The sequence below is a fragment of the Coturnix japonica genome, chromosome 5, assembly GCF_054131305.1.
Source record: "Coturnix japonica strain WE chromosome 5, WE-NBRP24, whole genome shotgun sequence".
NCBI classification, from domain to species: Eukaryota; Metazoa; Chordata; class Aves; order Galliformes; family Phasianidae; genus Coturnix; species Coturnix japonica.
Window position 1 is genome coordinate 29,962,463 of NC_140667.1, and position 72,089 is coordinate 30,034,551.

Sequence of the window (72,089 nt, forward strand, 5' to 3'; positions counted from 1 at the left end):
ACAACAGTTTAAAAACAATATTACCAACTTCACTTGTATATCCTTACAACTTTCAGCTCTTTCCTGTTTAAAACTAGCAGGTATCAACAATTAGAGCAGAATTTTTCCAAGCCACTACTTGCTATCAGCTGGATATTTCTGTTTATATCAGCTAACTTAATGAAAACATTCCTGGTAGTAAAATTAAGAGAAAAAGCACTAAATTATTTTCTTACCTTCTCTAGATGGAAAAGATGAAACAATAGCATCAAACTCTGAACAGTACCAGTAGATAAATAAACCATCTTCCCTTGTTAAATTCACCAAGGGTGTGGATTTGCTTGCATTTGATAATTCCATAACAACTACAGCCTATTTACCAAATATCTATTCACAGTTGAACTCTTTTTGCTAAGCAACGTTCACAGATTCCACATCCCAAAGAAGTGTACCCACGAGTCTTTGTTTTGTGGCACAGCAGCCACTTTTCAGGTGCTTTTCAGGTTGTTTATTCCTGCACAGGTGGTAGGGCACATGCCTCTTCCAGGTGAAAGCCAAGCAATAGTTAGTGAGTCATTCTGTGAACTTGATGATTGAACTGACTTAAGTTAGAAAGAAAGAAAACATGCACAAATATATCAGATCTGTTGACTGACTTAGTGCACAGCGTGCCCCTCCCAACCAGCTGTAGAGGTACAGGGAAGGTGTGAGCTGCTGGAGTGGCCAAAGGCCAGGCAAAGACAAGAAAAAAATACCTTAGCTTGGTATTACCATTGAAATCCTGTGTGATGGAATTAGAGTCTGTGGGAGTTCTTCTCTAAACCCAGACTCAGGGGATAAGAATAGTGCCTGGCAGAACACCTGAAGTATTGTATTAATTCAACTGTGTTGTACAGTTATGTATTTTGTATAAGTTGCATGTCAGCATCATTTCGGTTTCTTTCAACATTTCAGCAGTCACCTTCAGCTGAAATACTGCTGGATAAGCACCTCTACCTGCCAGGAACGCCTCAGGTGAAAATAAACAGGGTCTAAGCTTAACTTAAAGATGGAGAACATAATGGAGAATGTTATTTTAGACTGCTTCTTCCATACAGTTCTTCAGTCTATCACTCAGGACACATACAAAAAGGCACCTGTGGCCTGAAATGCAGCAGAGCTGATTTTTCTCAGCTGAGTTTGTTGGCAAGTATTATTCAAATACAAATTTCTAAATACTGTGAAGAATAGTCTGTAGTTACCCCGCAGTACCTAATTTAACTGTTTGAGTCTTACTCTCAGTACTTTGATACTGCATATATACAACATACACAGTCTTTCATTCAATCTTTTCTAAAATGAATTAAATAACAGCAACAGAAGCTGTAAAAAGGAAGTAAAGTATTCTGTACTCAGTATAGACTGCAGTAGGCTGTATATAATGCAGAGAGCAACATGCTGTAGAAAACAGCTCACTGTTCATAGAGCCATATTATATTCATACTTAACTTATGTCATAAATCATTAAATCTATTTTTCTGCAATTGCAATCAACCACATCATCTTTTCTGCAAAAGCTCAAAGTTTGCTTTAAGCTCGTTAGGTTGCTTGCCCAGAACATGAGAAGTCATAACCCCACCATCTCTGGATTTCACTGACCACTTTGCCAGAAAACTTCTAGTGTTCAGCCTGAATTTACACAAGGATGGATGAAATCTGTTCTTGTGCTAATATTTTCAGATGGAAAGAACTATCATAGATGTGAAATCAAAAACTACAACTGATTTCCAGCACTATGGCAACCAATCTCATCTAGTACACCTGTCTCTTCTGGGGCAGTACCTGTAACTTACTGTGATCAATCACTCACTGCAGCTGTCCCCACTACAGCTGTTTGCAGTCAGTGTGCTAATGACAGAAACTCCCGGGACTAGTATTTGCACATCATACTATTCAGTTTTTTTCCCTTATATCCTTTATTATAGTCCTTACAGCCATACAGTTCTTCCTGAATTTTGCATTCTTCTTCTCTATTAATGACAAGTGCATGTTTTGCTATTGAGAAATTCAATTGTCATACATTTCTATCTCCAGATGAAGCTTTTTAGTGAAATTATTGAACAGAATTTAAAGACTTACCCCTGAAGAGTTCCACCAGACATTCTCTAGTAACAAAGCTCTTTCAGTGCTACTTGTAATCTTCCTCCCAGTTAACTTCCACACATTATAGTACTCTTCCTGATGAGTGAGTATTGATTACCATGTGCACTGAATGGTAGGGGTCTTGCAGAAATAACATGCTCTTATTTAGGTAAAGGCTGTCTAATACACATTTACCTAGTGACTGATGTGAGGACTTAAATAAATTCTTATAGAACTTAAATAAAGGGGTTATTTTGCCGTTCTCATCTTCCTTAAGCACATTTCTTTCAGGACACAAGATAAAATTAAACATCAGTGTAAAAAATACACCTTTGATCTCACTGCACCACTTGCTACTCTCTGAAAGAAAATAATGCAGAGAAAAACACTATGTGTCGTGCATAAAGAAGGCTGTAGTTCTAAGGTGAAGATACGAAGTATATATTAGCATCCATGTGGACATAAGGAGTATTGCTTTTGCACTGATCCTCAGAAAAAGCCAACAGAAGCTTGAAATAAAGATAAAAACCACTTATAGGCAGGGTTAAAAGCCTTGCTGAAGTCAAGGTAGCAAACATCCACTGCTGTACCCTCAGAGACCCAGCCAATTGTGACATCATAGAAGGTTACCAGACTGGTAAAGCACAATTTTTCCATGGTGAACCCACGTTCCCTGTTCCTGATAAACTTCTGCTCTACTTGCTTGAAGATGACATCCAGAATAAACTGCTCCATCATCTTCCAAGGGACAGAGGTGAGGCTGACTGGTCAGTAGCTTCCCAGTTTCTCCTTGCTCTTTCTGAAGACTGGACAGACACTGCCTTTCCTCCAATACTCAGGCATCTTGCCCATTCCCACAGCCTTTCCAAGATGATAGAGAACTGCTAGGTAATCATTTCTGTCAGCTACCTCAGCACTCATAGGTGCCTCCCAGTGAGGCCCATGGATTTATGTGCACTGAATTTGCCTAGATTATCTCTGATCAGATCCTCCTTGGCCAAGGGGAGGTATTACATTCCCAGGATCTGGGATTCTCAAGGAACAGTTTTAGTAATGAAGACTGAAGTGAAGAAGGCACGTAATGACTTTCCCTTCTCACAAGGACATCTAAAAGTATTGGAGGAAGAAGGTGGCTTTACCAGTAGAAATCTTGTTACTGATTAAATAATAACTGAGAATGGTAGACATATAGTGTGAACTAAGACCAGGTTTCACTGACTGTTTCTCAAAGTTCGCACAGGATTTGGGGTATCATTGCTGCATTAGTTCAGAGAATAATCTTCACAGACAAGGAAACTGTCTCAGTTACAGTTAAGGCAAGAATGTTTTAAAATCAATTTAAGAACCTTATTTTAGAGCTGCTAAACCCACAGCACAAACTCATTATTTTAGTTTGAACTAAAGGGAAAGTAAAGGTAAACAGCATCAGAGAGGCAGCGTGGATGAAAATGTGTCACACTGTCTCATGTAACCGAATCTAGGGTGTGGTGTAGGCTTACTTTCTTATCACAGAACCCATCCCTCAGGCTGTTTACAGTAAGGTGCAGAGCAAGCCAGGCATTTGTAACTCATTTTAGCTCACTTCAAAACCTCTACTACAGTTATCAGCACTTGTATCATCACTAACGTCAAAGCCAGAATTTCTTGATGTAGCATTGATTCTCAGTTCAGAACCGGGAGAAATAATAAGCAGGACCATTAGTAACTCATATGATTCCTGTGCTTTTCTAAGAAGCCAAGGAAATGTCTGCTTAAGAATCCTATCCTATTCTACCCAACTCTATTTTCAGGGTAGAAGAAACTATTAATTGGATTCATTCTCCATAATGATTTATTTTTTTACTTCCTATAGCTTAATTATTTATTTATCTGATTTTAAATGATCCAGGGAAAAAAAAAAAAAAACCCACATCAAGAACCGTCAACAAAATCCATAATAAATTTCCTTTAATCTGTAGGCTGATTTCAAAAAGTCAGCTACGTACACCTCTCTTTTTTGATGTCCTGGTTACTAAAAACCTCAGATATTGTTTCTGTTCTGGTTATTTGTATGATTATTACTAAGAAAAAATAAAGCCCATGTGTTACTATTCATCTCCAGATTCTTTCGTGGGCAGCAGCATGCTAAGCTCTCCAAAGACAAGAAGAAAGCACTTGCTCCTGCCTGACCAAACTTTGTCTAGGCAGGCAAAAGGGGAAATGGGAAAGAATTTAACCATAATTACACAACTGATGGCAAACAATGGAATCCACATTAACTGCATTTAAATCCATACTGCTTTTTGTCTGTAGAACTTAATGGAAAATGAGGAACTCAATCTATTCACTTACTAGAATGTATGTAGTATATTGTACTGGAAGACAATTTTGAGTTCCCTATTTTTTTTTTCTGTTTTCAGTCTGGTTTCCTAAGGAAATGAAACTTGTGCAATCACAGTGGTTGTGTATGGGTGCTATGGGCGTTTGGGTCTAAGTAGCATTTGAACCTGTTGGCAAATTGTAACAAGGTTTGACACAAAGTAGAAGTCTCAAAGATCATGTAATTCCTACAGACCCTGTGCAAATACTGGAACAATTATGCATGCCAGACTGTAGCCAGTTCACAAAAATCATCAGATTCTTGATTTTTTTTTATTTTATTTTTTTTCTTTGTGTGGTAGAAATCATGCTATTTTAGTTTTGATGTTAACAGAACAACATAGATCCCTTCAATTAGGTTTTCTCATTTTCCTCTGTGTTCAGAAATATGTTAATTAAAAAGACAAACAAGCACTACCTGTCATTTCCAGATGTTATATTTAAAGAAAGGAAGAAAAAAGGGAGATTAAATGTGGGGTGAAGCATTGTTTGTGGCTCAGATTATTCATGTTAATGATGTCAATTGTTACACTTAGGCAAAGTTCGGGAGTTGTAATTACAAAAATATCAGTGCAAGGCCTCATTAAAGCTCAGGGAGGGCAAATAATCAGGTTCTAATGTTGGAATATACAGCTTGAGCATCTGTCTCATACTGGAACTTATCTTGCTGCCTACTTGCTTTGCTCCTCTTCCTAGCTGGTGAAGTGCTCTGCCAAGAATATGTGAAGGAAGCTGGAGAAATAGTACGCTTACTTAATCTGAGTCCTACTGAGCAGATCAGGTTTTCTTCCCTTTTCTTAACACAAGTACTTAAGTGAAATTTAACTTTCCACCCTCACTAACTTGAGCAGCCTTCAAAGCACACAATTTCCATTGTGTCATACACATTCACTCAGCATATGCATAAAATTAAAGGAGAGAAAGTGAAGAACTTTTTATATGGGAAGGGCTGAAGAATGTTTTTATTTCAGTTGCTATAGTAATGAATAGAGATAACGATGATTGCACAATCACTGCAATTATACATTTAAACAGGGTGGTACTTTCAAACAATAATAATACAACTGCAGTGCAAGAAAGTACTGTAATCAAGGAACAGTGGGAGCATGCTTATGACTTGTTTATTGGATTCTGATGAAATATGTGATAGAGGAAGGCTGATTTTTTTTTTTAATTTTTTTTTTTTTAACATTTAAATTCAGTATTTTGCTGAATTTCTTTTGTGACCTTGAGTGTCTCACAGATTACATCCACAAAAACATAGCATTAACTAGATGTAATAAGCAATAAATTGCAAGTTAAGGTGTTTGGCCATAGAACCAGAACCAAGAATTTTAAATCACGTGGACTTACAACAGGCTGCATTCTGACCTGGGGGCAGGTTACTGTAGATAAATAAATCCTAGTGAGAGATTCTGTCTTAAATTATAACACATGAAGTGCTTTGTTGAAAGAAAGTGGTTCTATTCCTTTAGGTTATGGCCAGGTTCTTGAGACTTAACTTTCAAAGGACAAGGAAGGCAATACCATTTGTAATGCATTCATAAGGTATTTAAATGCAGTGTCTTAGATGCTAGAGCACTCTCCTAGGATGCAAGATGCCTCAGTTCAATTCCTTCCACTGATTATGGAAATTCAAACCTTAACTCCTACATCTCAGTGGAAAAATGTCTTAAATGGCATGCTATAGGATATTTAAAAGGGAAGAGTGTGCGCTCTCTCCTTTTCAATAATTAAAGAACCACAGGGACTTCAAACATGAACATGGCCAACTATCAAAACACTTTCTTGTGAGAGGAAGAAACTGAGTTCCACTTCTGTTATGTTTAGTACTAAGTACTCCTTGTATCAAGATTTTCAGAAGCAAACCCAGAGAACCAAACAGCTGATAGATGTTGATGAGGCTGAGATGGAATAGCATTGCTGAGTACTTGCAAGCTTGTCAAGGAATAGAGATGCCACCACGGTGAGGAAGAAGCTATGTCAGGATATTAAGAATTTAAATTGAATCAAAAGAGTTTGGAATACAAAATACTCTGTGGACTGAGATGTCCATTAGTACAATTAACATTTAAACTTTGAGGAATTATCATCTCATTAAACAGGTGTGATAAAAACAGCTAATAATAATTTTGAAAAATTAAAAATATCACCTTACACAATATTTAAAGTATCAAAACATTGAATGGATTAGACTGAAGCATGCTATTTAATCAGTCAAAAGATAGCACAAGGGTTTTTTATTGTGTGAGATTTCATTGTTCTTCAAAACATAATCACATCAAAGTAATTGTCTTGCTAAACATTTCTTTTTGAATAATTGTCTTGCTAAATGTATATATACATGTATATATATATTTGTGAGAGCCAAAAATAAACATAAAATAAAAATAAATTTAGAAAAATGAAAAGAAATCAGAAAATAAATCTGTTTCAAAACTCATAAAACGTAATTAAAAACAAAATTAAAAACAAACAGAAACCACCATCTTGTAGTCTATACATAAATAGGAGGAAAATTGAAATATAGAAGCCATGTGACTGAGGTAAACTTGCTGGATAGATGGGTGACCTCCTGAATTGCCTCATATCCCCGATATTCTGAGAAACACTGAAATTGAATTGCAGGGAACAGGAGGACCAGGTAGGTGGTACAGGAAGTGTTGAGGGATACATGTATGCAGTGCTTGAAAATGTGGCTGTATGTTAACTTGAACTACATATATGTAAATTCAGGCACGCAAAAAGAAAAAGTGTCCTTCTCAGTTTTGTGCATTATACTTAAACATGTTCTGTGATTTACACAGCACCTGTGGAGCAACTTATTTAAGCATATTAAATATAATCAAATTGCATATGTTAATTTCAGCATCATCACCACAATGATTAGCATAGCACAGTTTAGAAAATCTGCATGAAAATGAAATGGCTTAGCACATCTACATGTGCTTGACTTTCAGTAGTCCTGACAATGCTAAGCCATATGAGTGCTTCTCAATGGTGGGTCAAAATAAATCCTCAGTAGAGTCTGAACTGTTTTTTTCATTGCCACAACAACAGACTGAGATAAAATATCTTGAAAGGTCTTCCTGTCTGTATACAATTAGTTTACACCTTGTAAAATCATGATTTGAGTATTGGTAGAAACTGATTTTCATTTATGCATATTTTTCTTTCATTATTGTCATTTCCCTCTACTGTGGAAACGACATTAAAATTTTGTCCATACTTTTAAGTAATATCCTGTAGCTGATGCAACTAGCACTGAGAACACTAATGTTTGGCATGCTCTGAAATGTGATGTAAAGCAATCTGCATTAGAATATGCTACTTCAGTTACTCTGGCTTATTAGTCATGCAATTTATTGACAATGTTTTTCCCACTTCCTCTTTGTTTTCTGACTTTTTAAAGAGTGATACTACTAAGTTTAAGCTCAAATCTTGAAACATGCCTGCATTTGACAAGGAAATAGCACAAATCCCTTTTTAAAACCTGTTAGTCATCCTGAACAAACATCGACAATCACCCCTTCAAAATTCCCAGGTAGATAAAATAGAACAGGTAGATAGGAAAACAGAACTCACACCCAAGTAACCATGTCCAGACAGTACCAGAATCTTTCACTAACAGGTTATTTCCAGGTTGTCATAAGACTTCATTGTTCAGATTCACACCTTAGGATTTTAGAAACACTCCAAAGTATTAAAGAAAGATAGCATTAATTTTTTATTTTTATTTTTTTTTTTTTACAAATCATTGAAACAAAACAAAAAGCTGTAAGCAAAGAATTTAAAAAACAAACACACAAATTCCATTTGGAGCTACTAGTTTTGGATGCTTTACCTGTCATTCTTGTAGCCTGACTGCCAGAAATCTTAGCACTGAAGGTGCTGAGGATATGTAGACAACTGTGCATTGTTTTCTAAGCTGAATGTTTACAAAGACACCTGTAATGAAAGTAGAATTTCCTTAACCTAAAAATGTACTTGATCTTTTTAAAATAATATCCAGCTTTCCATTAATTCTTGCATCAATAACAACAGATGACAGAAAGACCTCAGCGACCACTGGCATTGGTGTAGCCACTCTACCTTTGTTTACAACCCTGTTCTGTTGATCCCCCAGCACCAAGAGCTCCATGGTATGCTGGGGTGAGTTTGGGGGAAGATGCTTTTTCTCTCTTGCTTCCTTAGCTGACTCATACTAAGCATGCCAAGAGCAGTGGGAGGAGTAAGCAAAACCAGGTTGGAAGGGAAAAGAGCATTTCCCCTAAAGCAATACAAAAGGAAAGGTGGTCCCTTAGGAGAGAAGGAATCTGGAACTTATTGACACATTGCATTATATCCACCTACATTCAGCATTCAATTGGTGTTCAGTTCACATCAGCACTAGCTTGCACTTAAGGGTGAAATCCCTTTGGAAATGTTTTCTGCCCTGCTTACAAGATCAGAAAGGCAGCAAAGGGCAGAGAAACACCATTCCTAAAACACCCACATTCTGTGAAACCCCTGTGATTACTCCTTTCTCCTCATCTGTCACTCGTACTTCTTCATACAATCCCTACCACTTACATTTGTCAAGGCAAATAGAATGGGCAAAACCATTAATACTGGCCTTCAGCTCTGCAACAGTAAAATCAGATTTTGTGCATTCTGTTTGGAAGTTTCAGAGCAGCTCTATCTGTTGGAAATCATGTATCTACATTTCTTTCCAGTTAAGAGGATCACTGCAATTTTACTTGGTATTCAAAAAACAGAATTTTTAAGTATTACATTAAAGCACACACCCAAAACACCAAAAAAACCCACATTTCTCTGAGCCTGACTTTCATCCTGTCACTTTTGCAAAGGTACTGTCAGAGCCACAACAATTTATCTGTGAAAGTACTTTTAAAAGGTTAAAACAATTCACTTCTATATTTCTAATAAACAGTGTCCCCCCTCCTGGTGCTGACCAAGAGATATCCTGTAAAGGAAGTAGCTAATCACTGTCTCCTTGGAAAATGTTTACAAAGGGACATTGGGGATGATGTTATCTACATCCTGTTTAAGCAGCTGTTTTGTTCTTTTAAGCAGATGGTGAACAAAAAGAGGCATTCTTAGTAGTATTGTTACACTTTTCCTTTCTGAGCCTTGAGTCTCACGTTTCTGGACAGTGAGTGGTCTGTTCGAGAGTGTCAGATGTTTTAACCCCACCTGTCCATATTTCACACACATTTTAAGAAGAAAAAAAAAAGAAAGAAAGAAAGAAAAAGAAAAGAAGACACTGCAACATGATTGGGGTTTTGTGCGGAGTGTGTGGAAGGAGATTTGTTTCCATGCAATTCTTATCAAAATCAGCTCATAAATTTATGTACACCTAAGCATCCTAGTGACCTAAATCAAAACTAATAAAATACATCAATTCTGAAAGATCATAAAGGAGAACAATTTTGTTATGGACTTCTGTAAGGGAGTAGATGTTAGGATAAAATTGCTCCTGGACTCACAGTAAATGTGGGCTTTATATGACAGAGTTTAACATACTTTTTGTTTTAGCAGCACAGAACACAGATTTCAGTTAGTAACATCATTATATTTCACTGAGTGTTACTGTATCATAATATCTCAAAGATGTTGGCTACTTCTGAAATGGTTGGACATAGATGCAAGTTAGCTTAGTTGTTCTTGCAGGCAGATGATCAGTGCTTGCTGAATTTCAGCATTCTTTTAAGTAGGAAAATACATAAGTTAAAATATTTACCCAATAGAAAGGCCAAGATTTTACTTTCAGGACAAAGCCTCAAAGCCACACAAAACCAAGTGTGATCCAATTCAGAAGAATTCCACCAGCTAATAGCAATCTCTAGCGTACTAGAGATGACGTTTCTCTACATTATCAAGATGTACGTTCTTTGGTCTTACTGAAACAACTCATTTTACTCCACCCTTCATCTTCTAGATGAAAACCAGAAATACCTAACAGTTCCAACCCTTCAGTTATCTTTTAGTTACAGTTGAAAGTACAAGACTTGCCCATCAGTAGTTTGAAAATTATCTGCACAAACAAATAATGATAATTCAGACTTATCCACCAGACTAAATCTTCACTTCTACAGTCCACCTTACTTAATGATTACATGCCATCTAACTTCTGGAATCAAAGCTGTTATAAACATCTTTCTATGTGCCTCCTTATGAGCCCCTCCCTACTACATATACATCCATACTGTGATCTGAATGAAGCAGGGGTGCTTGTGAAGGGAATTGCATCTTGCTTTATATTTAGCAGCAGTATCAACATCCATACACACAGTGAGACAAATCAGTCTCCTAATTTTGGATTACACAGTTCTCCAAGGGACTTCAAGGCTTTTAAGAGTAACCTGGATAAAGCTCTGAGCAGCCAGATATGCTCCCACAGCTGGCCATGCTTTGAGCAGGAGGCTGGACTACATGCTACCCGAGGTCTCTTCCAAACCTATTCTTTTTTTTTGCGTCTCTGGTTCTCTGCAGAAACCCTCTTCAAGTCATGTATTTTTCTGACTACCAGCTGGTCTGCCAGAAGATATTGATTTTACCTACAAACTATGCCTTGTCTGTAATTTCCAAGACTCAAAACCACAGACGTTCCATCATGTGGCATGTTCACACCCACATGGATCATCAGTAGGACTGGAATCATTCAATCCATCCCACAGACCTTTAGCACTCAAACTGACGAAATGACTCACAGCACTGTAGTCATCAGCCTAATTGTTCACCGAAGGTGGTGGGGAATTCATGACTGGCAAATACCTGCAACAAAATAGACACCACTAAGCACAGGATGAGTGTATAGCACTGCTTTATATAAATTTGCACATTTTTTCACTGACATATCCCTCCCCACTTATTGTGCTTAAAGGCATACCAATAAATGAGAAACAGTTGTATTCTAGTTTGTCTTACATCCTCAGTTCTAAAAGTAAGATGACATATATATGTTCAAGGCAAAGAAGAGTCAGTTCATTTGTACTGACTTTCTGTGAGAGAAGTCCTCAATGGGCTCAGCTTTGACTACTGACCACTGAAGTGTTTAACAGAAGCAGACTTTACAGCAGATACATCAGTGTAGAGATAGATTGGATAGTTAGACCTATTATTTGCATAGCTACTAACTATGTAACTTGTTTAACATATAATGTATTCAAACCTGTGGTTCTAAACATAAGGAGGCAGCTGCTACTGGATGTCCTCTGTACCTTCTGTTCTAGCAGAAAAGCTGAAGTCTCACAGGCACCTCACTGACAACCCAAAGCACTCAAGAATAGGACAGCCTTTCTTAATCTGACTTAAAAATCAGTTCACACTCCTCTTAATGCACTCTCTGAATGCTACAGTTGTTTCAAGTCACATTCTACAGTCTAAAGATGAATTTTACTGCCACCTCCTTTTGTTTAAGAAGCTATAGCTATCTAGAGAGTTGTCCCAGAACATGCACTGAAGAAGGAAGATATTCCTATCATGACACAAGTGTAAATTCATGAATACTGACTCTGCTGTCAGTCATGTTTCTTTAGAAAGGAGGGCAACACTTCACCTCTGTCCCCTACGGTGAAGCTGCACGAGGAGAAAAACAGCAGAGGGAATTGCCATTGTCTGATAACCTCAGTGGGGTTATCAGACCAAAATCTTCACTAACACTGAAGCTTTCTAAGAATAGAAATCTATGATTAAGCTACTGAAAACAGTCCCGTTCTAGATAACCCTGGCAAAAATTATGACCAGGCCTGGAACAAGACACTAGAAGTGCTCTACTAGCTGCAACAGAGGTTGTTTCATGCTAAGAAAAAGCATTTTAACAGCTACAAACTTCAGCTATAATGGGGAAGGACACTGAAATGATGCTGTCAATGGGGATGCTATTTGTATAAGCTGATCACACACGATAGCCCATCTTTAGCATATCACCGCTTAATTATTATTTTTTCCAAACTGTTAGCAGCTCTAACTGAAGAGAACTTATTAAACCCAATTATTTTGATTACTACTTATTTGCACAATGTAAGTTGATCCAGCAGAGGCTTTTCGTATTTTCACTGTGCTGTCCTTCATTCCAGTTGTATTAGCAATCTTTTCTCCTTCTCAGGAGCTGCTTCCCACACTGGATTGTCTGACAGGCTTTCTTAACACGGTCTGCCGACCCCACCACTCTGCAGAGCCCTCTGTCACCACCAGAGAACTTCCTCACTCGTCATTCCAGCAGGACACTTGAGTGCCTTTGTAATTGGACTGAGATTTCACAGAGATATAAGTAAAACAGATTTAGGTGAAAGCTGCTGGAAGAATGCGTGCAGGACACCATAAGGTATATTTAAAGCAGTTGTCTACTTCAGCTCTGAGAAGGAAAAAATAAAAGGATTATCTTGCCCTTCAGTGGAGCAAGTCTGGTTTGGACACAGACCAGGTATGAATCTACTTCACAATAGGAGGACACGTCACCTGGAGAAAGTTACATTCATGGATCGACATACTGGGATGCTGTACAGGTACGTGAGTTGCAAACGTATTTTTTATGAGGCTGTATAAGACTTGCTTATGGATTAACTCCTGATCAAAAAGCTGGAGAGTACACTTTGCATCAAAGCCTCGTTTGTCTTTGAATGTACACATATGCATGAACTCAAGGGAACCACAATTAAAGAAAAGATAGCTGGGATATACTGTCTAAAGCAGAAGGTGGCAGGGATCTTGGCTTACCAACATAGATGCTGCAGAGAACATCGCAGATGACACGACTCGTGGCCTTGGATGTACATCACGTATTTGTATTTCATAAATCACAACGATCTTCAAGCTGGACATGAGCTCGATGCTTACTCAGAGGAATGTCACCCTATGAATCACAGGGTGATTTCCAGAGGCATGCCGGGTTTTCCTTCCACTTGCAGGTTTGTAGTCAGGTCTGCGCAGCTTTGGTACCACAGCAGGAGTAACCATGAACCTGAGGAAATGGCAGCAAACCGTGGCCTTGGTGAATCTGGTCATTTTGGACACCTGGAGAGAAGTGTGTCCTGGTTGCTGGCAGGGAATTACTCAGAATACCGAAATCTTACAAGTTAAAGAAGTAATTTATGAGAACCGCCCCTGTCTCAGCATGAGGTACAATGGCCTTTTGGTGCGCAAACAGAGCTCTCAGAACAACAAAGCCTGAGTGCCCTGTGACTTCCTGCTGCTCAGGTACCCATGTTTCTCACTACAACACCTTTCGGTCACACCCTAAGTTACTGAGTTTTACTTTCAGCTTTACTGTCGGGTCATTTCTTCTCTGAAATGACAATCGACGGCTGAAACTGGGCAGTTAAGGTGTGAGTGTTTATGAAATACAGCACTTAGTTAAACTAGAAGGACGGTGAGAGGTGGGAGCTGAGCCTTTCCCAGCCCTCCGCCGCCCCCCGCCCCGCCGGCCGCCGCCGAGCAGCCAATCAGCGAGCGCAGGAGCGGGACGCGTGCGGGTCCTCACCGCCCGCAGCGCGTCGGCGGCAGCGCCACGAGGGTGGGGAGCGGCGAGACACGCGTGACCTGCAGGTCCGGCCCCCGTGGGCCGCCCCGGGTGGGAGCCCGCGCCGCACGCGGTGCCACGGGCAGCGGAGCGTGTCGGGGTACCTGGTAAAGTCGACGGTTCGGAGAAAAGCACCGCGATAGCTCAGCACTTCCTCCTGCCGATAAGATCTCCGCCGCTCTTGGCACGGGCGGCGGCTGCTCCGCTCGAGCCGCTCTAAGGCTCCTCCTGAGGCGGGACGGGGGCGATGCGCGGGGCCGCCCCGCTGTCCCCACCGCCCCGCGCAGTCCGGCTCCTTGCGGCCGCGCGGAGCCGAAACCGGCGCCGGCATGGGAACCTTGGGCAAGAAGAGAGAAACTCAGTGAGTCGGCGGCGCGGGGGCCGAGGCGGCGAGAGGGGCGCGGGGCTCCGCGGGTCGGGAGAGACGGCGGAGCGGCCGGGAGGGACGGGGCTCCCCACCCGAGCGGGCGCGTGTGCGGAGAGCCGTCCGAAGGAGCGGCCGGAGCGGGCGGCTCAGCCGGAGAGGCGGCCCCGCTACCTGCGCGGCGTCGCCGACGGAAGAAGAGCCGCTTCTCGGTGTCAGCGCTGCGGGCGGCCCCGTCCCGGCTCCAGCGGCGTGCCGGGGTGTCCGGCGTGCTTTTCTAGTGCCTTCTCCGAGCTGAAAAGGCGCTGTGCGGGGATCCGCGCTAATTGACGTGCCATCGGTTTCGGATGTGTCACTCGCGGAGCGCTGCCAAGTCGGCCACGGTGTTATTGTTGTAAACTTATTGCTGGAGGATGTGGATGGTTCTCCTTTTGCGTGCTGCTCGGTATTGACACTGTTGTCAAGACCTAACTTATCTGCTGCTGTGACTCTGAGTGCACCCTGTGCCTAAGAGCCGCTGGAATAAAGTGAGGAGGGAGGGTTAATCTTGCAAAAAGACAACCCTGAAAGCTAAGCAGGCCTCGCTCTTTTTTTGTCAGAGAACAGGAAGTCAGATCGCACAGAGAGGGGGGAAATCTAGAGAAAAGGGGAAGGGAGAACATTCTTTGCATAGCCAGTGTTTAGATTCACTGTAGGAAAGTTAAGTGATGGCCACTGCCTCTGCAGTCAGGTCTGCGTTCTTCTGGCCATGAGGGGCATGAATGACCTCATCTGTAGTTTCATGGCTTTTCCAGTGTGGAAATGAGTCAGAAATTTTAAGCTAAGGCCTGAAACTCACTGAGATGAGGTAGGGTCTGATCTGTCTTTGTTAGGTTTCTTTATTTCTAAATTGAACCAGGAGCATGGGATATCCGCACCATCTCTGCCTGTCTGTCTTATGCACACTGGATACATTTCTGTGCCTTTTCTTCTTGAGGCTGTCTGTTTATTAATAAAGTTTTCAGTAGTGTTCTGTCTAAGGAAAGTTGTATGAAGGCTTAAGACAGCAACAGGAAGAAGCTGCAGTAACTTACTTAGGAACATGGAATATGGTGGTCTGCACACTGACTCTGAAATAAGCCCAAAGCTTTCACTGAAACAAGTGGCTGTTGCCATTTTGTGAATGGCATGGTCATGCTCTCAAGTCAAGATTTTGAATCAGTTCCTGTTATTTGCACACGAACATGTATCAGAATGCTGTACTACTTTAATATTTTGTACAGAATGATGAGCTTGCATGCAAACAATGAACACAATATTATCTGTAGATTACTGTGTAACAATGTTCCTGTTTTGTGGGTTATACATTGTAGTACTGGAAACATAACTGTCAGGCAAAGAAATAAGATTTGTGGCAATCTGACAGATCATTTAAGGAATCATAGAATCACAGTGTTGGAAAGGACCTACAAGATCATCTAGTCCTATTACCATACCTACAGAAAAACCACTAAACCATATCTCCTAGCTCACTATCCAGATGCCTCTTGAACACTGCCAAGGGATGGCGACTCTACCACCTCCCTGGGCAGCCATTCTAGTGCCTGACCACTCTCTGAGAGAATAAGTTCCTTCTTATGTCCAGTCTAAACCTCATCTGATACAACTTGTGGCCATTTCCTCGGGTCCTTTTTGTTGCCTGGGAGAAGAGGCCAAGCCCCTCTTCATCACAACCTCCCTTCAGGAAGTTGTAGAGTGCAGTGAGGTCTCCCCGGTTACAGAATGCTATAACTGTGCTCTACTGTCTATGTTTAGCAGGAAAAAGATGTCATTTACTGAGCAGACTCTTAGGTACACTTACCAAGTGGAAGGGTTGTGTCTTTCACCAGCCTATCTACCTAGAGTTCATTGCCCTTTAAATCTCTCCTTTTTCATGTCGTTTAAAATTTGTTACTCACCCTTGTACTTACTTCACTATTGTGCTTTCTTCTAGGCAACCTGCCCAAGGATGCAGCACTGCCCCTGAATCGTCACTTGAGCTGAAACAGATCAGTCATTGTCACAGCCATTCAAATCTTACCCAAGTCACTATGGTGCCTTTGGGGCACTTAGCCAAAGGGGCGACTTTGGAAGATCTTCTTGAAACCTGCATTCAGTCTTTTGGTGAGTATCTGGAGGTTTTTGGAATAGTGTGAATGTGTTTCTATAGCGGTTGCTTTTAGGCCATTTACCAGTGAATACACTGATATATTAATGAAGTAGAAAAGCTTAACTGAACATTATGTATTCTGTAAGCATTGGCATCTATTTTATGGGTTTATGAATATGTATATAATACGTGCTAATTAATGTTGGTATTTACCAAACCAATACTTGAAGGAACAGCAACAACAACAAAATAATAAGTTAATATTTCTAATGCTATAATATGCAATAAATCTCACATGTTTAATACAAAAATTTTGAAGTGAGCAGAGCTGGTTTTATAATGTAGGTGAAGTAATATTAGATTACTGCTTACATTATCAGTGTAGAAAATTTAAAGTTGCCTCTCCATAAAGAGAAAGAATCCAAATAAAAATTGCATCTGTATAATTTTTGAGCCTGTTAGTTATGTGTTTCTTTTTACCTCAAGGATTGTAGTACACGGACACTGATGATTATTGCCTAAGCCCTGTATTCTTAGTGTCCTTTTTATTTTTCTTTTTTTTAACTATTAAATGTGTTTGGTTTTTATATTATTAAAATATATTAGTACTGACGGTGCTCAAGAGGGTTCTGAATATTTTGCAGATAAGGTATTTGTTTGTAAGCCCTCTGTCTTTCAGTGTTTAGAAACAGCGCCTTTCTGAAAGTCTTACAAAGTTTTCTTGCAGAGCAGTCCTTAGGTACTCAACAAACTCAAAGGCCTACTCACCTCTAGAATAATTAATCTGTGCAGTTAAATAGTAACACTGGATGCTGATCAAGTGTTGCAACAAGTACTATACAAACAATTACTAATCTTTCACACCCATTGGAAATGCATTAATGTTAATATACTGTAAAGCTTTATATTCAGCGTGTGCAGAGAAATGCATGTTTGAGAGAAGTTAATAAAACATGCAATTATCATTTCTTTTTGACTCCTTTTCTCATTCAGTTCATTGTTGTGTAAAGAACATATCCACTGAATTTTTATAAAGCCCCAGTTCCTAAAAAAACGTTGGTTAATCTGTAAGTTTTGGTTTACTGGAAGTGAGACAAGGCATCTAAAGCACATGTAAGACTGTTGTACGGTTATAATATTGAGTAAGAAGTGTTACACCGGTGCTTATTCAATAACATAATTTTTCTTAACAAAAATAGGGGATACTAAAAGTATAAGTTCTTCAAGTCTCATGAAAGGTTGCATCAGGATGAATAGGCTGAATCCCAAAAGATATTTGCTAAAAACAAAGGCAATAGGAAAGCCAGAACATGAGGTAGAGCAAGAATTCATAAAAAGCAGTGTGATGAGATATTGAAGGCAGAAAACTTAAAAAGGAGCACAGGTCCTGAGTTTAGTCTAGAAGAATTGTAGAGGTTTGAAACAACTCTCAACAGTGTGAAGATGAAGAAAATGATTATATAGGGCAATTATTCTAAGTATTTTACACATCTTGAAAGATGACCTTTTCAACATTACAAGTGGCTAAAAGATACCGTTGCAGCTATGATCTAGATTGACAAGAAGAGCCACAGAGTTCAAATGAATGCATCATATTTGGTTGCCTTAGAAAGGAAAGGGAAACACTGCATATAAGTGGAGCCAACAGTAACATTTATAGATGAAAAAGTGGTTACACGGAAAGAAAGAGAAGTCGTAATAGGGAAGTGGCGTAAAAAGAAAAATCAAAGCAAGGGGAATGGATATAGAGGAAGAGCAGTGGGTAGCATAAGGTGATGGAAAAGACTAGAAAACATGTTGTTTAGAAGGTCTGGATTCACTGGAATATCTCCAGCAGAGAGATTGATTCTGAATAGAAAGTGAATTCAATATAGTGAATTGGTGACGAGTTGTCTGAACTTGTGACTTCAGGAAAACAAAGTGATATTAGATTTAGTATTATTATGCTATCTCCTTGTTTTGTCAACAGTGAAGCACTGCAAATTTACTTAAAACCACCTAATAAACAGTCCTAAGAGCACACTTGGCAGTACTAATTTATACAAACAGATGTGTTTTACTGGGAAAAAAAAAACCACCTGAAGGTCATGAACAAACTAAGAAATCACTAAAATGTCACAATTTCAATATCATGGAGGTATTTGTATCTTTAGCCTTCATGTGGAAAATGTTATGTATTTGCCTCATTTAAGTATTGCAAGCACACATGCTTCAGCACATCGAAGAGATATGCTATCCTAGAATTCAGGAACTTCAGTTGCTGCAAGGCAAGACAAGTATGCACAGCAGAAAAAAGAAATCACAAAACATCTTTTTAACTGTCTGTTACCATGCAGGGTCTCTGATTTCTTGATAGATGTGAGTAGAGAATTTTAGGAAAGCAATAGATTTATTTTTTTCCCCCCTGGAGTACATGTATATTTTATGTAGTATAATTCTAGGTGGAAACTCAGATATGAAAAGCTGCAGTAAAGTTAGTTTATACTGGATTCTTCAGTAGGAAAGAAGGTATATTAAAAAAAAAAAGGGGGTTTAAAACCACGGGAACTCTTTTTGAAATGCATTAAAATATTATCTTTATAGACTAATAACATTCTTAATAGAATTTATGTGAACTTAGTTCGATTTGTAGCCTCTAATGGTCATAATAAACTTCAGATTGTGATGTAAAATTTTCTGTAATGCCTGATCAGTGAGTGCTAAATCAACTTGTTGCTTCAGTGTGGGTTAAAGGGAGTGTTTGTAAACAAATCTTAGAAATTCAGTAAACCATTTCAGGACTAATCTGGATGAAAGATGACACATAGTTACTGCAACAGAACTGAGAAATCTGGCAGAGAAGCTGGTTGTACAAGCACTATTTGTTTATAGTTAATGTTTTGCAGAACACAGAAGTAACTGCATTAGTGGAATATTATAGTTCTGTGAACTTCTAGAATTTGCTCTACTCACTTTTGCATCAGTATCACATAAAAAAATTGTCTTCTTAGACTGCCTTCTAAGAAAAACCCACTTTACTCCCAACATAAGGTACATTCTTCCAGTCTAGATACAACATTAAGTAAACAATAAAACAATCATAGCTCAAGTACCGAAGTTGTCATTATGTTCAGAATTTACCAAATACCAAGCTGTAACAGAATTCTAATTAGAATGTAGTTACATCTTTTATGACATATGTCTTTTACGTCTCTTAATACATAATCACACACACAGAAGAGAGCTTTCAGTATTTATATTTTCCTGGTCAGTCATTTCTTTTTGTCTCATGCTCCACAAACTTGCAGGGGGCACAAACATGCCCCTGCAGCCTAGGTTGAATGTTGAAGTCCCTAGTTCCCCAAAGAGTCATTAAAATTTGTACAGTTTGTTATTCTGTATTAAAATGGCATTGATCACTGCATGCGATTTGATAAAATACAGTTAGGAAAATCTACTGTTGCTTAGCAATGGAAACTATGTTAATGAACAATTAATGACATTGTGGGAACAGAAGAGTAGCTGCTGTTCTGTAGAATGCTAAGTGCTATTTAGCTAACTGTTAAAGCTAATTGTGATTGTACTAAAATGAAAATTAGTTCCTTTTTTAACCTGATGCCTGCAGAATTTCTTTTTTCCACAAAGAAGTGAAACATTTTAGATTTCATTGCATATATTTTAAAGTTCTAATTAACTAGTTTGATTTTGGTCTTTTCAACATAGTTGTCCAAAGTCATGAAATAACAAAAGAAAATGCATAGAACTTAGACTACCTGCTTTATAAAGTCTCCCACTTACTAATACTTACTACAGGGGTATGACAGCAAATTATATATTCAAACCCTCTAATTCTAACCTCAGAAAAGCAATATAACTCCTGTTTATCCGTGCACAAAAGCATAGATACAATAAGAAAAGAATTCATTCTACTGAGAGTATTTATGAGTTTGTTTTCTTCTTGGTGTATGTATGAAACAGAAGCAAGCAATAGTTTCTTGTTCCTTAAGCTTCTCGGTGCATTTTACTTTGTGTTACTTAGTTTCACACTAAAGAATATACAAATCAAACCTGTCAGTATTTTGCTGCATTTTGTCAGGTACTTTCCTCGTATTGCATTTTTATAAGTCTGGGAAAGAAGGGGCTTCACTTGAAGTATTACACAGTACAATACATCTTTCTATTACATAGTATAGGCTTGAGAAGAAAAGCCAAGATAATTCTCCAAACACTTTTAAAACTCCCATTGCTAAGGTCAGAATATGGAAGTGCGAGAGCTGGGAAAAAGCAAAGATGGAAGAGCACCCATTAGAGCCACTCAGATTATACTTGCATTGGGACTGACTTTCAGGAATCCCTGAACTCTTCAACTTTCATGGTTGAATACATATTGAAACCATATGAAGAATTCAGTGCCCAGTGCCAGCCATATTGTGATCATTTAGTGGTATGCTATAATACCCTTTAAAATATGGAACTCCTCTGGCAGAAGCTGTAATGTGCAATGTCAAGAGCTTCTCTTCTAAGGTTCCGTTTGTACATACCTGAAAGTTATGCATGGTACTTTGGTACATTTAAGTTCATAGTGAAGCTGCATTGTCATTTTCTTTATTTGTTCTGTTTTGTTGGGTTTTTTTGCTTTTTGGTAAGCCTTGTATTTTTGGTCTATGGTCAACAAGGGCTTTTCCAGTCTCAAGACAGGACAAAGGCACATCTCCATCTACTGAGTTAGAAAATGCTTGTCACATAGTCTCTAAACACTAATGCCAGAAATATATCTAGAAGTTAAACCAGAGTCTGGGATGCTAACGTATGTAAGGAAGAGAAACATGAAACAGTATGTCTGGAATATCACAGCAGAATTTAGGGTAGAAGTATGAGTCAGCAATGAAAATTAAGGCCAGAAACTGGGGCCTAATCTATCTGTAACATCTTGAGGTCTCTGAGAGGAAAGATGCTTGGTGTCTGCTGGTTTGTTTTAGTTTGAACCTTTGGATGTGGCTGACTTTGTGCTTCCTCAGACCAGATGATTGGCTGCCCCAGGATTGATCATACAGAGTATCACTGTAAAAATGCTGCAGTTCTAGGATGAGTAAGAGCTGAGCACGTAGTTGAATTCAGTGGTTATCTAGCAATACTGGGCTCAGAATTTTCTGATCCCATTCTAGATGTCTTGTTTTATCCACCAGAGCTTACACACTGTTGTTGCCAGGCACTACACCTGGATTACTCAAGAGTTGCCTGTAGCTCAAGAACTACACATGGCTCCTCCAATATCATGATTAATAGCTTTGAAAAAACTTGAACACTCAAATTATGATTGGTAGGCTTTGTAGAAAAAGACCAATTAAAAAGATCTCGTTTGCCAGAAGTCAATACTTTAACTATACTATAGAACAATGAAAATTAGTGCACAGAGGGGGTGTTAACATTTTACTTTTTGTGCTTGATTTGAATTTCCAAGGCTAATGGAACACTTTCCACCCACATTTCATTTGGTTTCTCTTGAAGAACATTTTAATTTCTCAAAATCATCCCATTTCCCCTTGACAAGAACATTCATCCTCTTGTTTTCATTTCAAAGAATTACCCACCCAGAGCTTTCTGCAAGAGGTAGCTCTCCAAAAGCTGTTTCTGAGAGAGTAATGTCTTTCCCTTGAGATTTCTACTCCCTGGTGTTCCCTACTCTCACGTGGAGTAGTCTTGGACGCATATTAGATTTGCTTGTGCCTTGGTCATATCTGCATTGTTAATGAGTGATTGGAAGAACTTTTTTCCCTTCCTGTTCTGTAGACTTCTGTATTGAAGTGTGAAGTAGACTTAGAGAAACATCCAGTCTATGACTGATTTTTTTTTTTAATATGCTGTGTGTTGTGAACAACCATCATTTGTAGAATTAAGTTTAAATATGAGAGCCTTTTGCCTAATCTTTGTAAGGTCATTGTAATTAACTTATACTATTTCTGAAAGAAAGACATCAGGTAGACAAAAACTCCCAACATATTAACAAAGCAAAACAACAACAAAAAACTCCACTACCACTCTGCAGAATACTATATAGAATACTACTATAGAATACCATAATGCAACATCAGTAGAGCAACCAGTGACTTTCATCTTTGCTCTTAATAAAACTGCTTGGCAGTTGCCTGATGATTTGTCATTACATTGTTCTTTGTGCTAGGTTTGATAATGACTGGAAAGCTTCAGGTAGATTACAAGAAATTATTCATATTCTTAGTAGTTTAGTCACTGATCACGTAATATCAGTGTTCTATGATTCACATCTTATACATTTCAAATGGTGCACCAGATGATAGAGTTGAACCTGATGCTAAAGAAATGCTTATAAAATGAGTGCCTCTTAGACCTAGTAAAAAACATTTCTTTCTTGCAAAATGCAGCTCAATTAAGACCTTCCTGGCATTCTTCCTGTTGCCTAATGATTGCATTCATAGGTAGGAAGGTATCAGGACCATGGTACTGCCTATAGAACATTTTCTAGTGAATACATTTGTCATAAGCTTGGGATTGTAGTGAAAAATAGGTAGTTTGCTCTTACTGCCTTTCTTATTAGCCTTAGTACTTGGGTACTTCTAACTATTCTAGAAACACATGATATTTCAGTTATATCTAAATCACACATCGCGGGGAGCCACTAATTGGTTCATGCACAAGAATGACTGACAGGCCTAGCTTAGTCCTATATTTTTGTATTCTCATGCATGTAGTTAAAAGTATATTGAGTTCTTACTTCCTTTTTTGCTTCAGAGAACTTCTATAAAAATATCTTTAGTGCATTTACAAAAGAAAAAAAGAAATGTAACTTGCAGACAATTCTAAGGCTATGCAGTATTTTGCAGCACTCTGTTAAGGTAAATCGACTAACTGAAATACACTCATGCTACTTTCTTTAGTGTTCACTCTGGTTTTTGCTCAGCAGAGTATGTGGTTAGAAACAGATACACAAACGGAAATCAAAATGAGTCTCAGACTTTAAGAAAAAACAACAAACCTTGTGGTGGATCAAGAGAATGCTATAGAGGCATTCAGAGAGACTCTCCCAACTGAGTCAGTAAAACCCCCAAAAGCACCTTCCCTGTTTGCACAAAGATAGTTTACCATAACTTCTGTAACTTCCTTACACACAGTTATGTTTAGCAGGTTATGTCTCTGAAAAGAAGTTGCCTGCTGGTCAGTGACAGTTCTGAAACTGAGCTGGACTCTTTTCTTGCTGAAAGTCAATGTTTAGCTTTTTTTTTTTTTTTAATTAGTGATTTATGCAATACAAATAGAAGAATCAGACCTAATGTTTTTCTCTTTACTAACATCATTCATTAATGGGGTACTTCCTCCCCCCCCCCCCCCCCCCCAGAAAAAGAACCATCTCTTTTATAGATTTGGCAGGATATTTGATAATGATTGTATTTGTAAAATTATCTGCTCCTACAATCCCATACAGGTTTGCTGCTTTGTGCTAAGCTGTACTAGGAACTGATAAGACTTTTGTCTGCAGTGTGTATTTTGTTTTTTAGACCATCACAAGTACAAAGCTTTTCTTAGTGCAATCAAGCCTTTTAGTCACTGGCTAAGGGTAGGAATGAATAGCATAAAATTCAGTTCTGTTTCATTGTATGAAAGATAATTGCTCTATTGTAACAATATCCACCTCTGCTGTGAGGTAGTTGGATCTGGATGTTTTAAAGCATAAATTCACTTCTGTTAGGTGAGAAAATGATAAGCGTGTTGACCTAATCAGTAATATTAGGTAGAACATGTTGTTTTCCTCCATACCTTTACAGTGCAGAAAAAAATAAATAGTGAAAAGATCATTAAAAAGATCCAAATTCAATTGGAAGCATGATGCCACATAATACTTATGGTAGAAGCCTGGAATATGCACAGAAGAGAAACTGTTAAGATAGACAGATATTTACTGTCTCTGTCAGCTGGAGATACCCATATTGAACACATCTGAAAAGCAGGTGACTTAACAATAACTATACACTTATTAGTATACACACAAATAACCATTTTTTGCTTTCAAAAGAACTGCTTTTCTGGTTAAACAAAATCTGTGGATTAAAGGGCTCCATAAGAAGAGAGGTGACCAGCAGCGGCAGGGAGGTGACTGTCCCTCTCTACTCTGCCCTCATGAGGCCCTATCAGGACTACTGTATTCTGGTCTGGAGCCACCACTACAGGAAAGATGTGAAGCTGTTGGGTAGGGTTCAGTGAGGTGAGGGGCTGGCACAGGCTGCCCAAAGAAGCTGTGGATGCTGGAGATGTTCAAGATCAAGTTGGATGGAACCCTGAGCCTGTAGCAGGGTTAGGGGGGGAGGGTTTGCAACTTGATGATCCTTGGGGTTCCTTCCAACCCAAGCCATTCTATTCAGTAAAAATTGGTACGGACCTCTGTGCACTATTTTTAAAAGAATTTTAGTCTTAAAGACACTTGGAATGTTGGAATAAGTCAAATACTAAAGAATTTAATAAACATTGTGATTCCTGGTGTCCCAGTCTTTCTTTGCAAATTCCCCATTTCTCTGGCAAAACTTACACAGCAGCTGTTTTAATGCTTAAACTATTTACATTCCATTAAGAACAGAAAGATCTTATAAGTAATAAATGAAATTATGCAAGAACATGAGTAAGGTTTGTCTAAACTTTGGTTTCTGCTTTAAAACCAAGAACTTACAATTAAAATAAAAAAAGACAGCTGAAGAAATTCTGGATACCTGTTCACCAATGTAAATTTTTATTTCACATTGATCTATTACTTGAACTTCTGTATTACCAAATTAATTCTTTTTTTTCTTTTTTTTTTTCTTTTTTTTTTTTTTTTGAGATTGCTGGTCAGTATTCTTTTCTGGTCTGCCTTCATCTGATTGCATTTTCTTATGTCATTGCTCAAGAGCCCTGACCCAAGTGCTTTCCAGCATAAACATAGAAAACCCTGCTTTTCTCTTATCTCTACAAACAAAAGTGGATAGCTAATAGGGGATATATTAATTGTATTTAAAGCAAAGGACTAGTTCCTATCTGTGACTTTGTGAGAAACTGTATTTACACAGTTAAAAATAATTATTATGATTGCCAAGTATTTACATTTGCATGAAAGGAAAATAGTGTATACTGTAGCTCTTGCACGTTACTACCAGAAGGCCGCCCTGGCTTTTTAAGGGTGTGCCTGTGGTTGGTAACAGAATTTGTGTGCTTTCAGATCAGCTTAGTTGAACCATATGCTAAGCTGAGTGCCCTGTATTTCTTGAGTAGTGCATACACCATCATGACTATGAAAATCAGCTAAGAACACAGAATCTTACAAAGCAGATCTGGAAGGATTGCTAAGGAGCACACATCTCTAAAACTGTATGCAACAGCTGTTGGAGTAAAACCTGGCACACTATTGAAAGTGGAGAATAATATTAGAGAGATGATTCTCCTAGAATTTTACAATCTTTTTTCTTACTGCAAGTACAGGATGATTTGGCTGTCATATTTTGAAAGCTCAGCTTTGGAATCTCAGCTTTGAAATCTCCATTGACAGTAACTGTTCACAGGAAGTTTTCTGCTGGCTCCAAATCGGAGTCAAGCAGTGCAACTTACTGTCCTAACTCTCCACTGCTTTCTCTGTCAGTTTGTTAGACTGAGGCTATAAACAGAATTTCCTCTTATGATGTATGTGTAATTACAGAAAATACATTCAGAAAGAGGTCTCACGCATTCATTGTTGAAGGTGACCTGTTATATAAAGTTTCTGTTCTTGGCATAATAATGCTGAGTGGGTTGATGCCAGAATCTACTAATCAGGAATTTTCTGCTTGCCTTTCCTGAGGGCTTTTCTGTCCATCATTATTGATTTCCCTGTAAACTGAACATACGGTTTCCAAAATATCTACATCAGTGCATGATAGATACGCATCATGTCCTCTGCTTCTAAGGGTTCAAACTGAGTGCTTAAACAGTAACTTCACTTGTAAACTACAGGCTTAGATCATTCTGAATCACCTTCCTACAGAACTACAGATACTCCTCATGCAATAATTAGTCTGTTTGATGAAGGAAATATAGGGGTCTTTACAGGATTGATTATGTAGAAGGGAGACATCCAGATTGGTGCAGGAGCAGCTATGTGAACCCAGCAGTTGGTTGACAGATTTCACTCTCTGGCCAATCAGCCTGAATTCAGACACAGTATATGCTGTGTTACCCACTATAAGCATGAGTGTTGTGACGCTAATAAAGGGAAGATAAAGCTTTCAGGGGAGAATAAGAGGACTGTTGAAGTGTAAGTAGTAGGAAACAGATCAAGAAAAAGCTGGGCTTTATTAGTTCTACCACTGAGAAAGGGAAATTTTGTAAAACATTGATATATTTGTAGCTCTTGATGATCTTTTCCTAATATGGGAAAAAGCACCCAGAGAGCCCAGAAGTCTAGATATCTAGTCTAATACCTCCTTCATATAGTCTAAAACCTCCTTCAAGTGAAATCCTTGTAATGTGCAGTTAAAGGAAATGCATTAGGATGTTTAGGTCCACCTCTAAGAGCATGCATTGGTTAACCCCTGAAATTCTGCATACATTATACCCCAGTCCATGCATTTCTAGATGCATGTTTACTTTAGATTTATGTATGTCTGCTATACAAAAAACCTGCATAATCAATATCTCCATTCTGATGGGTCCAGTCATTCCACAGGCTGACATGGATCGTGGATTCTTCTGTAACTCAATTCATTAAGTTCTTACAAACATTATATTCATCTGATCATTATTTACAGCTATCTGAGTATTTTGATTGTTTTTGAGACAAAGCTATTTTTTGTTTGTTTTATCTCATCAGAAAAAAGACAAACCTACTAAGTTAGTTACTAACTATCATCTTTCAAATAGCATGCTACATTGGCCTGCTTAGAATTAGGATTCTGAAGAGCCCTCTTTGGTGTTTATGAAGTTACATGACAATTTGAATATGAGTACTCCTTTTCCCCTCCCAGATTTAGAAGGAAATTCTTATAAGAACAACCAGCTGCTAAAGATGATTCTGACCATGCATCAGTTTATCATCTCCTCTGCAGATATGCTCCAGAAACTCAGTGATCTATATCCTTTGCAAAATTCACCTGCTTATAAGGTAAAAAGTTAGATATGCTTGACAACTCTAAGAAAGGTAAGTAGAGGATATTTAATGAAGGGATGCATTAATTTTCTTCTAATGAAACGATAGACTTCATCTTTACAGGTGTTTTTGTCTGTACAGTGTGGCTTTTGTTTGTTTTAGGATGTGTTTTTTTTTTTTTCTTTTTTGCCTGGTTTACCTTATAATCCACATAGATGGAAAAGAAATTCCAGTTCAGATTTTAATTAGGATAAATCATCCTCTATTGGCTGCAAAGGGATTACCTAACAGGTGTTAGATTAGTATATGTACCTCCGTTAGATACTGCAGACCTGGGACTATTACAGGTTTCTGTTTTTCTACCCTCAGTACAAGTAGAAGAGCAAAGCACAAAAGCATAGTTTTACTAATATCCTAATGTTACCATCTGGAGATGACAATTTTCAACATTATTTCTCAGGCACTCACTCAAAATTATAGTGTATTTAAATTGTAAACATTGTATCCTGATTTGATGCTATTCTTAGATGACTGCCTGCACATGTGGTTTTCCTTAATGTTTTCTACCTATCTTAGTGCATTAGAGAAGAAATCATCTGTACTGTGTGTAAAGATCTGCTATTTTGTGAGGTAAGAATACTCTTGCTTGGTAGCCATTAGTCAACAGCTGTCCCTGTATCATACAAAAGGATGTTTTTAATATAATATATATTATTATATATATTATATATATATTATATATGTTAATATTAATAAATTATTAATAAATTTATTTATTATATATTTATATATAAATTTATTTATATATGAATAAATAAATTAATAAATAATATTATATGTGTTAATATAATATAACATCACATCAGAAAGAGAAAGGTGTATTCCTTCAGCTTTTCAAGATTCACTTTAGCAGCTTTACAAAAAGAGACTCACACAGATCCACTGAGGTCAGTGCATAAGTTATTGGGTTGCACTTTTAAACTGATTCTATATGAACCTCTTCCTTAAACAGCAGTAAAAATTGACAGAGCTCAGGAATCAAGAGCATTATATCTAATATGATATAGGTCTATTAAAAAATTAGAGTGGGATATTGCAGCTACTGTTACATAGAAAAACCAAACTATTTTAATCTGTAGGTAACTTTCCCTAGTAACTGTTCAGTCATTTGCAATGATCACAGATCATTTTCATTAATTACAATGAAGATTGAAATCAGTTTAAGGAAAACAAAAGCATAGAAACATGCTCAACAATAAAAATGTTAGCCATTCCAAAGTAGCTATAGCTTGAATTATGGGTGGGCTTTGGTCTGATTGCAGGAAAAAAACATGAGTGACTACCTTTATTTGGTGGTGGGGTTTTGTTTGTTTCTGGGTTTTGTTCTTTTCTCTCTTTCATTCAGTTATTATCTTGGCTCAAAAGTTGTTTGTTTGTTTTTTCCCCCCTCCCCAGTCCCTCTGCAGGGAGAAGGAGTGAGTGAGCAGCTGGGTCAGTATTTAGTATTTAGGCTAGGGCCAACCTATCACATTGGGTGACAAGTCACACATGGGAACTGAAATAAAATACATGACAAATAATTTGAATGCCTAACATAGAAAAGTATAGTCCTTAGAAAGTATTTGATATATATGAGAATGAACCACTAGTAAACAAATACATTTAAACTTATTTTTTTAAGTTAATAGTTAAAATTCTGACTAGGATAGTGCATTTCTTTTAAGCAGAATATTTTCAAGTTTTAAAGGAATATGTAAAATTGTCTACAACCCTGTGAAAAAAATAATCAGCATACATATTATCTAAATGTAACATGAATCTAGATATTTTAATATTGAATTTTATGCAACTACAGCTTAATTCTGTATAGAACTAATTTTTTTTTTTAATCCTGTAAACCCTAACAGTAGCATTTAAAAAGCAAGCATTATCTCCCAAAGTTGGTCAAAATTAAATAAAATCATGAACATGAGCAGTTATCTAGATTTCAGCCTTACTCAATGTAAAGCAAAATCAATATTTTTCCCCTCTTTATAATAGGTATTGGATTACAGAGTTCTGGGTTATGTTCAAAATGGACTCTAAGCTATCAACAGCCATGGAGGCATTTCAAGAACTGGTTAAAGCTAATGGTGAGGAATTACACTGCCGTCTAATCGACACAACTCAAATGTGAGTGTCAAAGTTTCAGTATAGTTGGGAATCAAAGTTTTGCTCTGAATTTTCTTTATCTGAATATAATGTCTCTCTAGTATAACAGGATAACGATCCCACAGTGGGTTAATATTAGTCTATTAAAAGTTCCATGTTATTAATTCTTGGTGAAGTGTTCATACATTATTATACATTGAGGAACAGAATGACTTTCAAGAATAGGCTAAGTTGAGCTGGACTGTTTTCTAGTCTTTGTGCTGATTTTCTGTGCTAGTTGAGTTTTATTATATCCAGGGAGCCTTACTGACTCAGCCAGTGAGAAAAGAGAACATTCTGATTGAATAATAGAGGAGGTAAAAGCATCTATGTGATATTTTAAGGACTATTAAAGGGAATCTTTTATGTTTAGTAGGCCAAAGTTAGAGAAAGCAGTTCTGAAAGTGCAGTATATGATCCTGTACTCCTTAGTAACATTGCTGTACTGTATTTAGATGCAATATAAATACTTAAAGCAAATAATGTTTTGTTACGTGGTCTGTAATTTGTGAAAGATGCTTGCTGTTTAAAAATCCGAATTCTAACTCTTTAATGAAAGAAAGCATGAAAATAATGCAAGTTATCATATAAGAAGTTTCATCTTCAGAGGGTAATTTAGGATAATTCTCTCTTAAAATTTCTCTAAAAGAAATTCCAGAGACTGGTCTAGAAAGCTGACACAGCGTGTAAAGGCTAACAACAGTAAGAAACGGAAAGTTTCACTGCTTTTTGATCACCTTGAGCCAGAAGAGCTGTCAGACCATCTTACCTATCTTGAATTTAAGTCCTTCAGAAGAATATCAGTAAGTATTTTATTTTAAATAGAGGCAGGAAGGAGATAGTAAAGATGGGAGAGTGGTATTAAGTTTAAGAGGTAAGTTTAACCCTGTGGTGCAAGCACTTTGACAAACTGACAAAATGATTGTGGTGGAGAGCTGACAAGATCAAGGTCAGCTACAGAACCAAATGGGAAAGCTTACCTGTGCATCAGTATAACTAAGTGAAGTAGGTAAAGCCTGTTTCTTTTGCCCTGAGGTTAAGTTGAATGAGCACAGCTCATCTTGTTTCTCTACAACTTAACTATCATTTGTACATAGGACACTGATGCATGCTCTGTTTTGAACATATTCCCTGGTCTGTTCTATACCCAAACCACCACATCCAACTATTACTGAGATAGTGGTAGTGCTGTGAGCTAAAATTTTAACAATTTCTTTGCTAACAATTAAATGCATGGACATATGTGTGCCTGTGTCTTTGTCCATACTCTGTTTTGCTAGACTGAAACTGGACAGGGATATTTATTCTGACTACCTTCCTTTTTACTACAGTCATTTCAGAGATGTTGTGAGTGTAGAACATCTACACAATAGATCGAAGGAAAGGGCCTCTGGGGAAGCAAAGTAAACTATTTGAACTTCTTCCAAATAATCAATTTCTAGTAGAAGTGGTTGTGTAATTGCATACTGAAACAACCAGGGTCCTTTGGCTCAAATCAGCAATCAGGCTCAAGTGGGATGAAGGAAGCCTGGAACGCTCCTAGAAAACCAACTTCCTGTGGCAGTAGGAAACAGTAGTGCAATACTCTCATGCAGCAGATAAGCACTTTTGTGCATAAACTGCTGCCTGTAGGTAGTACTAACATTCAAAGTTCATGCAACTCCTAGCACTTTCATAACTTTGCACAGACAATTACTAGATATGAGTTTGCTCAGCAATGAAAAAATCATTTTTGGAAGAAGAGCGACTGAGAACAAAATATAACCTAATCAAACTATAATTGTTCTGAAACTACTATGAGGTTAATAATTATGTAGTCAGATATTGAATAATTAATCATCATACAGTGCAGTTGCTTAAATTTCAACATCCAGCCAAATCTGGCTGTAGTTCAGAATTCAAACTATAACTGTATGTACTGTGAAATCTTAGAGACAGCTCTACTTATTTTCTTTCTGTTATGATTTGTTCCATTTCTAATTTAGTAAGAGGATTAATTCTGGTATCTGCTGTCACCTCTGCCTCTTTAAAGTGTTATTAGTACTTACTAAATGAGCAGATGAAAAAGCTAAAGCAGAGGGAGAACAAGCAAAAAACACATAAAATTTCTACCATTTATGATATTTTCTTAAGCCAAAGAAATATAACATGTATATTAAACATGTATCTACTGCAGCTATGAAAATTTTAGTTAAGATGTCAGTATTACTGTCCATAATAACAAGTGTGTACATAAGTCTCCCATCGTATTTTCTAATTAGTCAATTTCCTGTGTATTCTTGCTATTAATAAATCAAGGAATCAGACACTGCATCTATGAAAACAAATGTTTGCTTCTCTTTGATCTTAATGGGAAAAATGGCTTCAAAGAAAATATCAGTACTTTGTCACATACAGGGGTTCCCTAGACTATTTCAGGTCACTTTGGTTAAATAAGAAAATCTCACAATATACATGAAAAAAATAGAGACTCTGTAGTCCTTTTTGTTAACAAATCTAATCTCAGTTTTATGAAAATCTTATAGAACTTAATTTGATTAGAATAGTTTAAGGCAGAAGTGTTATATTTCCAATGTATGTTCCTATAACTTAAACTATCACTGAATTACCAGATTAAACTGAATTTTAAGCATAATTTTCCTCACAGAGAACCAGATTCAGTGAATCTGTGGAGCCAGTAATGCTGGGAGAAGTCGAAGGCTTGTGAGATATGCATGATGCAACAATGTGATATAAATGATGAAGATTATTTTAATTCCATTGCTATGAGCTTTACTGCTTTGAAAAGAACAACGGAGAGGGTTCAAACTTATGAACGCTTAAGGTTCACTGATTTTCTTGTTCTTCACTGTTTATTTGTATTATTATTGTAGAATTTTTTTATTTTTATTTATTTATTTTTGAGTTCTCAGATTATCAGAGCTACATTGTGAATAGCTGTGTGAAAGAGAATCCAACAATGGAAAGATCAATTGCTCTTTGCAATGGTATCTCTCAGTGGGTGCAGCTAATGGTCCTCAGTAGACCAACACCACAGCTTCGAGCTGAAGTATTTATCAAGTTCATTCATGTTGCACAGGTCAGTTAAGTTTTGATACATGATACTTCCACTTCCTCTGAAACAGTCTTAGTTTTTCCACCCCCACCATCAACTGAGAAAGTAGTTGGCAGTAATCTCATATTTCATACATATAGGAAGCATATTTGGGCAGTGCTGTGGTCTTACACCAGGTATTCATACATTACACCCTAAGAAGAGGCAGCAGCAGACATAGTTGCCTTAAACCAGTTTCAGAGCTCCCAAGAAAATTAGCAGTCAGTCTACTAATAAGGAAGGAATCACTTACCTCCTTCCAGCATCAGGGCCCACTGGAAACTCCCAAGGAAAACAGTCCCATAGTAGAGATGTGTCCTTTGTGGCTGCCAGCCCTTAAATGAGGTTTGAAACCCATGGTCCACCCCTTTTGTTTGCATAAGTAAATTGCTTGCAGCTGTGCTCCCAGGGCTGGCCACACCCTTTCTCCAGGTGCTCAATTACTGGTTCAGTCTGTGACCAGACAGTTCCCACACACACAGTATCTTCAGCGTCTCTATGGCTTTCTCCTATTCATTCTGAAGAAAACATTTTCAATGACAAATGAGATTTATACATATTTTTAAATCAGCTTGTGAAATGTCAATCTGAAAATACCTGTCATTCCAATGTATGAACTGCTGTGATGACTTTGACCATAAGTAGAATTGCTTTTCCTTATGCTTCATGTGATAGAAGCAAAGCTATTGTTCTACTGATGTTTTTTGCATACTAATCCATCTGCGACCATAAGTGATAGATTGCACAGTGTTATTGCAGACTGTGGGAAGAGGGAGAAATACTGAGGAGTCCTTTGAAGATTTGCTTTATATGCAGAATTATTATCATCTAATAACAGTAGAACAGGTAAAAATCACACTCATCAAAATCATAATTTCAGTACCAAAGTGAATGAAGTCAAATGGTACAAAACTTCTAAGACTTTGTTCCTCAGTAACAGAGGAAATGCAGAATTTGGATGTACATATGGAACAACTTAAAGCTTTAAATAATAAATACTGCTTGTTTGTATATCAACACAGAAGCTTCACCAGTTGCAGAATTTCAACACGTTAATGGCAGTGATAGGAGGTCTCTGTCACAGTTCCATTTCCAGACTCAAGGAAACGAGCTCATGTGTTCCTCATGATGTAATTAAGGTTGGTATTGTAACTTTTAAAAATCATTTAAACTTTTCTTTGCTCACTTCACACAAAAATAAGCAAGCTTACTTTGTTAGACATGACAGATAGAGCAGAGGGGGGAAAAAAAAGGAAGAGTTTCCCCACTCCTGATTTTTTTGTCACTTCAAATTTACAAACATTACTCCTACACACTGTAAGAATTCTGGCTATATTTTAATGGCACAGTGTAGGGTTTCTCTGCCAGGACTTTCAGGTGGCAATTCCAACTGGTGACTTGGAAGCCAGAGAATTACATTGCATATTTTAAGGTGAAGATGCTTGCTTCTGGGAAGGCCAGAGACATGAAATCTGCAGACACATCTTGATTTGAGAGGGTTGTATTTTTTTTCCATCGACTAAATAGAGAATATAGCAAGACTGGCATTATAGACAGATAACATAGATTAGAAAGAGTTTTGATGGTTTTTATTTTATTTTTGACTATTTTCTTTTTTTTTTTTTTTTTTAGGTGTTTAATGAAATGACAGAACTGCTTTCATCTTATAGAAACTATGACTGTTATCGACGTGCTTATAATGAGTGCACTAACTTTAAGATCCCAATCCTTGGGGTCCACTTGAAAGACTTGATATCACTTCATGAAGCCATGCCAGATTACTTAGAGGACAAAAAAATTAACATATGCAAACTGTACTCTCTCTATAATCACATAAATGAGCTTATACAACTCCAGGAAATGCCACTTCCCCTGGAGGCTAACATGGACCTTGTTCATTTGCTTACGGTAAGTCTATTGGAAGAGAGAAATACTTCAGTTTTAAAAATGATTTTCAATTACCTCAAACTGAACTAAGTAGAGAATTATATTAGGTTAGCAATGCTGATTTGCCAAGTAGCAAGGGTAGAAATACCACATGGGCAGCATGCTTCCAATTATTTCTATAAAAGAAAACATTTATTTCTGTCCCACAACAGTAGCATACATTCTCTCTGTACTAAATATAAATATAAATATAAATATATACGTCTGTCTTTTATCCTCATCATGCACTTCTTGATTCAGCCTGGTTTAGTGACATGTTTCCTGAGAATTAAAGTTGATGTTGAATGTCTTTGGACTGGTGCTTACATGGTGTGAAAGATTATCTATACATCGTGGCAGTAACTGCATGCTGATAGTTATGCCTACAGTCACTTGCAGTGTTAATGTTACAGATTTCCAGTCAATGACAGCAAAAGACTGGAACTTAGAAATGCATCCATTCCAAATCATGGTCAACACTTGTGCAGATTATTATTTATTTTTTCCATAGGTGCAAACATTAAACACCAATCTATCAAAAAATACAAATGCATGTCAGGAACAAGTAAATCAAGTAGTAGTAACTGGTCTGGGATTAAGCTAATGTTCTGTTTATTTTCAGCTGTCCCTTGATTTGTACTACACAGAAGATGAAATTTATGAGCTTTCATATGCACGAGAGCCAAGAAGTCACCGAGCCGCTGTAAGGACATTTCCAGATTCTTAACAAAATATCTTTATGAATAATGCAATTTTTATCTCTTGTATTCATTTTATTTTATTTTGAGCAAAACTGAAAATGGAGCAAAATGCAGTAAAATCCATTAAAGCATAGTTTGGCTGATGATAAAGCATAACGGAGGGTCTATGTGAGACTTGCTGCCATATCTGGTTTCCTAACAGAAACACAAATGCTACTGCTTGTACAGAGACATCAGGCTCCATCTTGACAACTGATACTGGTTCTTTTAAGTTAAGATCTCTTGTGCGATTCGAATGATCAAACACGTAAGTTTTATCCTGCAGTTTTTGTTCCTGTTTTGGAAAAGATTGTGAGTTTATGGTTTAGTGAATTGTGACAGTTAAAGAAAAGACAGCTCAGGGAAGTGCTTTGTCTGAACTATGACAAAATTATCAAAAATATGATTATGTGTCAGTCATGCCATTTCTGCAGTCCTGTATTTCATAGTCCATTGTCAGAATTGAAAGAAGTATAATATCAAAAATATTTTAGTGTGGTACTAATAAAGTCCCATTCAATTTATTGTAGCCTTTGACACCTTCCAGACCACCAGTAGTTGCAGACTGGGCCTCAGGAGTAGCCCCAAAACCTGATCCAAAAACAGTCAGCAAACATGTTCAGAGGATGGTGGATGTAAGTATGGTCAGACAATTTACCTTATATCTCAGTTGTAGTCTTAACTGCCAAGTTTTACTGGTGGACTCTGGAAGCAGACCTCTCAACAGCTTTGTTAGAGCAGCCATTGCTTTTATACTCATTTGGGTCATCAGTTTTATTCATCATTGATTTCAAAACAGAAAAATGGAGAGAGGTAAAGATTTTCTTCATATTGCTGCATCATCTTTTTCTTCTAAAGGCTTATAATATTGCTTGTTATCCCTTGATAAGTGCATACTGTTTTGGGGCATATTCCTAAATTTGTCCTATATATAGTTCTTGCTGCAGTCAGTAATGTCATTCCCAAGTTGAAATAAATCTTCATATAACTGATTCTCACATAACATTAACCTGATCAAGTAAGCCAGGCAGCTGCAATGGTTTGTATAGAGATCATCACTGAAAGCATTAGCACAAGTTGTATATGTAGACCTTAGTAACGATCTTAAAGAGAAACTATGGGGTCTGCTCTGAAAGTAATGCCTGCTATTTTATGTTGGTCCATGACATCAGAGGTGAATGCTGGTTGAGCCAGTAGAGGCTGAACATTCCAATTCCAACATTCCATTCCATTTTGTTGCCAAGTGACAGACGGCAGAGGAGGGGGTGTCTCAGAAAATGGCATTTGACATGGAAGTGCATATGGAGCAGTGGTGTATCCCTGATTTCCCCCATGCAGAAGAATTGGCACACACGGACATTCATTGATGCTTGCTGAATGTTTATGCAGACTAAACAGGGAATGTGAGCACAGTGAGGTGGTGGGTGGAGTGTGTCAGCAGTGGCAATGTCATAGCAGCTGAGAAACAGTGGGTCGGCTCTGCTGGTGCAGATTTTTATGAGCATGGCATGCAGGCTCCCTTTCCCAGCTGGTGAAAATGCATAGCTAATGGTGGCAACCAGGTTAGAAATAGTGTTTTGTAGCTGAGAACTTGTTCTTTCAAATAGTGTTATTGTGCTCTTTCTGTCTGCAGTTGTTTCCATGGAAATACATAGAGGCATTACTTTTGGAACAAACTGTGTAAGAGGCAGTCTTGTGTAGTGAACCATTCAGTTATGTCTGTATTGACCTATCTGCATTTTCCTAAAAATCAAGAAGTCATAAGGCCTCTTTAGACTCGAGCAAAAAAAAAAAAAACCCTGAAAAATTAAGAAAAAAAAAAAAAAAAAAAGCAGCTATTTAATAGATATTGAGGGAAAGTGGGAAAGAGTCCTCTAAATATTGCTGACAGTTTCTGAAGTGGCAATATAATAGCTTCTATCCTCATTATAAACTATTCTGTTATTATCTTATACAGTCTGTCTTCAAAAATTACGACCACGATCAGGATGGTTACATTTCTCAAGAGGAATTTGAAAAGATAGCAGCCAGTTTTCCATTCTCATTTTGTGTAATGGCTAAGGACTCGTGAGTACTCATAAATCTCTTTTCACCCAGTTCAGCTTATAAAACCTGGCTTGTTTGTTTTGTTTTCTCTTCTTTTATCACTAAGATCGTAAAATCGTCCTCTCCATCTACAAAGTGAAAACGTAACTGACAAAAGCATCATTCAGATGTTTTGTGAATGAGCTTACAGCAGTGGTTTATGTAGCAGGAAGAATTCAGATAAAAGAAAAACAATGTGTTTTTAAATGACACTCCGTATGTACCACTGAATAACCTTCCAGAAATGGATTTGTCCCTCAAAAACAGAGAATTGGCTAATGTATTTTTTGGAAAAATTAAGAACATTCTTCTTAGTGCCTTAAGATGCCAAATAATAAAACTGATAATAATATCAATAAAACTATGAAATAGTTTTGACGTTGCATCTCATAGGCAGATTATTCATTTATCCTTACAGGCTGCAATTATAATGTGCAGAGAAACTTCTGTAAACATAGGGACCAGTTGACAAAATTGCTGATATCATTGTAGGTTTTGGTCAATTGAGGTATTGCCATTATAAACTGTATGAGAGAAGAGTAGGTATGTTTAATTCTTATGCTTTTAAGAAAACAGATGCTTCACAAACAACTTTTCTTGTTTATTTTCAGGGAAGGTCTGATTAGCAGGGATGAAATAACTGCTTACTTTATGAGGGCTAGCTCAATCTATTCCAAATTAGGACTTGGCTTTTCTCACAACTTTCAGGAGACCACTTACTTAAGACCTACTTTCTGTGACAACTGTGCTGGATTTGTAAGCTCTCCTTTATTATTATTATTATTATTTTAATTGAAAGCAAATTATGTTAATATTGTCTGGAAAAATGCCTGCTTTTATTGCATAATTACGTCTTGTAACCTACTGAAATTAACCTATATAAAACACCAGTGAACCTTCAAAGAAAACCAGTCTGCTGCCCACATAGCTATGTAATGTGCATTTTATACATCACCTTCTTGTAGTATTATGTGCTTAAATGCAGCTCCTTTCTTGTGTTTGACAAGACTTCCAAATTAGGAGGCTTCCACTCCACTGAGCAGTTAGAACTTGTACTATTAGAGACCATTCAAAGGAGGGCTATGAAAAAGCTGAAGTGACTGGAAGGCAACAGATTTGGAGTGTCTGAGGCCCCTTGGTTTATTCAGCCCAGAACAGAGGTGGCTGAGGGGAGGCCTTATGGCAGCCTGCAGCACCTCAGAGGGGGCAGAGGGGTAGCAATGATCTCTGCTCTCTGTTGACAGCGACAGGACCTGAGGGAACAGCATGGAGCTGTGTCAGGGGAGGGTCAGTTGAGGTGTTAGGAAAAGGTTCTTCACCACTGGGTGGCTGGACATTGGGATAGATTCACCATTTGGATAATGCTGTCAGAAATATGGTTTGAATTTTGGGTGATCCTATAAGGAGCAAGGACTCAACCATCCTTGTCAGTCCCTTCCAACTCAGGATATCCCATCATGTTATGAACTCATGTCTGGTACAGATGTGACATGATTCCTGCCTAGCATTAGAAGAGTTGGTAAAACTGACTCCTACTGCTCCCCAGCTTAGCTGGGATCAAACAAGAGTGACGATACGCAGTTCTCCATCTACTCCAGTTCCACAGCTTTACTTTGGGCTGATGCATTAATTAGAGACTAGGTCAAGCTATTTTGCTTGCGATAAAGGAACATATGTATAAATATTGTTTGCTAAAGAGGTAGATGTCTCATATTTTGATTTTACCATTAAAAGTAAAACAAAAACAAAACAAAAGAAAAACAAAGTACTCTGGTGGTGCTCAGATTTCAGAACTGAGCGGAGCTTTTAGTGGATTTGTATATCTGGAGGTATCAAATGTGCAGAAATAAATAGTCTTTCTATTTGTCTGAATTTCAGCTATGGGGAGTAATTAAACAAGGATACAGATGCAAAGGTAAGAATCTTTATCGTTTGTTAAATTTAATACATAATTAGTGGAAAATGACAAAAACAAAACAAAACAGTAAAAAAACAGCCCTGATCATTCCAAGATTAATCCTTATGAGCCTATTTAATCTGGCTCCTCAAGGAGAAGGCCAGCTTAATAAAAAGATGGCAGAAAGATACTCTAAAAGAAATGCAAGGCTGAAGGAACTGTTCTACCCTTTGCAAATCTTCACTGAATCCAAAGGGCTGAGGAACAGACCCTTCCGTTCTGCTGGATGAGAACATCAACTCTCTGTGACAACTGTATAACAGACTCAGAAGTATTTTGCAGGGTTTTCTACCTCAGGCAGAAAATCTGTTGCAACTGACTGTTGCTATTTGATTTTTTCAACATGAAAAGGCCTTTGAGGTGTATATAGCACCAGGATTCAGCTGACTTCTTAGTCTATGTTGTTTCAGGTAATCCATGTAGAGTTGACAAACATTTCCCTGCTTCTTGGGTAGGAAACTCAGTATGAGAGATCATCTTAAATACTACAACAGCAACACTGAATTGTGTAAACTTTGATTTGTTTACAGACTGTGGAATGAATTGTCACAAGCAATGCAAAGACCTGATTGTAATAGAGTGCAAGAGAAGACACAAAGCTTCTGTTGCAGACAGCAGCCCAACATCTGCTCTTGCTTCAAGCCTCTGCACAGTAGCAGTTAAAGAGCAATTCCATGGTGAGGAAAGGTCACATTAAAAAGCTCGAAAGATCTAGATAATTTTTATGTTGTTTCTTTTATTTTAAAGAATAGTTGTAATGCAGTGTTTTGAGTTTTGTTAGTTACAGAGTTATCAGCCTACTAACTATAACTATGGATTCTAGTTAAAGTCTTGGGTAAATAAAAACTTTCTGGGAAGTCTCTCCTCACACTAAATAATGTAAGGTGCACAAATTCCACAAGAACTGGGTAACTCTTTGGCCAGATTCTCATGAGAACTTAAATGCCATGAAATGAAGAGTTGCCAGGTTCCCTTAACTCTTCCATCTTGTAACAAGCAGGTCTTGGTATGCTTGTTTTTACCACCATTGTTGCATTAAGGAAGCTGTGCTGTTGCAATTCTAACATTTCAACGTGGAATTTAAAGTCAGTTTACTTACGTATCTTTGTGGTAGGAACCCACAACACTTCTTGACTCAATTTACCATATATATTCTATAGGACATGAAGAAGGGCCATTCACATTTCCAAATGGAGTAGTAGAACACAATGAAGACAGCAAGGACCGAACTATTATGCTCATGGGTTCCTCGGCTCAGAAAATCTCAGTAAGACTGAAACCAGCCGTAGTTCATAAAGGTATACAGACAGATTCCACACTGCTGGCTGCTGATGTATTGCATAAGTCAATGGAGAAGAAAGAGAAAAAGATACTAGAAAATCCTTATCTTCAGCCTATCCCAACATCCCCACGTCCAAGCCCATTACTGAGCCGTAAAAAAGCATATGTTAAATGGGAAAACAAGGACTCCAGCCAGAAAATGAAGGAGGATCATCGCGAGCATCAGAGCTATAAGCCCTCATACCAGGAACTTGAGCGGGTATGTATGTAGTGGAACAAATTTGGCTTTACACACCAGTACTGTAAAGTATTTAGAGCATGAGGATGTGGCTGTGTGGGGAGACATCATTCTGACACTGTTCTCAAGTATAATTAATTGCCAGAACAATCCATGAGAGACATAATGAATTTTTAGTCACTTTACCTCCAGCAATGCTTCACCTCAAATAGAAATTTAAGTAGTAGTATAGGGCTTAGGGAATATGTTCTGAAGACTTTGCTATGATTATATTGATCCCTGTCACTTAGAAGTGACAAGCAAGTCTGTGACCACAGTCCGGTTGTTTAAGACAAGATATTAATCCATTAAACGAGTTATTTTTAAAGAACTGTCTCCCACACATGTAATACAAGACTGGGAATGCTGAATTAGTGTCTTAACATGTTTGACAGTATTCTATTTACGTACAGCATTATGTTGAACCAGATAAACACTTCCTTAACAAAAATATTGGTACCTAATGACCTCTAATACAAATTTAAAACAGCAACGTTAGCCAAAACCTGAAATTCCCAGCTCTGTGGAGAACGCAGAAATAGAAAACATTCAGAGAGATGCACATGAGATAAATAAAGAATTGTAAATCTCACATTTTTAACATTTTTTAGTTAAAAATATACATTTTAACTAAAATGGAGTTAGTCACCTGTGTTCCTTTCCTCGTAGATTACAATGTTCGTAAACCAGCTCTGTGCATAAGCTTCAAATTTTCTACAATACAGCATCTTCTGTTATGCGTTGCATGTCTTGATTCCTCCTATATAATGAAGCAATGTAAAGATATGTACTAAACCAATCTAGAACAACTTGATTGAAGCTCCTCATTTGGCTTGAAATAATAAGCAACAGGAATAAATCAAAGCTTCTAAAAGGAAGAGCTTTGAAAGGATAGTAAGATGCCATGCTTCTTCTAAGAAAGAAGATTTTGCATAACTTAAATTCTAAGAGCCACATAAATACTTATAGATTTACATATTTTTAAAGGAAATCAGAGCAAAACAGGGTGAAATAATCATACCTCCATCAGGTTTCTCAGTTTTTTAATCTACTTGAAGTCTGGATTTTTAACATCATGTCTAAATTCCAGGCCAGTAACATCAATAAGCAGTGACTGCTGCTGAATGTGAAAAGCAATAAAGCTTTGTCTTGACACTTATCTTGTGTCTGTATTCCTGGTTACTTAACAACTCATGACATGGCCTCATTTTGGGCTAATAAGCTATAAAAATAAGTTTGTCCTAATCTAACTGTTGTGAATACTTTTAACAGCTTCCATAAAATTTTAATAGGACCCATCTTTAAAGAAACAATGAAACTGACATTTTCCACATAAGAGCCAGACCACTATCTTTATATATTCAGTACAGTAGTTTCATTTAATTCTATCTTGCATTTTACATACCTCACTAGATATTTCTGTAGCTCAGGTTCAGAATAGTCTATTTATTATATTTGCCTTTAAAATTCACAGTCCATGCTTTTCAGTTTTGCATTCACAGAGCACATGATCAGTATTTTTATTTTTGTAACTGCTATAGCATGTAGCAGACAGTCCCTAAAGCACAAATCTGTACCACAGAGACAAAACGATGGCCACATTCCTATTGAGTTTTCTGGACTTATTACAGTCTTAGAAACAGACAGGAGGGGTACTATAAGAATTTGTTAAGATCAAATTATATTCAGCGCATAGTCCCTATTTACCTCCCAGCATTTTGGTTCAGGAAAGAAAAAAACATGTATGTATATAAATATCTAGGCCTGCTGCCCTCCCCCAGGAAAAACAAAACAAATACCATTTTCATAGCCCTGAATTAAACTTACTGGTTCCCTACTGCTAAGAGCTACACCAACTGATGTTTACACCATTCAACCTATATGCACAACCAGGCAATCCTGAAACGAATGTAAAATCAAATGCCATTCTTTATTTCTTTTGTTTCCTTAGGAAAGAAATATTCTAAAGGCAGACAATGAAGGTTTAAGGATGCAACTGGAACAGGCACATAAAACAATTGAATCTCTTACGATTCAGAGAAGAAATCACGTTATCGACAACCTACAACACAAAGACTGCTCCTAGCAGATGAGGGGAAGTTTCTTATGGAAGAATGTAAGACTGAAGGGAACGACTGTGATAAAGCTGCTTTACCAAGTGAACTGGAAAGACAATCCAAAGGATTTTAAAACAGAAATACTCTCTTTATTCTAGACATTTCCCTGTTGAAAACACTTCTAAGTCTGTAAATGAATCCCTTCAATTTAAGGTATGTTAACATCATCTGCACAATGAACTCAGTATCTTCTGGGATTGTTTTTTAAAGGAGCGACACTGTTCCTAAAGCTTATGTACATGCTGACCACGTGAATTCTACAGTGACTTGGCTGCACATCTCACTCTACAAGTGTTCTAAGTAACTACTCATAAGACTCTCACTTCAGATTTGGCCCAAATTCAGGTTTGTAGAAACAAATGTTCAATAGAGATAAGCATTTAAGTAAAGCTGTAGATGTATTTCATTAAGAAAGAGAGTTCTTTCTCATTGTGGCTGAAACCAATTAAAAACATTACGTAGTCATCTTAATTTCTAGAGTTTAGCAAGAATATTAATATAAGTAGTTAAGCTGATTTTTAGACTTCAATAGGGCATACTGACAAATGTTTTAAAACTTCTTTATGGTAAAATATGAGACTAGAGAGCTTAGAGTGAATTCTGCTTCCATTTCAGTATTCCAGGTTACAGCTTGGAAAACATAGCCCTACTCATTGGGCTTAAGGGATAGCTTGCTGTCCTTGTACTGTAGATACGGGATAACATTGATTACTTTTTCTAATATCAAAGTGGATACCAGTGTTGTAACATCTGAGTAGAACCTTAAAGACCATATTATGAAGGAAACTGCATAGCAATCTCAATGCAGTGGACACTGTATTCCAGTTTCTAACATCTTATGGTTCTAACCAGGATTTCTTCATTTTCTCTCATAGATTTCACACGCACTTTAGGTGAAGAGTCAAGGTGACTGTGCTCTTATGTGTGTAGATTTTGTACAGTGAAAGGTGCTAGGGACGTAATGTAGTTTTCTAAAACTATTCTGTGTACATACTGTCAAGGAATGACATATCTTTCAACTTACTGGTGAATCTTTTAATCATAAAAGCCAACCTTAAAACGTCATTTGCATTTCATGATAATTCTTACAGCTGTATAAAACTCACTTGCTTTTATCAAAAAGGGACATCACTGAACATTTATAAAGCACAAACTAAAACTAACATATCTATTAACAACATATGCTCCTGCTCCAGCAGGGGGTCAGATCAGATGATCTTTTGAGGTCCCTTCCAATCCCTGACATTCTGTAATTCTGTGATATACTTCAGTGCTCCTCAAAACTTACAGCTTAGTTTACAAAATCCACGACAGACTAAACGCTTTTAATTGACCCCTTATAATAGCATGGTGTGCTTTGTGTTCAGTGGCATAAACGTATGCTCTGTTTCCAGCTTACAGTCATTAATTGTCAAGTATACTAATAATTTATTTATTTTTTTCAAGTCAGGCTGAAACTACTTCCTAATCTACTGGTTCTAAGTTCCTGCTTAGAACTTGAGTTGTGTTTGCATCCATGATTAAATAAAAACAAATGAAGGGGGAGAGTAGTAGTAATAGTAGTTGTAGACCTTCTGTTATCTTACTGTAAATAAACATGATCTGTAAGGAATTTAAATGCATATGACAAACCTTGCTGTTGTGAAGTTTGTGAAACTTTTGTTCCTTGTACACTAAGCCTGAATTATTAACAGTTAACATGAGATTGCACTTTGATCACTGAAGCAAAGTGGCTTTCAAATCACATTTGCTTTGCCGATTTTCTGCGAGTTTCCTGATTTTTGCCCTCTCTGTAGGACTGCAGTAAGAAGTATTTCTCATACACAATTAGCAGATAAAAGTCTATTTCTTCAACAATTAAAGGGAACAGGATAAATGTTGGAAATATTTCAGTGCATTTAGAAAATACCTTACAAGAGCAGCAAAATTTGGCAAATCTTGTGCATCTGAGGTAACTGCTTGCTTTTGGTTTCAGTTCTAACCGAATTTCTCTGTGTGTGTGTGTGTATGCATATAAATACACACACAATACACACACACATGCACACACACTTTGCCTGCTCTGGTGGGTAAAAGAGGAGCAAATTAACAAGTCAATATTTGGAATTTCCCTACCATCGATAGCTGACCCAAAGGTTACTGTGTTAGTAATGTTAAGTACTTAATGCTCAGAATCAAGTCAAGACTGTAGACTTGTACAGCCTAAGATTAAAACTTACTTTTCTGTCACCCCGTTCCTGTAAGCAATTGGAATGATTTGAACCCACCCTGATGCAGGATCATCTTACAGAATCCATATGGGATACTTCACATATGCTGAAAACTTCCTGCTTCAGAAAAATTAGTTGATACCTGGAAAATTTCAAAGCTCTCCAAACACCTTCAGGATGTTTGCCCAAAGCCTCCTGCAATACTTTGTTGTTGTTGCTTTGTTTTGGTGGTAGTCCCTTGTTATTACTTTGCAACTTCCTTTTTTGCTGCATGAAATAATAGTGTTAATAGCAAAAATAATGACTGTACAGGGATACTGCTGAAACCGACAAAGTTACTGAGCAAAAATCATCCACATCTCTGTTGATCCTACTGCTACTTTATGCTGGGAAAAAAGATACAATGAATAAGTACTAAGTGCTCTTTAGAGAACTTACCAGCAAGCACTAGTATTGAACACTGTTTAAAACTCGTCTTATCACAGTTAATATAAATGAAAAGCACTCACCTTTATTCTTTCTCCAGGCTCAGCTGTGTTTCATATACATACAGAAAGGAAGAAAAAATGAAATGTGTCCCTACCCCACCCACTGTTCATTTTTTAAGTGTGAATTCTGATCCTTAAAAGATGAAAGTAAGTAGACTGAATGATCTAACAATGAAAAGGCCAGAGCTGAATTTAATACTGAAGACAACGCCCTTTAAAATAGCTCACGTAAGCTTTTGGAAATACAAAACAATGTTACCACTTGGAATTCTTTGTTCCAGTAGTAACCTGTTACAATGTTGGGACCCATCTCTACAGAGATCCCATTTTTTTGTTTCAATGCTATTGAAGAAGATTGGAAAAGTGTACAGACCGTAAGCATTTATATTATATGAAGTGTAAGATTTCAGTTTCATATTTATATTAGAAAAAAAAATATTAAAATCATACCTTGCCTCTGAGTTTGTATCTGAAAGAAACCTGAACAACATCTATTCATTTTCCTTTCCATCTGCGACACTCCTGCAGGACTGAGCTGATATACATGAGTCTCAAGCCAACCTTTCTATATTCTTGAGCCTGAGGACACTGAGAGAACTTGGGAAGCTGGGCATCTTCAAATTATTTCAGCATTTAGTGGCTGAGACAATACAGATGCTGTTTTGCCATTACACCGTTCAAGGTATTACCGAGTACAATTCTTCATTAGCACAATATCTTGCTTTTGTTAAGGACACCAGTTTTCAAAAGACTCTACAGCATGACATGTACACTTAAACAAGGCTTCTGTAATTTCTACTAGGGCTGGTAGCATCGCATCATCCCCAATGTTTGCTATTTTTTACCTCACCGCAGAACTCAAAAGACTGTATCTCATTTATGTTTTTATGTCCGGTAGTGAACATCAAAATATCTGAGGGAGGGGAGTGAAGAACAAAAGGGTGCAGAGCACTGAAAACCACCATTCCTATTTACAGGCAAAGCTGCTCTCCAATCTTTGCACGTACACAGCAAGGCGTGTTTTGCTTCAGGATTACAGAAGTGAAAGTGAAAGAAACAAAAAAACAAAAAAGGAAAACCTCCCATTGCTTGTGTGAAGTTTTTCTTTAGTTTACATAAAGACAAAAGTAATGATCACATAATAAGCTAAGAAAATTGCACGGGTTTAAGGTCAGTTGTAGCTGAATATCCTTCAATGGAGACGGATTCAACAAAAACCCCAGATAATGTAATCAGGATATATTTGGGCCCTCTCCTGTCTGGTGAACATTTCCTGTATTGTTCCCTACAATACAAGCACGTTTCACCATTATTTCAAATCACCAGCAGCAAATCTTTCTTGCAAGCACAGGAGATATGACATAGGGAACCAAAATCACAAGTGATGCAAATAACTTCAAATATGGTACTTTATTCCTCAGTGTTTACAGCTGTTAACAAAACCATCCCTCTTCAGCCCGGACACAAAAGTCTTCTTTTTCAATTCCTGATCAACCAAAACAATTCACTGAATCTGAATAAACATGGAAATAATCACAGACATCTAAAACGGCTTTTTTCCTAATTTTTGAAAATACTTCTTTCAAGACTGAGACAGAAGGGTTGGAGGCTTCAGTCAGTTGTTTTAATGGTATTATTGCATCTTTTGATGAAATAAGAACATCTATTCTGACAACAGACAAGACCGAGAAAGGGATACCTCAATGAAATGTGGTGGTGCTTACTTTGCTTTTCTGCTACTGGCTTCACACTTAGGAATTATTCAAGAAAATATGAAATGGCTCAAATAAATTTAAAAAAAAAAAATCTGCCATAAAACTTCACCTTATTTAAACTTCTGTCTTTTACAACATCAACTTAAAAAACAATTGGAAAACAGTATGGCATAATTGAACTGTTAGAAGTGTAAGGGGTGCACATCTGGTGTACTTCACTCCGAACGGCGCTATCTGTTATGAACAGCACAAACTGACAGGTGTGAGAGCACTGAGGCACATGCACAACTACTATGGTTCTACCAGCCCTGCAGGCCAACTAACCCAGTGCAGCTTCACATCTTAAGAATGATGAAATCTTTATGCGTAGAAAAACCACTTGAATTTCCCAGCCTAATTCCCTGGTAAAACTAAATTCTTGATTGTTGTTCATATGTTACTTGTAGCAAAAACAACAGCATAGGATTAGCAAAGAGAATTTTAAATTAAGGCTTTGTTTGTTAAAAACTACTCTCCTTCCCTTGCTGACCAATACTTGTCATCTCCATGGCCAGTGGTCTCACTCTGAATGTTATTTGTGAGCTACTCTATAGCACTATGCAAAAATCAACCTCCAAAGAAAAATCAGTACTACGCTCCCACTCGAAATTCCTCTCCATAGCATCAGCAGAGGCCGACAACAGAAATGAGTGTAGAAACAAAGCAACAATGAGACTACTGCTAGGAGGTGGGTGAAGCTGAGCCAACAGGGTACTTCATTATATTAAGTTCACATTCAAGTCAGCATGTACAAGCAATGACATCTCCCACTTTTTTTTCTTGAAGCCTACTGGAACTGTAAAGTACGGTTAAGGCTGTACAAATCACATCATAAAGCAGCATTCTGAGTCAATAAGCATACAAAAAAAATAACAGGAAGGATTTTTCTAGACTAAAATTTCAAGTGAAGGTGTTGGTACACCTGACACGTTTTTAACCAACATGCTAGAGAAGCATTTAATTTTGAACAAAGCTTTACGTTCCTACATAGATCTGCCTCTGTACTTGAGGGCACAATCCATTTGTCCTCGAAGACAGGGTAAGAATTTTAAAGCATACCAACCAACTTGGACACCAACAGCAAGTTTGTGGGAAAAAAAACACAAAAAACCTCATAACTGTGGTACACAAAAGCAAATTCAAAACTTAAAGTTCAACTGCAGATAAGTCTGAGTGATATATTCCTTGAAAGTGCTTCAAGGTTTCTGTCAAGAGACATGCCCAGGTTTATCAGATGCCTTCCTGAATCTCTGCAGTGACATGACCTTGATAAATACTACTGTGAATAGATACGTGGGCATCATCTCTCTTGTTTTACCTCTACTCACAAATGGCATCACAACAGAGGAGGGATCTAAAGAAGTTAAGTAACAGACATCATTTTTAGCTGGCAGTTTTGAACTTAATTTAATCTATCTAAATTAATCTACTAACAGCCATAACTATACAAAATCCATTTCCTCATCTAGATACACTTACTGGACTAACACAATCTGTGAAGGAGAAAGTATCCATACATATCTAGACTGAATTTCTTGCATGTTATCAGATCAATTGGGTGACAGAATAAAAAAGCAAAGCCTTTGAATGCTATATTGGAGCTTTTTCCAGAAACCTTAATGGGGAAAAGCAACTTCTGCATGAGGCAACTCATCAGCTGTCAGTTGCCAAATACAGAGCAGGCAGGAGATAAAGAAATGGCATGCTCTTTCTCAGGCAACTAAACTTTGTTGACCTTTATTTGTAAAGGCTGATGCAGGAGGAGTATATAAATGAACTTCTATTGGACATGATGGTAGTAGAAAATGCTTTTGTGAAACATCAATAATAAGAAAAGCAAGTAAAGTAAAAATAATGGTCCATGCTCTGACCTTCAATTAATTTCCGATATATTTACAAACACACAAAGCCACCTAATTTTACTAGTATCAATAGAGAGGTAATTCAGGATGTTACTTTTATGTCAAGTTCTGAAAGAAAAGGAAAGCTCCTTGAATAACTCTGACCAAAGCCTTAAGTGACAACTTGAAACTGAAGTTCTCCAATATGTCCCATGTAAAAACTGGATAAGGAAAAAAGCACAAGAGCAGCAGTCCGGACTTTCAGAATTGTCTCCCTCAAGTTCTTAGGTCTGATTTTTTAGTTCTTTTTTTTTTTTGTATCCAGCTTTTGGAGCAGGAGAATTCACATGCAACAATGAATAATTAGAGAAGCCTGAACGTCATTTTTATTCTGTTTCTTTAAAAAGGTTTTTATTCTGTTTTCTGAGGCTTATTTTAAATAAATGAACATAATTAAAAAGAAAAACAAAACACAACCAGTACAAAAAGCGAAGACTCTAGTCATGATATTTTAGTATAAATGTTCTGCTTAGTTAACTAAAAGAATTCAGTGACAACATTGGTCGAATGCAATGATTCACGTGGTCTTACTTAAATCTAATCTAAACCAAAGGTACCATTATCTAAATTCCTGATACCAGTAAACACCACCACTATATTTTGTCTACTACTCTTTCAGTATCTCCGATAACCTCCACCTCCTCTTCCACCATACGGATCTCCATAACCCCCTCTGCCACCATAACCACCCCTGCCGCCTTGGAAACCACCTCCACCTCTTCCACCGCCCCTGAAACCCCCACCTCCACCCCCAAAGCCACCCCCACCCCCACCCCCAAAGCCACCCCCACCCCCAAAGCCACCCCCACCTCCTCCTCTACCCCCTCCACCACCCCAGCCGCCCCTCCCTCCACCACCTCCACCTCCCCAGCCACCTCTTCCACCACCTTCCTGTCTTTTTTGCCACGGAGGCATTTCAGGAGGAGGTGGTTCAATCTCTGTTGGTCTGCCTCCACGGTCAGGTACTCTCCCCATCAGAACCTATATTGAAAAATAAAGGGATATAATAACTTGAAAGGACAGAGGCTAATTCTCTTACAGACAAAGACATGCTGTCTGCATGTCACCCATCTTTCCTTTTATCATATCCCAGAAAGAAAAGTTACCTTGTTGATTGCGCAAACTGTATTTTCTCGTGTTGATCCACTACTTGTTCTTATGATCTTTGATAAATCCTCTCGAGCGGCAAGAAGGTGAGCTAATGTTACTGTTGACTTTGGAGACAATGCATAGCGCTTGGGCTGATAGATTCGTGCTATGTCATCCGTTTTTACCTAATGATAAAAATCAAACATAACTTACTAGACATAAACACACTTACTGTATGTAGGCTGTAAAACACACTTACTGTACAGGTCTCAGTAAGTTGCAGTGGTTGTAATGTCTGTAAAACTGGATTACCTTACAAAACGTGGTGCCAGCTGTCACCAATTCTCTTCATATGGTGACGTACAAAATATGCTGCTAAGACTCAGCACAGTTAAAAGAGATTCTTCTATCCACTGACAGCAAACTTTCTTTGATGCTTTACAAGATATCTAAGACTAAAATTTAGACTCCCTGCTGTAAGGGAGGAAGGCAAGCGAGTAACTGAATTAAAAATGGAAAATAACTTGCTTGCTGGCTTAAAAAAACCATCAATACCAAAACATTTTGCATCCCAAAAGCTTTTTTGGAGAAGTTCTAAACAAGTGTTCTACAAAAAAACTGAGGGGAAAATGAGTTTACAGTCATTGCAATTATCTCGCTGACCTTGTGGGTTACCTATCTTAAGGCCCAGTGTTTGGCTTCCTCTTGCATTTCTAAGAGAAATGTTGAGGATTCCTCTTACTTCACTTCACTGGGGGCAGATGGATATAGGGAAGAAAAAGGGAGGTGTGGACTCAAGAGTGAAAAACCTCAACAGAGGATGCTCAAATTTCTATTTTTGGAGCTACAGACACTCGCTCACAAAAGATGGCCTGTGCCATTTAGCCAAATTCTTGCCCTTCCACACCATCTAGCAGTCAGATATTACAACCCAGAATGAGAAACTGCTTGAAAAGTAGACAGCAATAATGGAATTGTATTTACATAGTAGGTACATTTGCTAACAAGACCTACAGAATTGTAGCAGACTCCCATCTACAGGAAGCAAAGAATGCAGCAAGCTCACCTTTGCTCTATCAGACCAGCCAAAAGACTGCACTGTCACATCTAGCCTCTTCATTAACATACGACGGCGACACTCGTATTCACTGCGAAGAGCATCATTGATTTTTTCCAATCTTTCCTGTAGTGTTACAGTACAAAAACCCAAATGTTCAGTAATACAGGTCAAGTATAAGTCATACAAGCCAAATGAAAGTTCACAGAATCATAGAATTACCTAGGTTGGAAAAGACCTTGAAGATCATTAAGTCCAACCACAGCCTAACCATAGTACCCTAACTCTAACAACCCTGAACACCACATCCAAACGGCTCTTAAACACATCCAGGGACGGCGACTAAACCACCTCCCTGGAGAGCCTATTCCAATACTTAACTACCCCTTCTGTAAAAGAAGTGTTTCCTAATATCCAACCTAAACTTGCCATGGCACAACTTGAGGCCATTTCCCCTCTTCCTGTCAGTCCTCACCAGTGAGAAGAGACCTGCCCCACTCTCACTGTAAGCACCTTTCAGGTACTGGAAGAGGGCGATAAGGTCTCCCCTCGGCCTCCTTTTCCCCAGACTAAAAAAGTTAAGCCCGTTTAGCAAATAAAATGGCCATCCCCAGGCAACCTCTATAAACTGCATAAAGTTAGGGGTGCATACGTGTAGTGCTGCAGCAGTCTGTATTTAAAGGTATTTTAAAAGTAAACACATGGATTGACACAGAGCCTATTAACAATCCAATACTTCCAGAATTAATGTTAGCAGTATAAGTGCTTAGTAGCTGAAAGTTAATTATCAATATTTAGAACAGTGGCTGTAAAATGGACAGTCAGATGAAGCCATAAACATAAATTTTGACCATCCTGTGAAATACAGAAAAAAAAATGAGTCTCTTTTTCTATTCTTACCACTTGATCAGAATTCAGAGGTTTTGTTAGCAGTGATTTCCCTACGTGGTTTTTCTGAACTTTTGAGAGAATGTCCTTTATCTGAAACAAAACACGTAACGCAAATTATATTTACGTTTATTTCAGCACAAGTTGTTTCAATCATAAGATCAAATACAGCATAAGTGTTTTATTAGACTCATAAAGATGCATCTCAAATATTTCACCGCATAATTGAAACAGCTAAACACTAAGCAGTATAAAACAAATCATACTGTTAGGCTCTTAACTAATGCGGAAGCTTACTGATGCAGAAGCTAAAAACAGAGAGAAAACCTCTACCTTTTGTTCCACACTGTTTAACAAAGGAGGAATATCGGATGAGGAGGAGTTTGGTAAGCCCAGTGCATCACAGATAGCTTGTACTTCCTGATGGATTTCATTGTGCTTTTCCAAATGAGAGTTTTTACTTTTCTTGCTGTGCAATATCTTTAAAGCTTGAAGTTCTGTACTTAGAAATACTAGAGAGAAAAGCATCATTATGGCAGATTTAAAGGCATAAAAAATTTTGTACCCATGTTCATGTAAAACAAGGCAAACATAAGAGACCCTTTCTCAGTCCTCTCTTGACAGGTCAGTGTCAGTTTCCCATTCATTACCTGAACTAACTTCCATCCAGCTTCCCATCTTCTGTCTGCACATCTCGTACACACACTTAACTGCTAATAACCTTCCCCAGGTCCAGCTCCTTGGCTAGTTCATGCTATCACAATGCACCCTGCTGTTATTTCATTCTTTTCCTGTCTAATCTCAAGTGTTTGCCACCATCAGTCTCCCACTACAATTTCTTTCTATACTCAGTCTCAGCAGGCATCCCTTAGCCCAGGTCTAGCTTAAACCTAGATCTTGCTCCCCTCTGTCTCACTTTCAGCATCTCCCAATCATGCTGCATTTTCTTTCAAGCTACCCCCAGACGTCTCAGAAACAGAAGAAGCAAGGCCTTAGTTTCAGCTGAGCTGGAACTGGATCAAGAAATGACCAGGAGGCCTCAGTAGGTTGAACAATACATCATAAAAAATATTGTCTTGCTATTTTCATTCCCCATGAGTGATGTGATACATGCACAGATAGTGATTGTAGAGATACACTTAAATACACATAGAGAAATACTTTAATTGTATGATAATTATAGAGCAAGCACATACAATATTGTAGAGGGGGAGAAATGATTTTAACTCACAGAGGAGTTTAAGACAATCCTCCTTCTCTTTCAATCTGTCTTTTATGTCTCCAGATATAAGTGACGAATACGGACAAGCCATTTCTCTCAGGAAGCCACTAATCTCAAGCTGAAAGCTCTCTATATCTTTATCACCTGTGGAAATAAATAAATGCCATTAATTATTTTTTTTTCATTTAATTCTTATTTTTTTATCAATAGAACATCCAACTAATTAAGTTTTTATCATTTATACATTTAGATTGCAGGTTTTGATACCCCTGACAAACAGCACTTACCACTCCAACAGTATTTTCTTCCTTCTGAAAGAGGTCCTGTATACAGACAGACACCACTTTCAATTGCAAAGGTAATACTGCATTCACGCTTTAAACAAGAAGCTGATGCTACAGCAGCCTGAAACCATAATGCAAGCATTTGGAGTGAATCAGCAGCTCACATCTAGCAGAGAGGCAGTAGCACTGTCTCCTTCAGGTCACAGGAATATCACTGTCAAGTGAACAGCGTATGTCACAAAGCAGAGGGCAACTGTCATTCATGTTGTGGCAAACAAGTTCTAGGAGTCAAACTAACCCAACAATACCCACATGCCCAGCTTTACTGTCAATGGCTGGTTGCCTTTCTTTTTCTTTCTTCCTTTTGAAAGCATCTTCACCAGGTAAGACCTTAATCTAGCAGCTATGTACACACAAACATCAGTCTTTCTTTGGCTACATTCTAGTAGCCTTCTAAATCTCAGCACTAATTTGGTTACTAGCTTAAATGTCAAGTGCGAATCCCCTGAACAAGTATTACGTAGCTTCAATAAATTAACACTCATTTACCATCTGCAGATGTGATGCTTTCTTCCATGTCACCAAGTGACTTTATCTGGGAGCCCAACCAAACACAGAGGTCAAAAAACTCTGGCGAAGACAATCCACTTTGTGCTGCTTTGTTCAAGGCTTCCTCCTCCAAGAGGGGACCCGTGTACCTGTACAGGGAGACAAACCTTGATAACACGAAGTAGGTTTAAGATTAAATACACATACTTTTAAATACCCTGAGTGCTCCATCACGGCGGAGGCGCCCACCAACACACGGCCAACAACAGGCAGGGCAGCCCCATCCCGGGCTCCCAGGTGAGGCAGGAGGCCCTGCCCGCCCAGCACTCCGTTCTGCTCCGTCCCCAGCGGCAGGCAGCACCGCCGCCGGAGCGGAGCAGGGCCTGCCGGGCCGCCGCTCCCTCCAGGAGGCTCCCGTCACCCCCCAAGGCCCCGCCACGAAAGGAGAGCCACAACCTTTCCCCCGTTACCCTACCCTAGGGCCTCCAGCGCGTCCAAGATGTCGCACTCCATCTTCAGGCTCGGCTCCTGCTCCTTCATGCCGCCACAGCGGCTGCCGCCGCGCCGCGCTGTGCCCACCTCAAATGGGCCCCGCCGCAACCTGCGCCCGCCGCTGCGTTCCGTGGAGCCGCAAGGCCTCGGTGCAACCTCTGCCCGGCCCGGCGGGTTGGGCCGCCCCGACACGCTGCATCAGCTGGGATAGAGACTGAACCACGGAGCGTGGATCTGAGAGCAGGGAATGTAGAAATGAGACTCTTGCCACTCTCTTAGAACGATCTACTCTTATTTGGGGTCTAAATAAATAACTAGTAAAGAGAGCAGGAAAGCAAAATATGTAGAAATAGGCAGTTTTCTTTCTCATTCTTTCTTATAACCTTCGTGCCACACACACAGCAGAGTATGCTAAGCAGAGCAGAGAGCAACTGAAACTATCATAATACAGTCTATCAAAACTAAAAGGCAGTCTGGTAATGTAAGAAGTACTGTGTGGTGCAAGTAGGTGGCACCATTTTCCTGTGAGTCTCCAAATTTAGTTCTATGTCAGAAGTGTATTTTGCTTCCTAACTTTCCTGCATTATATAAATATTACATGCATGAGGAAGAAAAGGTCTGAATCTCATAAACAGTGTCTTAAAACCTACGAGTGAAAGGTGTTTTGATTGTGACTCTATGGGCTGTTGCCTAACACCTGCTTACAACCGTTCATTCATTTCATAATTTTCTCTATGTCCATTCCTCTGTTTCCAATCCATTGGGAAGGAATACAAGAAATTGTGATATAGCAGTTTAGCTTTGTAGCAATTTACTTCTAAGGGACTGAGTTTTGCCCTTGCCACATGTTCCTTGAACTACGCAACCACCAGCACCAACAGAAAAGGCCCCAGCATATGGCCATCACCCTCATGGGAAAGGCAGATGTGGCTTCTCTGTTAGCTCTGTCCTCAGAGCCCTATACATTTGAAACCAGAACAAGGTTTTTGACAGGATTTCTTTTTAACTAGTCTGGCAGCTTGCCATCACTCAGCAGTCAGGCACATCCTAGTGCTAGCACATGAACGGGGCAGAAGAACACAACTTGGGTTAGAACGTGGGGACAGGTCTGGTGAGGGCTGACCTGAATCCGCTCAAACTGATTGGAAATGGCACCTTAGCAGAGTGCGCAGCTGCAGCTGTCTGCACCTTAAGTATATCGGAAAACATCCTGAGTGGAAAACAAGGTGAAGGCGGGAATTTGGCTCTCCTGCCAATTTGTTTAAATCTCTACAATTACAAGGTGTCTGTAACATTACTTAAACAAATAAATAGAATTCTTTCTACTAAATGTAGTGACACTTTTCACAGATAAAGCAGCTGCACGTTTGGAAAAATTCCCTTTCCTTGTGCTTCTAACTTGTTGCCAAGGAATAAGAACCAAATCTCTTGAATTCGAATGAGTGGGAGATGCCACTGTTGCAGCGCAGAGAAGGTACACATAATTCGTAGCACTGAGAAGCAGGTAGCAATTACTGACCACTAGAGGGACTCAGAGGAGTGGAGAACAAATAGAATATACCACGTAGTAAACGTTTCCTTCTCACATGAGCTTACCTGCGCACAGCATTGTACTGCATATGTGCAGTTTAGAAGTGAAGAAAGACGGCGCTTTTGCAGGTGCCTAAGTCAACGTGAGAAGCTTATGTAAAGGGAGCATAAAACAGATCGATAATAGGATTACATTAAAACAAAGCAATATCTTTTCTTTACGCATCAGTTTAAACTGTCCAGCTTCCACCTGTAAAATAGTGCAAGCCTGTTAGACAAAAGATAGGTACTGTTCTACAGATTTACTGGAATTTAAACAACAGCAGCTTGCTAGTTTCAAGCCCAGTGTTAAACTACTCTTAGTCCTTCAATAAACTCTTTATTAATTTTTAAGGATTATTTGTAAGTACCCACCCAGGAGAGTATCACATTCATTAGAGCATTGAAGAACCAGGCTGCAAGGTGAAATTAGTCTGTATGCAAATTACACCAATCTTGGGAGTGACTACTTGAGCTGAAACTGCCCTCAAGTTACAAACACTTTATTTAGGAAGCATTCTTCTGCCATCTTTAGACCAAACCAGGCCACCTGAAGTGGTGACTTGGAAGTTCTCAGTCCAAAATGGGCTCCTGCTCAAAATTATGCATAGTGATAAACTCTGAAGAACAAAAAACTTGATTTCTGGAAAATGGATTGCTCCCAAAGTATTTTCCTGGGTCACGCTGCTGCACAGCTGGTGAGGGAGAGCTCAGAAGCAGGCAACCATAAGCACACTGCAGACTGCCTGCATCATAACTGACCATGCCTCTTTTTCCAATGCTTGCCTAAGGAGGCAGAGGCATTTCACAATCCTCAAGTTGTGATAAAGTCAATAATGCACAGCAACTAGCTCTTCAGTGTTATAGTGTTGGTCATTTATAGTTGAAGTCACTGAGATTTTTGTCATTTGCTTTAAAAGAAGTTGAGTACAACCTAGGAATTTCAGTGAGACGTGATCATATCTTTCTGCATTGCTGACGACAAAACCCCTTTCTTTGCAGACCCAGCATTCACATTTGTCTACTCCCACTTCTCTTTCCTGTGGTGCATTTCAAAAGAAGAGCTATAAATGTTGAAAGAATCAGTTTTTTATCATTAGATTTCATTTTGCTCAAGTGGAATCTCATGTTGAACGTATACAATAGCATGGCAAGAAAAGTGTTGAGCAGAAGTAGCCTGAGAAAAGAGAAGGGCAAGTGTCTCACAGAACTGACAGCAGCTTTTGAGTCTTGTCAGGGCTGAATTTAACTGGCTTCCCACTACCAAGGTAGTCATTACCTTGTGGAGGCTACTTGCTTTTGAAGTTCTCCTGGGTAGCATCTTTTAAGATAAGTGAGCAGGTAACACAATCTCTGGGTGCCCAGTGAACGTGTCTCCACAAAAGACAGTGCTTATGATTTTATGGGCATTATTCCATCGTGAGTGAGACTGCAGCCTTGAACTGCTGCAACATATGCTATTAAGTGAGCAAAAGAAGACAGACCTGCAGTAAGCCTGGCCTCTGCTGCAGCAAATGTTCAGCCTGGCAGGACAAAGCAATGAATATTCCAAGTTCATATTTCTCATTCTTTTAAAAATAAACTGTGCCCATTTTGCTCTTCAGACCATATGGCATGAATCATTTCAGTGAAGCATTCATCACATCATGATTTACACTGACATTATTTCTTAGAAGTTAAGTGCTAGGGCTTCTCTGAGAGGAGGGAGCTGTGCGTACTGCAGTCCTTCTTTGTGGTTTCACTGCCTTCACTGAAAGGTATTTTTGTTCATCTTAGCTGGAAACTAGAGTTACAGGAGCAAAAAAACAAGCACAAAGTGTTCCCATTTTTAGGTTTTCTGATTTTTTTTTTCAATCTCTTCATGATCGCATACAAACTTATCTTAATCTTTTATGCTTGTATATGATGTATTCACATGATCCTGTTTGACGTTGAGCCTGACCTCTTTCTAAGAATGAATAACAGAAATGTCTTAGGATAGTTCCTATGCGTACCAATCTAATTAACAAACAGTGAATATTTGAATGGATGAATGAGGTGTATGGCCAGGTGTGAGAGTTACCTGAGGGATTTCTGGGGTCAGAATCCTGCTATTGAGTGTCACAGCCTGCATCAGGAGCACCAGCTGCATGCAAAGATTTCCAAGAATGGGCATGTGCCAAAACAAGCTTATAAGCTCAGGCAAGTCCATAGATTTGCAAAAGGCCCCTCATTCAGCTTAGGAACATTGTCATGTCATTTTTTTCCCTGACTATTTTAATCTTCCTTCTGATGAGAGAAAAAGAAATCGGAGAAAAGAAGATCTTTTTGTCTATGGTAGAACAAAAATGTAGACCAGAACTTCATGAAGTAATCATCATGCTCTCCTCAACTGAGGAAGCATAAAGTATCAGAGTATCTATCATAAGCTGAAAGAAAAGACAGGAAATATGGGATAGCTATAAAAAGACTGGAATAGTTGACTTCTTAAAAAAAAAATAATCCAGAAAAACAACAGCAAAACAAATCAAAACATTATGAAGTGGCAAATGTTGTGTCTTAAATGTAGAACAGAGTGCTTCAGAGCCCCACCGGGGCCTGAAACACAAGTCATACTTCACAAATTGCAGCAATATTGGTTTCTTAACATATTGAAATAAAGATTTTTAACAAGCTTCCATCTGTTAAGCCAGCAAGTTGGCTTGGACTGATCATGCTCACTGCTTTAATAAATAGCCAACATCATTTTTCAAACCACAGCTTTCAAATTATTTTGGAGAATTTCAATGTACAGCAGTCGTGGCCAATCTTGACAGATTTACGTTGCTTGTTCACCACAACGAGGGCCCAGCCTTGGGGGTGGCATTTCAGAAGAAAGGGCTGCAGTGCCATTTGGGAAGGGTGGGCTCAGGAGTGACTTCAGGATAGCCACTTCCTTGACTAACGGAATCACAAATGAGACGAAATTGGTCTCAAACAGGAAGGGAGTGAACCACTCAAGTCCGAAAGCAACTCCCTGTCTGGAAGGTGTGCTTCCCACAGAAAAAAAAATGCTACTCTGTTAGTATGAGGAGAAGGAACCGAGGGCATGCTTGTCTTCACCCTCCCCCATATCCCCCCAGCAGCACAAATGAAAATGACAATAAAAGAAGTGTGCAAGACATAACATTCTTGCCTTTTCCCCTTTAAAAGCAGGCACATTTTTAGTTTAGTTGTTTTGGTGGTGCTAAACAAGCGTTTTACTGGGAGTCTGCTAAAGGAAACAACCAAGATTAGAAGGCTACACTTAAACCCTCCAGCAGAAATTTAAGGAGGAAATTATGCTCCAAATCAGTGTGACTTGAGTATAAATTAAAATAATCTTGTGACTCTGAAGCACTAAGCAGACTATCTACCTCTATGTGTTAACTTTGTTAGTAAAAATATACTCGTAATGGGTAAGTATTGATAATCATCTTATGAGAAAACAACAGATATTCCCCCTAATTTAGCTAGCTAACAAGTTTATCACAGCACTTATAAGCACCACTAAGTTGCCTTCTCTTTCTCCTCACTGAATGTGAGAATAAAGAAAATTAATTCAATACTCTACATGCTTTCCTTCTGGTCAATGGGCATCAAATTAATACTCTGTTGTAACACTGCTCATTGAAAGATGAAAACTGGCTGTATTTGAGAGAGAACTATTCAATTTCATTCTGCTTGTTAATAATGTAACTGAAAAAATCTGAAGAGAGGCAGCAGGAGTTTCCAAGAAGTTGAGAGGAGGGATGCTTAGGATATATATATTTATATCTAAACATACATATTTTTGTCACTTGATATGTTAGTATTAAAGGCAAAGTATTAGGAAAGTCAAGACGAAATCCTATACTTCATAGTAAAGCACTCACAAAGCCATCATTGGACAATTTATGATGGGATAGGTGATTTAAAAAAAAAAAGTTGAATTCACTAAACATTCATAGTTAAAATGATACACTGATGAGGAAGGCTGAGCATCTTCCTTTATGTCACTTGCCTCCGAAGCTCCAAAGTATGAGGTATTTCCAAAATAAAAGAGGTGAGGATTTGGATTCTGGCTTAAAACTCATACTACATTTTTCTTTCAGAATCACCACCATCATAACCACCAGAATTATTATGTTGCTTATGCTCTTATTTCTTTCTTTCCTCATCCAATCTCACCTGTTTCTCAAGCATGCTTTCCTGGGGTGTTTGATCCAGACTTCTGCTCTCCACACCAATCTTCTCCTTGTCCAACATCCTCTGACAAATTTCAAGAGCACTACTACAACTCTTGGGAAGTGCTAAGGGTTCGGTGACACGGCTGCTTAAATAACTGAATCTACATGAAGCAGCTGAGCTGACACAGGTGAAGTAAAAATAAAAAGAAGAATTAATGAAGCATGAAACATCTGAGCCCAAGTAATTGAGTTCTGACATCAGGAATAACTAGGAAATGTATGGTGTGGTCTTTCATGCATGCAGCTCCACGTAGAAAACAAATGAATTCACATGCATGTACACATATGTGTAAAAGCAAGTGGCTAACTTATATTTGGAGATAGGTTTTGGTCCTGATAGTCTCTTTTTTAGATGATTCACCCATATATTGCTTTTGTTAATAATTCCTAGCTGAGTTCTAAAGGATTCTCCCAGAAAAAGAAATGAGGTATTTTTAGAGGGCTTATTTTGCTTTCTTTTTTTTCCCCTTTCTGAATGGTAGGACTTTTTTTAATAGTAACTCAGCCTTTTGGTTTTCTCTCACCCTTCTCACCCCCTCTGTTGCTATTCCTTGAGAACTGTGGGTGGCCGCTGAAGCGGTGAACATCACAGGATGTCACTTAGCAACCTGATGTTCATAAATAGCTACAATCTTTTCTTTTTTTTCCCCCTAATGGCTATTTTCCCCCCATCAGGAAAAACACTTAGATCCATTCCATTCTGACAGTGCTAAATTCTTTCTTTGACCTTCCAGCCTATTTATTGCTTATGCTTTCCTATCCTGGGGTCTGATTCCAATGGTAACATCAAGGCTAATGCCTCTTGAAGGCATCCAATATATTTCTGAGCTTATTATTAGCATATAATAACAATAATTATTAGCACCCTTGAAACACTTTAAGAACAGTCCCTTCCTTTTCCATAGATGTCTGCACTGCATGCATTTCAGATGACCTCAACATAATGTTAGTGAGATGAAATCAGAATAGTTATCCACAGATTTTTTCCTAATGCCTTTTGGGAATACTCAGGAAATCAGACATTTTTTCAGTTCATTCAGATTGAATCTGGCAGGATTTTTGTGTCTCATCTAAATATTGCAATGGCCCTTTTAAATACCAGCTATGCTGTTCAGTACTCTCTTTAAAAGTAGAGTTCTGCCAATAACATACTGTCACATGAGTTAGTAAGATAGCAACCGAAAGATTATAAACTAGGAAAAGCAGGCTTGTGTAAGTCTTCAAGAAGGGTCTTGCAAAAAAAAATTGCTGAGGAAACACAGCAAAGTTAGGCAACAACCTAAGCCTGGCTTGTCTTGGAGATCTCTGTCCAAGAGCATAGAAAAAAAACTCAACAGATCCTATCTACACAGCACCACTCCTGTGACCCCAACCATTTAACAGAATTGTAGGGGTTGGAAGGGACCTCTAGAGATCATTGAGTCCAACCCCCCTGCCAAAGTGGGTTCCCTACACCACATCACACAGGTAGGCATCCAGTCGGGTCTTGAATATCTCCAGAGAAGGAGACTCTACCACTTCCCTGGGCAGCCTGTTCCAGTGCTCCGTCACCCTCACTGTAAAGAAGTTCTTCTGCATATGGCTGCTCCTCAGAGAGTTAGGGGGCTCTGTACCTGAGAAGAGGGAGTAATATGGGGGAAAGCAAAGAGTGTCACAGTGCACATGTTATGGCTGCCATCACCCGATGATGGCAACACTGTAAATACTCTTACCCCTCACACTGTTTGCATTGCTATTTCATAGACATCTAACTGGTGGCTAAACTACACAAATGGGGAAGAATACTTTGATTTCTTTTTCCCTTTATTGGCTTCTTGAGTTTATTCTTTCTTTTCTGGATTAATATACTATAGAACAGAGAAGACAACTTTTATATTATTATTTCTGAAGCACTTTGTTGTCCATGCCTACATTCTCTAGAACTGCATTTCAGTTCTACTTAAACTGGGAAAAAAAACCCCACTACATTAGAATCACTCGGCCCACAAAGCCTTATGCAGCTTTTGTATAACCTTACCACTCACTGATACCAGCTTGTATCAGCAGACTATTACTGTCTCGGCCACTCTGGGGGATCTGGAGAGTGGCATCAGTAAGCCACTAAGAACAGCTGGGAGTGTCACAGCCCATTTGTCTGGGAGTTGTGGAGCACAGCCCTCCCTGTGGCAGAAACATGGAAAGACAGAGACCCTCATCCCCAGCTCTCCAACAGCTCACTGAAACATTAAAGTTATCTTAAGAGGACAGGCAGATACAGTGATATCTGCCATTTAATACCTGCTACTGGATCTTCTCAGAGGCAAGCTACGTGAAAGGCTGCTGTCATTGAAAGCTCGATGCAGCCAATCTGGGATTTGGTGTGAGTAATGGAGGCTGAAGAGACAAATGACACAATGTGGCTTCTCCAAATGTCTTCTTGCAGTGGCAGTCAGTAGTACAGACCTATCTCTACGTAGATGCACATATTTGAAATTAGTATTTTTGCATAGCAATTGTACATAGAAGTCATCACTGCCAGGGCAAAACATACATTGGCTGAAGACCCATGATGAGCAACTCGTTAGCCTGGTTATTTCCTAATGCATTTCCTTTTCCTTACTGTCCTTCTGCATGCTCCTGTATTACTTAGAGTTGGAAAGCACAGCAAAATGAAGGGGGGGGGGGACTCTGGAGCATAACAAAGCTGAAACCACAGTTACAAGTTGCAGTAAAAATGTTTCAGAAAGGAAAAAATGTTTTATACTCCGTAGAAAATAGTGCTCTGTATGCTTTCCATGTACACAACATACGCACACAGAGCAGTCGTGTAGAAAATAATTGTTGTATGGCCTTCCCTTAAATGGAACAGAAGGGACTTTTGAGGAGAAAAGAGTATATTAAAATTATGCATAATTTCACCTTCACATTTAAAAAAAAAAAAAAAGAAACAACAACAAAACCAAACCAACACTGCTTGCCCCTTTTCTTTCTAACCGCTCTTTCTGCTGATGTGTTTTGCTTCAGTAGATTTTCTGGCTTCTGTATCAACCTATAAGACAGTGAATAAAAACAAGCTAGTTTATAAGCTTGTCTCAATACTCAAATTACTTCCCTTGTAACTCTCGCAGATACACGTAGCTCCATATGTACATCTATTTGGAATCTTATTTGAGAAGAATGTTCCATAATGTTCTTGTCAATAAGTGACATCCATACACACGCCAAAACTATTTGAGTGCTCCTTTGTAGGGTGCTCATCCTTGTTTAATTTTTTATGATATAGACATCCATTCAGACATGAAACTATTCATAAGAATCCCAACTATAAATATGAATAAAAAACTAAATAGTGTTGAAACACAACTGACCCTTGAAGTATGCTGTGTTTCCTATTGGCTTTACTAAGATGAAGATTTCATCTTCTTGCAAGACAGGAGGCTCTTTGTTTGGAAACAGTTACAAATCACAGCATGCATAAAGTATCCAAGTTGACAATGGTCCACTCTAAATCCCACAGATTCGATGGAAAAGCTCCTTTCCCCTATGATAAATTCAGCACACCACACAAGCACCTAGATGTCTTTTCACCACTCTTTTCTCACACATGGTTGTTGCTTCTTTCTCTCTTTCTAAAGATAAAGGTAAAATAAAGGTGGTAAGAAAATGATTTTTTTTTCATTCCTAAATTTATAGTTTGTGATTCCACTGAGACTTTACTGTGTTTCAAAAGATAAAAATATGTTCAGTACATCAGTGGAAAAAAAAAAAAATAAAATCAGGATAACACATTCAGACAGAGCTTCCAAGTCAGGGATGACCCAGTCAGTCTTCTCACAGGCAGGTGCTTGAGTCTTTGGCTGGGTTTTGCACATTTGGGTTTTATTTTCCAAGCTACCCTCTGCAATGCATGCCCTGACAGCAAAGTATCTTGCCTTCACTCCATACAGCATGTAAGGCTTTAGATTCTGATGGGTGGAGTTTGTAAGTCTGAGTGATCCAAGTGGGATCTGGCATTGTATCCAGGGAGACAGTGAGTTGAGCAAGGGTCTGAGTACCATTGCTCTTCTAAACAGTAGTCAAGTCCTTCTTCCAATAGAAAAGAGAATTGAAGGAAGTACGCTTCAACTCATGTTCCAGCATTTTGCTGGATGTAGGAGAGCCAAATTCAAACCTCTACCATGTAGCCAACAGGCTGAAACTTCTCGGGTAAGCCCTTTTCTTGAATCTGATCAGTTTGGAGTAGGTGTGTTACACAGAGAAATTTCTAGAACAACTCCTCTTTGCTCTTACAAATACACCTTTTTTCCCATAGCTAACACATTTTACAGAGTGCAAACTCCAGTGCACTGTCAGAGCACCTGGAGGATGGAACAATCAAAGGGGAGATAGGGTGTGGATTCACACCTGCACCAACAGGGAGCAACCTAGGGACCCAGATTCAAGAGGATGCTTAGGCTTACCTATTAGAACCACATTCTATATCTACCTGCCTGGGAAGCTTACAAATGTAAGTAAAAACAAGAGAAAGATCCTCAAAGGCCACCCGAAAGACAGTTAATTGATATGGTTGTAACCTGATGCACCAGCACATCTGTCCAACAGATAATATAATTTCATAAGTTAAATACATAGTACTGTGTGACTCTAGGCACCTCTCAGTATTGAGCAGATTAAAAAACTGAATGTGCATGCATAATGCCATAACATAATACAAAGTACAGCAATAACAGAAGGGCAACAAAATCCTAGGCTGCAGCAAATGAGAACAAGTCTCAGCACATAAGCCACAGGTACAGAAATTAAGGAAGAGAACTTGCTTACCTTTGGAAAGCCTCAGGTAAGCAGGGATCTCTAGGTGAGGTAACCTCACCTCCACTGCCAAGACTTAAATGAGGTCTGGGAAGGCGTGAATCTAGACTCCAGCCCTTCCAGTCACTCAGGGACATTGCATGCACCTGATCTCCCCTGGGTTGGCCCTGCCTTCCCATCAGGTGCTCAATCACTGGTTCAAGCTGTGACTTAGTATTTCTGCTACGGTATGTAAGTACTCACAGAGACACTTCTGGTTATAAGAAAAATCCTTGCTCTGAATTTAGCCCACAGTCCCTCAGCCTCATTTGTCTGCCCATAACATGGAAATAGCATTACATTCTTACTTCCTGGAAGCATGAAGAAAAACTCTTGGAAACACTGGGAAGCATAGAGACAGGACAGCTTGGGGGGAGGGGAAAAGGGTAATGTATTAGAATATGATACTTTCTTGAAATATATGCTTCAGGAGGAGAAGTTATGTTTCCCAAAAATGCTAAATAAGTTTCTTCCTATGCAACTACAACTGTAGTAAACATTCATAAAGAAACAACCAACTCTAGAACCAAGAGGAAGATTAACAACATTTGTTTTTATGCCTGTGGCCAAATTCTTTTCTCACTCAGTGGAATTCTTCCAGGCTTCTCCTTTAACTTCAGTGAGTTACTCCAGATTTAAACCAGTGCAAGCAAGGGCAGGTTAAAAATACTTGTGCCACAATCGGCCTTGGAAAATTCATTTCTTCATGATAGACGTTAAACTGACTGCTGAGGCAGACAGCATGTCTTGCCCATAATCATTTTATATTTGCTTCTTTTCCTCAGTCCTTAAAATGAGTTCATGACTTCATGACTCTGAGAGTAAATATATTATATAATGAATACGCTTTTTATTCAATACTTGGAGGAAATTAAAGTAAATGCTGTATGTAATAATACCGAATGGAAAAAGCAATGATAATTATTTGATGAGAGAGTGAATACGGAAGGTGCTCAGTTAATCCTGTGGTCTGAGGTAAATGGCAGACAATCAAGTAAAACTAATGACCATCATAAAACAAAAACAAACTGCATTACTCCACCAGCTCTTGACTAATCTATTATTTTCTCATGAATACCATTGCATAAAATAGTTAGAACATGTATTGTCAGTAAACTGAGTTTCATAAATGAATTGTCACACTGTACTGCTGAAAAATTATCAGTCAAAATCTTTGGCCACATTTCTAATTTGTTCCTTATTTGGGTTTATTTTACATCTCAGTTTAGAAATGAAGTGTTTCATCCTTGTTGTAAATGAGACTATCATGCTTTAGTAGAATTTGTCCCAGACTGTCAGGTTGCACTCCTGCAAGCAGGCCTTACACAATGCTCATCTAATGGAGAAGAAATGCCAGTAGGCATCAGCACGAGTAAGGAGAGAGAAATTATGTTCTGTGAGAACAGTGGTACATGAAAAGATTAGTGAACAAAGAAATCATAGGGACATTGCAATAACAATGATATGATACTTTGGTGCAGGCTGTTAAACAAGAGTAACTGCTGATTTTAGGTGCACTGCACCATTTTTTCCAGTAATCACAGAATCATCAGCACCCGGATAAAGCTCCATCGCATTTCTGGTGATTGTACTTTAACTTTATAAAGTTTGGAGGGAGGTTTATAACCTTTTTTTTTTGGTTGTTGTAGCTTTATGTTTCTTTCTTTTTCTCAAGAAAACATAAAGCAAATATGATTAATATATTGACAAATTTCACGTCTTATTATGCAATTGGCTCCTTCTGCTGTTAAAATCTGGAAGACTCTACATCACATATAGATAGTCTTTAAATGAATGTAGCGCTATGAATAAGTACTATGGGATATATTTTGGATGCAACAAAGATCACCTCTATATACATTTGTACACAGAGAATAGGACAGCCGTTGCCAAAACATCTGAGGATGGAGATTGTGAAACCTTTTGAAAACTGGCCTCTTTTCTAAATTTACATTGAAATGTATTGAATGGGACTCGGAAAGGTTTTTGAATGTTTATTTTCTTCTACGTGAGCCATCTGAGGTGAACCAAGTTTCACCTCTCACACAAGCAGGATTACCACATAAAAAAAATAGCAACCACCATGACGAACAAGCATGTTTTTCCTAGGGAAAAGGGTATTAGACCATTTTAATTATTTTTCTCTTCACAGTTGACATGTTGGTCAAAAATAAATGGTTCATTATTTCAAGTTATTAAAGGATTCAAAAAAATAAAATAGTGTGCTGGCCCCATCCTTCTCCACTCCTGCCCTGTCAGTGGCCTTTCCCAGTGAGAGTCAGCTGCAATTTTGCCACCTGCACAAGCTGGGAACGGCAAGGTTCACAGAACAGCAACCATTCAGCCCCCAGAAACCTCTGGTGCTTTGTTCCGCAAATATATCATACAGGCCAATTTTTCTATAGGGTACAAAAAAGGGCAGGGAAATAGAAGACTGGAATAAAGAACAGTTTTTCTACTTCAAACTCAGGATTTTCTCTAAATTCTGGTTACTTTGATCATGATTTATGAAGTATAATGAACATTAGATATCAACTTTAGAATCTTGTTTTTTGTTTTGCCTCATGTAGATGTGGCTATGATTAAGCATTCTGCGCCTTCCATCGTACTTTGTAGAACATACTAGACAGTCCTCTTAATCCTTGTTTTCTTTTTCTTCCTAATGATAAAGTGTGGCCTCTTCTCTTGCATCATTAGTGATAGGACCAGAGGGAATAGTTTCAAGCTACGGCAGGGAAGATTCAAGATGGACATTAGGAAGTATTACTTCTCAGAAAGGGTGGTCAGGCACTGGATTGGATTGCCCAGGGCGGTGGTGGAGTCACCAACCCTGGGGGTGTTCAAGGAAAGACTGGATGTTGTGTTGAGGGACATGGTTTAGTGGAAGCTATTAGTAATAGGTGAACAGTTGGACTGGATGATCTTTTAGGTCTTTTCCAACCTTGGTGATTCTATGATTCTATGATACTATGGACAAACTGGATTTATACAAAATATATCCCACTACTAGTCTTTATTGGAAAGTAATAGACCAGAGAATTCCGTATTATGAAACAGAGCAATTCAGGAGTGATACGTGCACACAGTCAAGGGGTGGCATGGAATGACAGGAACAGGGCAGCAGCTTCAAATTAAGAAAGGAAAATGATGTAATAATGATTAAACCACAAAACAGAACTCCAACACAGTCAATGAGCAATGAAAATAAAGTAATAAAAAGGAGTACTGAACTAGCTCATGAGACATGTTATTACAGCGAACATTATGCTAACACTATTTATTTTGCTTAGCATTATGGCCAACTTCAAGGTTGCTATGACAAATGCGTGTGAGTGTTTAAAGGAAAGTGAACATATTTTTTTTTTAGCTAAGAAGGCATCCACCAGCTCTCTGCCTACTCAATTTCCTAAATTATGTGCCACATAAATTTAACTTTATAGGCACTAGACAAATGTTAACATTAACCACTTATGGGTTAAAGCAGTTTGGAAATGCTCAGTATGTTCCTCTGCTTACATTCCCCAATGCATACAGTGAAATACACACATTATCCAGTTATGTAGTTTTGCTGAAAATAGTCACTTGAAACATCTATCACAATAGCAGTGCCCACATATGAAGTGCAACTAGCTAAAGAGCTGATATATAAATGAATATATATAGCTTCTGCCTGATTTAAGGGACATTAGAGTTGTTTTCATTACTGGTCTTTCAATGACACTTTTTTTTTTTTTTTTTTTTTTTTCCCACAATGTTGAAAGAGTCTTATTCATCTGTGGCTACGTGACACTAAAATTTATGCAGGCTTCTTACAGCAGAGGGAGTAAAGGAGGAAAAGCACAACAGGGTTTCTCCATATGACTTACAAGAACTTGATCAATGCAGTTCATTCATTGAACAGTGACAGACTCAGAGGCCTGCTACCAGCTGGAATGGGTATATTGGGCAAAACAAGAGGGAAAGTGAAGCTGGGACAACTGCAGTGTGAGCATGAGCTAAAACCAGAGTGCAACAAGGCCACTGCAGCACTGCTCACAGGAGAGCACAATGCCACTTGCCATTTGTCTATGCTAATTGATAGAGACAGAAGAAGGGGTTTGGGAGCCCCAGTGGCAAAGCAATCAGGTGAAGGGTTCCTACTGGCATGTCAGGAACAGCTTTTTGGAGGAAGAGAGAACATCAGAAGGCTGGAATGGACCTGCAGCATTCGGAGCTGTGCAGGCAGAACTCAGAAGTGTACACACTTAATTGAATAGTAACAGAGTGGGTGCATAGCTGCAGTTCTGAGGAAAAAGGAAAAGCTGGTGTAAAAAGAGAGGGAGATCAGGGAGCTGGTGTGTCAATGTTTTACAGCCTGGTTTGGCTCAGTTCCATGACTGATGGGGTGGGGGGACCCACGGCTCAGGAAAGGGTAGGGAGATAGGCCTAAAAAGAAAATGGTTTCCTCATCTGAGGAGGAAAGCTAATTTACTATATAAGATATGGGAATTAAGATAATGCAATATTATTGGAACCGGGGCTAATACATCAAATAAAATGAAAGAATGTAAAAAAAAAACTGAAAGCCTTACTCTAATGCTGAAGCTGAGACATGTAGGGAGCACACACACTGCAGATGAGCAGAAAGGGAAAAGGGGCCCTCTTGTGACCTGTAAACAGTTTTATCTTTCCCTCTGAGTAGAAAATGGAAACGAAAAGTCCTCGGGGGCATGTAGTTGTTCTTCTCTTCTGAGTACCAGGTGCCTGGAAAACTGGCATTCCACAGAACTGGAGCATTAACTCCTAAATTCCCAGTGCACTACATGATATTATGATGTGGAATATTGATAACAAAAATCGTAAAATATGACACAGGCTGAAGGCACTTGATCTGCTGCTGTCTGATGTTTTCTATCCAAGATTCAAGCTTGCAACAGACCTCCTAAAGTGCTGGCCATGACTGTCAACAGGAATCAAAAGCAGCATGCAAATAGAGGAGACACTTGTACTGACATTTCTAAGGTGGGTATCCCACTAAAGCTACAGGTGGCAGATAGCATAAGAAAGACCCTAACTGTGAACATTTGTTTCTCAAGGAACAATGTACATAAGAGATAAGTGATGGAGAACAAATAAACAACCACACTTTTCTAGGTTCTATCTGGTGATAGGAGAACCTCTTCACTTTGCTCTTCACTCTTTTCAACATCTTTGCTTGAGATACCAAATTCTGCTTCAACATCAGTACGTGAGCCACTACGTTATCCAGTCCTTAGAATCCATACTCATTTACAGAGCGCTGCCCCACTGGAAAGAAACTTATTGTGCCATTTTTGTGCAGAGCTCAGGAGAGAGGTTCTTTCATCCAATTAAATACGCATGCTGGAATTCCCTTTAGGCTGCATCACAGATGTCCAAGTTCCACCAAGTCCTGGCAGAGTGCTCACCAATGCTCTGACAGCCAAGGCTTTCATCTCAAGTGATGTTGTGATAGCATGTCAGTCACTCTGTTTTTGCAGACATGAATCACTCATGATGTCAGCCTTTCCAAAATGACCTTGGCAACACATGGGAACAGTTTCACTTAGATGTTCTTGTGTCCACTTTCCACACACACTACTTTGAACTGAGCATGCTTGAAGATCTTTTCTACAATATTATCATTAATTATCCAAAGTGTGATTTTTCACTCATACATTTTTTTAATTTTTTTTTTTTCCACAAGAGATGTAATTCCCGAGGAGATCCCCTCACAGAGCAGGCTGTAGATTCACTGTTTGCAAGCCTACATCACCTTGGCATCTTCTGTAACCAGAAGCTTGATAAGGAAGCTGACATTTGTTAAAGGTTCATTTGTGGAGAAGTGAAGGTAACCAGTTACTGATTTAATACTTGCTGCCTATGAACTGAAAAGGAAACCCATATGGTATTCTGTCCATGTCTACAAAAACGTCACCATATGACCTAAGAGCTGCCTTCCCCCTGAAGAGCTCCTTTGTTATCCTCAGGAGATTCAAAGGAGATTATCAAGTGCAGGTACTTAAGGACAGTGAAAAAAAATGCAAATCGGGGGATCAAGGACTTGCAAAAAGCAGTTGCCAAATGCAGTTAGCTTTGCACTTGGGATATAACTGAAGCCTAATTCCCGGGAGTATGTTACAGGCAACTTCTAGACTCTGCACCTCTGCAGATACACAGGAACTACATATATGTGCACTGAAAAAAAGATACAGTACAAAGATTAGCCTGGAAGACTGGAAACTACTCCAAATGATCTAGAAATGTAAGGCCCAACTGGATCAGTCTTCTAACTTCG

At 38.5% G+C, this 72,089-nt stretch overlaps 3 protein-coding genes across 7 annotated transcripts; 1 reads left to right on the forward strand and 2 right to left on the reverse strand.

Annotated features, from left to right (window-relative positions):
• Nucleotides 1-8,161: 8,161 nt before the first annotated feature.
• On the reverse strand, nt 8,162-14,312 carry LOC107314954 (uncharacterized). The gene is made up of 3 exons (XM_085550374.1): nt 14,086-14,312; nt 13,180-13,423; nt 8,162-11,235 (listed from the first exon to the last, which is right to left on the reverse strand). Exons 1-2 carry the CDS (start codon nt 14,310-14,312, stop codon nt 13,300-13,302), a joined length of 351 nt encoding a protein of 116 aa, XP_085406500.1. The 3' UTR covers nt 8,162-11,235; nt 13,180-13,299.
• RASGRP1 (RAS guanyl releasing protein 1) lies at nt 14,210-46,383 on the forward strand. 5 transcript variants are annotated; one of them, XM_015864822.3, is made up of 17 exons: nt 14,210-14,342; nt 16,318-16,487; nt 27,450-27,555; nt 28,139-28,201; nt 29,612-29,743; nt 30,411-30,564; nt 32,667-32,840; nt 33,878-33,994; nt 34,488-34,763; nt 35,404-35,484; nt 36,052-36,156; nt 37,479-37,588; nt 38,218-38,362; nt 39,485-39,521; nt 40,094-40,240; nt 40,724-41,103; nt 43,073-46,383. In XM_015864822.3, the coding sequence occupies exons 1-17, from the start codon at nt 14,311-14,313 to the stop codon at nt 43,205-43,207; spliced, it is 2,364 nt and encodes a 787-aa protein (XP_015720308.2). In that variant the 5' UTR covers nt 14,210-14,310; the 3' UTR covers nt 43,208-46,383. The 5 variants fall into 5 exon arrangements, 4 of the variants coding, with proteins under 4 accessions (XP_015720308.2, XP_085406496.1, XP_085406497.1 ...); XR_014947162.1 differs by lacking the exon at nt 38,218-38,362 and having other exon boundaries at nt 43,073-44,869; XM_085550370.1 differs by lacking the exon at nt 40,094-40,240.
• Nucleotides 46,384-49,914: 3,531 nt separating this feature from the next.
• Nucleotides 49,915-55,262, reverse strand: TSLIG3B (tRNA splicing ligase complex subunit 3B). The gene is made up of 8 exons (XM_015864827.2): nt 55,156-55,262; nt 54,681-54,829; nt 53,857-53,991; nt 52,959-53,137; nt 52,638-52,718; nt 51,747-51,863; nt 50,698-50,865; nt 49,915-50,572 (listed from the first exon to the last, which is right to left on the reverse strand). The coding sequence occupies exons 1-8, from the start codon at nt 55,218-55,220 to the stop codon at nt 50,207-50,209; spliced, it is 1,260 nt and encodes a 419-aa protein (XP_015720313.2). The 5' UTR covers nt 55,221-55,262; the 3' UTR covers nt 49,915-50,206.
• Between the last annotated feature and the right edge of the window lie 16,827 nt (nt 55,263-72,089).

What these genes read in the sequence shown, in the direction of transcription:
- RASGRP1 (XM_015864822.3), top strand. Translation starts at nt 14,311, where the DNA reads ATGGGAACCTTGGGCAAGAAGAGAGAAACTCA. An exon ending in AACCTGCATTCAGTCTTTTG is followed by an intron (nt 16,488 to 27,449) that starts GTGAGTATCTGG and finishes TTCCCCTCCCAG; the next exon opens with ATTTAGAAGGAAATTCTTAT. An exon ending in ATGTTCAGAGGATGGTGGAT is followed by an intron (nt 36,157 to 37,478) that starts GTAAGTATGGTC and finishes TATCTTATACAG; the next exon opens with TCTGTCTTCAAAAATTACGA.
- LOC107314954 (XM_085550374.1), bottom strand. Translation starts at nt 14,312, where the DNA reads ATGCCGGCGCCGGTTTCGGCTCCGCGCGGCCGCAAGGAGCCGGACTGC. An exon ending in CGAACCGTCGACTTTACCAG is followed by an intron (nt 13,424 to 14,085) that starts GTACCCCGACAC and finishes CCATTTCCTCAG; the next exon opens with GTTCATGGTTACTCCTGCTG.
- TSLIG3B (XM_015864827.2), bottom strand. Translation starts at nt 55,220, where the DNA reads ATGAAGGAGCAGGAGCCGAGCCTGAAGATGGAGTGCGACATCTTGGAC. An exon ending in GACGCGCTGGAGGCCCTAGG is followed by an intron (nt 54,830 to 55,155) that starts GTAGGGTAACGG and finishes CTCCCTGTACAG; the next exon opens with GTACACGGGTCCCCTCTTGG. An exon ending in CTCTGAATTCTGATCAAGTG is followed by an intron (nt 51,864 to 52,637) that starts GTAAGAATAGAA and finishes GTAACACTACAG; the next exon opens with GAAAGATTGGAAAAAATCAA.